The 72,089-nt window shown below is 40.1% G+C and overlaps 1 protein-coding gene and 1 long non-coding RNA gene across 6 annotated transcripts; one reads left to right on the top strand and one right to left on the bottom strand.

Moving 5' to 3' along the window:
- Window positions 1-15,656: 15,656 nt before the first annotated feature.
- Window positions 15,657-56,706, bottom strand: LOC112540184 (uncharacterized). 4 transcript variants are annotated; one of them, XR_015795256.1, is made up of 8 exons: window positions 56,505-56,706; window positions 50,749-50,820; window positions 46,491-46,590; window positions 45,703-45,847; window positions 43,672-43,853; window positions 42,952-43,093; window positions 20,691-21,077; window positions 15,657-19,410 (listed from the first exon to the last, which is right to left on the bottom strand). It is a non-coding gene; the product is annotated as an uncharacterized LOC112540184 (long non-coding RNA). The 4 variants fall into 4 exon arrangements; XR_015795257.1 differs by lacking the exon at window positions 20,691-21,077; XR_003084250.2 differs by lacking the exons at window positions 15,657-19,410; window positions 20,691-21,077 and having other exon boundaries at window positions 38,534-43,093.
- An 87-nt stretch (window positions 56,707-56,793) lies between these two features.
- Window positions 56,794-59,304, top strand: LRATD1 (LRAT domain containing 1). 2 transcript variants are annotated; one of them, XM_007424038.4, is made up of 2 exons: window positions 56,794-56,860; window positions 57,802-59,304. In XM_007424038.4, the coding sequence occupies exon 2, from the start codon at window positions 57,839-57,841 to the stop codon at window positions 58,700-58,702; it is 864 nt and encodes a 287-aa protein (XP_007424100.2). In that variant the 5' UTR covers window positions 56,794-56,860; window positions 57,802-57,838; the 3' UTR covers window positions 58,703-59,304. The 2 variants fall into 2 exon arrangements, with proteins under 2 accessions (XP_007424100.2, XP_007424101.1); XM_007424039.4 differs by having other exon boundaries at window positions 56,824-57,042; window positions 57,802-59,302.
- Window positions 59,305-72,089: the final 12,785 nt, after the last annotated feature.

The following is a 72,089-nucleotide window of genomic DNA, read 5'->3' as shown; positions in this document are numbered from 1 at the left end:
CAAGCCACAGTTGACACCTTCAAAAGGACACTGGGTTCACAGACTTCCTTTTCTAATCACTTTCAGAAATTAGGAACCTTTGGATAGACCAGTTTAACAGCACAGGATGAGTTTCCTTCAATCCTTAGCGAAAGGATTTAAATACAAGTTTAAGGACTTAATTTTTTTTCTTTTGGAATAAACAGCAAAAGAGTGATTAGAACTTTGATTTTGCAAAGTTACAAATGGACTAGGGGTCCAGATGGATTTGAAATAAGATTTTGGAATTAATTATAAGAATCCTTCCCATGGGAAAATGCTTTTGTTTTGAATTCTCTTTAAAAAAAAATGATAGGATGAGACTTTGAAGGTTGGACACTAGAAGGAACCAGAAGGAACTAAAGATTACGGTTAAAGAAGAACACTTAAATTTGACTTACTAATATGAAGTGAAGCAAATAATTTAACGTTGGGCATATTGAAGGATAGTCTTGAACAATGGACCCAGAAGTTAATTTTAAGAGTGTCTGCCTCTATAGATAGACTGCATTTAAAAGATGTTATGGAAGAGGAACAATTATACCAGACAAGATTGAGACTGATCTGAAAGTGGATTTAAAAATGACAGACTACAAAAATGATATGGAAAAAAATGCTACACTAGACATACAAAAGAAACCGGCTGATGTCTTAATAATTAAATTAATTAAAAGGGATATACAAATAACAAAGCAACAGAGTGACCTGGATAATTTTCCTATATTGTATTTACTAAAGCTTGCTAAAGCTTTGAAGATTTTTGTGAGAAGGGACAAAGAAAAAAATGAAATAAAGTTCTAGGACATGATTTGAAGGTACTAAAGATCAAGATTGTTAGAAGTAAAAGGAATATAAAATTGGTTTATTTGATCAAGGTTAAAATAAATACATTATTATACCTGGTAACCCTTAATGGACTTTTGCTGATATTTGGACTGAAATGATGAGGCTTTAAGGATTTGTTTATAGATAAGAGATGGGATATGGGAAGAAGAGATCATTTGTTGTATTTTAAGAGAAGATGATAAATTACAAAAATTGTTTATGCTTATTGTGATGAAGGGGGAAGTCATTTCTTTATATATTATTTTTCTTTACTATATTCTTACTTTTTCTTTATTTTCTATTTTCTATTTTTTTCTTTTCTATTTTTCTATTTTTTCTCTTCTGCACTTTCTATTTTTTCTTTTTCTTTTTTTGTTTGTATAAGTTTTTATCTTTGTAATTGTAATTTTTAATAAAATTACTATTAAAATATATATATATAGTTTTGTAAAGGCTACTAATTTAGAGCTCAATTAGATGACCTTAAAATCAGGATTTAGAAGGATGCCCTTCAGGTGACAATGTGCACTACTTGTTTCTAGATGTTGTGGGGGTGGCCCCCGTTGTATTTTGCTCTTCCCTCCTCCTGCTTATTTGGCAAGGTGGAACTTTAACCCCAGAATCCTGACTTGACCACAGCACTGGTTATGGGGGACTGTTAGGTGTTCAGTAACTAATTTCCCCTTACTTTTGGTATCCATCTTTGTGTAATGTATTAAAGATCTTTATGGCATTATCAGTGTAGCTGGTATCAATGACAGGATGTCTCGGAAGAAATAAACAAGACTGGGCTCCATCACACACATGCTGGCTTCCTCTTTTACTTTCTAACATGTAGGCTTTAGGGGACTGCTGGGAGACACATTCTTTTATGTTTGTAGCATCATCTCTTGCCTTCTCTCCCCCGCCCCTTTAAAAAACACAGCATGTTTATGGCATGGCTGGATTACATGCTTGGCTTGCAAAATATCCTTGGGTCAGTCCATAGGTAGGACTGCAAAAAGTCTTCTCTCTGAAACCCGATTCAGTGAAATCAGGACAGTTAGGCAGAGTGATAACCTGCCTAAATATAAGACAGTTTTTTTGTGTTTTGATCTGAATATATAAAAAAGAGTTCCCACCTGTGTTATCTTCCTTTGTGAGTGTTGTCACTCTCTACTTACTTTACAAGGAGCCATCAGATAGAAGAGAAATAGCGTTTGATTGTACCTGCACTCAGTAACATTCTTGAACCATTAACCTATCCAATAACTGATTTCTTTGCCATACTTTGTCTCTTGTCAGTTATATCATAATCTCTGGGATGTTTTGCCAAGCTGGGTTAACTCATTTATCCAGACATGATAAATAGTCATTGCATGAAGAGCACAACCTCAACACCTTCATTCCCGTTGTTTCGTGTCTAACAGTAAAGCCCAATTCTTAGCGTATGACAAAAAATTGCCAATTTCACACTTGATTTTCCCCCTGCTCTACTTGGCAGCTCTCATGCTTCTTGCCTGTCTCCATGCACTGCGGAAAATGGAAGTGATTTTCAGTCAAACCATTAATAATTTCTTGGTATGTATGGGGGTGGGATAGATACATTGCCATTATAATCTGAACCTCTGCCTCACTTTGACTTGATTAACTCAGCCTTCTGAATCAGTAATTCTCAGGTATTTCCAGCACAGTAATTTTTTCCTATCAGGAATAACTCTTCCACATTATTCTTAATTGGATAAAGAGGGTGTAACCCCAGTTAGATAGATTTAGAATGTGGAAAACTTTTATCTACCTCTCTCTCTCTCTCAAATGCCACTTAATGCCATCCATAGCAAAAGGTTTAAGGCAGCTTTCCACACAAAAAAGCTAAATTAAAAAAAAGTTATAATTTGAAGCATTAAAGAACAGGAATAGGGTAAATATAATAACACGGCAATACTGATGTTAACATTCTAAAAGTACCACAGTATCTATAGAATTCTTTTTAAAAAGGTTAATAAGTTGTATGGCTCTGTCCCTAGCCCAGCAGGTTGGCTCACAGGTACTTTTGGATTTTGGATTCTGAAGCAATTATCACGCCAGTGTGAGTACTTATGGCTTTATTCCAAGGCATATGGAAAAAATAACACAAGACAGCAATCAAAGAATATTCAAGAATACTGGCGATCAGAAGAAGAGAGACAGAAAGGAAGCTCTAAAGAGGTGACAGTGAGTGAACACCCTTCAAAGCTAGTCTATATACTGCACCCCCTGATTAGGTCTGCATTGAAGTTCCATCTCATGGGGGTTTCTGACCAGCTTATGTAGGCTCCAAACCATAATTAATCATACCTGTTTTCAGTGGTCTCATCTTTATTTCTGCCAAGGACAAAGAAGATAAGTTTATTTTTCCTTGTTCTTGGAATGCCTTGCCTATTCCTGCCAAGGTTTTGGACTGAAGATGAGAAAGATCATTATCCTCTAGACAGGTGTTCCATATCAAGGATAGTACTAAACAAAGTATACCCCTTTAGTGACTAAAATAAATGCTTAGTTCTGTATTACTTACTCAACTGTTAGTTCCATGTACCATTCCCCAGTGGAAAGAAACACCCACCACTACTCAATTCCTCTTTACCAATCTGTCAGTGAAGCCACCATCACTACACAAGTATAAGTTAAAAGCTTGGGGAAATTAAAAAAAAAAGATTTATCCAGTGCCAAAAGTCCAGAGTAGATGGAGAATTTCACTAGAAGGGGCTCTCATAATTGAGGCCTCACCTTCAGAAAGCACCTTTTCAACACTTTTCTTCTCCTTTTGGTAAAGATACCTAGAGAAAAACTTTCAGAAAAGATCTTGAGATCCAGGGACACCATGCTATCTAAACATTTTTTTTTCTTTTTTTACTGACTATGTGCTATCAAGTTGGTATCAACTCTTAATGACCACATAGATTTTCTCCATGATGATCTGTCCCTAACCTGATTTTTCAGGTCTTCCAATAGTGCACCCACTGAGTCCATCCATTGCCAGTCTTTAAATAAGCTAGCTCCAAATTATTTAGAACTAGGACCGAGGCATAGAAGTAGACTACAAACTAGTCCAGAAAGCAAAGCACCAGCATAGTGTGGTTATACATCTGATCCTTGTGAACATTTCTCTGCCCTTTTTTGAACTAATTGAAGTTTTTCTGACCTTCAAAATGAGTCTTTTGAATGTGCAGTGCCAAAATGGGGGAGCATAAGAACATGAGTGGGCAACCTCCTATTTTGTCTGACAAAGGCAAACTGAAGAAGACACTTGCATGCTAGCAAGTGGACCGCTCAGACCAGCTGCCAGTCCAACTTAAGCTGGGTGGTGCTATGTCTGTTTCATTGGATGTGGAAATGGAGGCCTTATTAGGTATCATATTCAGTCAACAATTCAGAGCTGAAACCATTCATGGCACTAAGATCCCTACATAATGGTGCCGTGAATATGCAGTTCCTTTGTGATATCACAGAGTTTAGTATTTCATGAATGGCTGGTATTGTCTGCTTTTGAGGGGGTGGGAGAAGTGTCTTACCTTCATACTGTAAAGATGGCAGATGGTGCAATTTTTACAGTAACTGTTTTTTCATCTTTTAGTAAAAGACTTTGGACTGGTTTTTCAGAATCAATATTTGATGACCTGATTTCGAAACTAGTAATTGGACATTCTATTTTTTGAAAATAGTTGTGAAAGTGAAACATTTATAAGGAAACTGTGTTAGATACATTCTCAAACTGGATTAGGGACAGCAGGAAAGAAAATCTATTCCTAAGCCTATTTTTGAAATTCTTTTGTAGAAAAAAAAATGCAAAAATATCTAATGGAGCCATGTATGTATTTATACTGGCACACGCTATGATAAATTATTTCTTAGAAAGTAAGAGCAGTGTCAGTCTCAGTGGATCCAGAATGTTCCTTCTAGGCCATCTATTGATGCCATTCCTGCTTCCCAGAAACCTTTAGATCAGTGTTTCTCAACCTTGGCAACTTTAAGATGTGTTGACTGGGAACTGGATCACTTTTTGGTTGAAGTCCACACATCTTAAAGTTGCCAAGGTTGAGAAACACTGCTTTAGATAATCGAATCCATTGAGTCACATTTGATTCCTGATGATGCATGAACACATATGTGTAGGGTGTTTTTGTTTCTTTGCTGTTGCAAAAAAAAAAGGGGGGGTTGCCATTGCTTTCTTCAAGATTTTTTTCCAGCTTCCCACCAGCACAGTAAGTTATTGTGTACTGTTCCCAGGTAAGACGAAATCTCGTTTACTGAACTCAGTGACTCTTTGAGAATATTTGGGCCAGTGTTTATACATTGCAATATTTGTATTCCCCAATCCTCTAAGGATCTCAGTATGACATACATCATCATCTCAATGTATTCCCACAACAGCCTTGTGAGGCTGGTTGACTCAGGATCTCCCTATGAACAAGGCAGCTGAGGATTTGAACTCTGATCTCACTGGTCAAAAGTCCAATTCTCTATCCACTACATTAGCTCTAAGCTAAGCCCTAGACTGGCTCTTTTATGTGACAGAGAATTTAATACTCTTCAGTTATCATCTGAGAGAGGAAAAAAAAAAAAAAAAAAACAGTAGGCAAACGATTGGAAGATGGAATGGTGCAGAATTTTAAGAAAGCCTGTCAAGGAGTTGTTAGGCAGATCACATTCTGCTTTTATTGACTGAAGCATGCCACAGCTTAGGTGGTATGTCAATGCCAAAAAGACAGCTTGTGATTAGCCTTTCATTGCACTGAGTCATTCTGCTAGCAACAAATCATGCCATGCGAACTCGGGGAGAAAGTTTGTGAACTTCATACGAGCTGTGAGTGGAAAATCATTTGGATCCAATAGTTGGAGAAATGTATAGATGAATTACAACATTTGGGACTTCTCTGTGTAGGTCAGTTGACCTATCTACCTTCCCTGCCCTATTTAACAATAAGCAATGAAATGAGGGCCTCAATCTAGAACTTCAAAAGCCCTCAGTTAAATTGCTCTTCACTCTTAATAAATATGCTTAGGTTTGCAACCACACAGTCCAATTTTACAACAGCTAAAATTCATTTTGTTATCAGGTAGGGAAAATACACACAAGATTAAACATGCCATCACTAAATGGACATCAGACAGCGCACAAATTGAACTGGATCACTTTTTGGTTGAAACGCAGATGTACAGAGCTGTCCCATCTCTCCAAGTGAAGCCAAGCAGTTTGTACAAGAGGTAAGCAGTCCTGCTCTGATCATCAATGCATTTCTGCTGACTATTTTTCTTTGTTATATGTTGTCTAAATGGAGGTAGCAATGGAAGACAGGAAACAAGTCACTGTAAAAAGGTTTATTTGGAAGTGCTTCTACGTGTGGTACTTTGTATAGTTATATGCATTGTGGGATAATATATTATTTTAAGACATACCCATAGCTTCCACAAAAGATAGACAATATAGGGTACTTCCAGTTTCATGACACTGTGCAGCTATTCTGTCTTTTCCTCTTTAATTTTTCTGGGGAAAGGGAAAAAAAAGATAAAAGAAGCTGTAGGAAAACAGTGGAATATGTCATCTGTATAATTCTGTGAAAGTGGGTGATTTCACAATAAAAATTTTATCTAGGAGCACTCAGCAAGATTGCAACCCACAGATAATACAGAATATAGTTTGATATAATCACAATCAACAGCAAAATACAGCAGTTGATATATGTAAATACTATATTTACTTTAACACACTTGGTTGCAGCCTGAGAACATAATCTTCAAAAAGTGGCAAGCAGCACAGTTCTATACTGAAACAGACAGTAAGGATTACCATTTCTTTTTATACTGTATTTTTTTCTGAATTTAATGAGATGATCATAGAAATTCAGAAATGAGGGTGGGATAAGGACAAAAAATGCTGTCTTGTGTCTTGACAGTCTTACAAGGCGTATACATTGAGCTCTCTCTGGGGCCTGTAATTTGCAGTTTTCCCCTCTTAAATCAAAAGGTTGGCCATAATGCCATGCAAATTCATGCATATTAAACATCTGATCGATCAGGAGCTATCTAAGGTGCTGGCCTCCTTGTCATTTGAAATTCATCAGGTAGCTGTTTCCAAGCACACATGAGGGAAGGAGGCTCACCTAAGGATTAGCTAGCTTGGGGAGCGTTAATAGATCAGATGTGCTTTCAGCATTCTTAAGCACTGCAAGTTTATAAGCAGCAGTAATTACCTAATTGTTATGGGGAGGGCTGGAAAGGGGACAGGATGAACAAAAGCAAGAACAGGGAAGCAGGTTATGAGGAATAAGCAAAAGAAAAATACCAGAAGGGCTGGGAACTTGTTTTGCAGCAGAAAGTATTACATTGAATATTTCTCTACTTCTGTTTGCAATTTGGCTTGCTAATGGACACTGGAAATGTAATTCACTGTTCTTATTTAGTAATAGAATTATCCTTTCAGGCTTCTTTGGTGGAGTTGTTTTGGCCTTTCTTTTCCTTAGAAGGATGACATGAGACTCGCAAGGGGTAGCTATATAAGTTGGCAAGTTGAATGTCCTGTGCCAGCCAATGCAAAACAAAAAGACAAGCAAATACAAATTGTGAAAGGCTTTATTGCCATGTTGTAACCTCCTTGATTATAACAAGAATCAGGTGAGTGATCAGTCAGAGAGCACATAAGACTTGGAAAGTTTGCACAACCCATAACTTGCCTTGTAACTTGAGCAGTTAATCTGCTGACATGAGAGAGGTGGAGCTATTTGAGTAATCCGTGCAGTATTCAAGTTGGAGATTCAGGTGCCAGAAATCTCCACAAGCCAGTTGAAACATCAAGCCTAGTGTCCAAAGAGCAAGAGGACAGGAACATAGGTCTATAGCTGGAGGGTTGTTTCCAACAGGGGCAAAAGTCTGGATGCTGCTCTTATAGAAGCCCAAGTGCTGATTAAGGGCATTGCTGCCCTCTCTTCTCAAAGAGACAAGTTGATCGCCTTGGTTGTGCCCTTTGTGGCTGCAAGCACCTTCTTGCCTAGCACTGGCCAGAATCTAGCCACTCGTTATCTGAATCAGGGCTTACTGCTGCAGGTATCTGCCTGCTGGCTCTTTAGGCTGAAGGTCTGTTTCTCAAGTCTCTGATTCAGAGGATTCAGGTGAGATCATAACATAGTCGCAAAGAAGGGGATGGCTCCACCTAAAAGCAGCAGACGTAGCCCTGTTGACTTTTTGGGGGACCAGTGTTGCTTCACTCTAGCCTACCCTAATTATTAGTTTGAGTTTAGGCAGTCACATTTAGGGCTGAGTTGTAATTTTGGAGGTACCTCTTACTGACTGCAAGGTTCTGTTTTTTGCCTATTCCTTGATGTTGAAGATGCAAAGGACTCACCACAAGGGTACAATAGGGTGTAGACAGCTAAAGATTTACTCTGTGTCTCCTCTTTGTCTGTCTTTTGTCTCAGAAATTGCTGATCTGAGGTCACTTCCTTCTGTTTTTCTTGCCAGGCACACATGCATGGAGCACATGCTTTTAGACTCTCCTCTCGATAGGGTGAAGCCAGCTGGGTGCTGGGCTTTGCCTATCCCTATAATGTACAGTATTTCCTGTAAATAAATGCCCTTTCTGTTATAGTTATGAAGCCTACTTCAATCATTGCTCTCAAGAAGACCAAAACATAATGCTTCAACTTCCAACATTGCTTAGCTAAAGAGCTTTCTACTTTCATTCCCACCCCCCACAAAAAAAACAAGAACAAAAAACTCTCTGAGATACCTTGTGTCTCTCCAGGGCCAGTCCATTGAACACTGCTGAGCAGAGGTGGTTTTGGAGGAGCCAACAGGAATTCTACATTCACCTTTATTCCTTTGCTTTGTGTTCAGGGGCACTGATTTAACAGGTGTTATTTGTCCTATCAAAATAATATGACACTTGCCCTCACTTTCTAAATAGAGGCTTTATAACAGCAGTACGATGCCCACCAATTATGAAATGTAATTTTGGCTCTTCACTTAGAAAAGTTTTCCTGAAATTCAGGGCTGTTCATTTTCTTTTTAAATGGTCTTTATTGTTATTTTGCCCTCTGCTAAGAGAGCAGAAGCAGAGTTGCTCATTGTGAACAATGGTCAGCATGAAAGGCTTGCACACACTTTCCTTACTAGGGTTACCATATCTGTGCTGAACAAATCTAAATGACCACTTGATGTCAGAAAAGAGATACAAAAAAGTAACTCTTTGCTCTCATCTAGTGGCCATGTAGAGTTTTGTAGCCTGGGTATGGTTAATTTATAGAGACACTTTCACAGAGAAAGAAGATGGTTGATCTTTACATTGACACTGATAATTAACATTCTTATCTGTGTTATACATGTCTTTGTATACAATTTATTTCTCTTGGACTCATAGGATCATTTTCCAAGCAACTGCCTTTCCCTTTCCCTTTCCTTTCCTTTCCTTTCCTTTCCTTTCCTTTCCTTTCCTTTCCTTTCCTTTCCTTTCCTTTCCTTTCCTTTCCTTTCCTTTCCTTTCCTTTCCTCTTTCCCTTCTGTAGCCCCCATATCTCTCAAATAGGCTATTCTGAATTATTTAATTGGCAAATTAAAATAAATTTGCAATACATTTTGTAGGGTTAGGTAAAACCAAAAAAACCCCCTAAAACCAAAAAGCTGAAGAATGAGTTTTGACCCTCAGAATTAGTCTGATAAAAACATTTTACACAACAAAATGTCATTGCTTAGGAAGCATCTAAGAGCAAGGTAATTCTGTTTTGTTTTAAAACAATAGTTCCTACTATTTATCTTGAATTATATTTTTTATTGTGTATATAAGTTCACATTAAATGTATATGCCTTTGATGTGATATTATCAAAAGCTCTGCAGTGCTGAATTGTATTGATTTTATGCATAAGCGGTTTTGAAAAGATTATGGTCTTGAAAGCAGCCAAACCAAAATGAATAATTACATGAACATTGTATTAATTACATATTCTGATATAGAAGTTATTTTTTAACTTGATTGACACTGTTTTAAATTGTGATCAGATGGATGTTTTCAAGTGAATAACAAACAACTTTCCTTTTTGCATTAGCTGAAAATCCCCCACAGCTTTATAGTGACCTAAACCTTTTAACACCTAGCAGATGTTTTCTTGCTTCTGGGAAATCAGTATGTGTCCAACTCTAGATACAAGTAGCCACATACTCACATCTGAACTGTAATACTTGTTAACTTAGCAGCCAAGCTAAAACCAGGGACTTAGACTTTGCAGTGTGTTGAATGTGAATGATTGTTGTGAGACTTACAAACAGAAAGTAGGTCTCACCTGCCTGAGTTTTAAAATCTCACTGCAAGACTAGAAGAGTTAGAGGCAAGGACAGAAATCAGAAGAAGGCCAGAGGACATCTAAGGTTGTTCTTCCTTCTGTGTTCTCAGAGATGGACAACTTCACTTAGCTCCGAGCCACACCACGATTTGCATAACATCTTAAAGCTGCATGCTGAAAATGGATGGGGCCAGAGCCCATTTGTAGGGGTTGGGAGTTTTAAGGAGTAAAATGGATGGTTAGGTGTTAGGCTTACAGCAGACATTTTGCTCTGTAGATGTGATGGACTGGAATGGAGGAAGGGGGGTGAAAACGGTGCTCTCGTCTCCAGAGCAACACTCTGGAGATAAGCGGAGAAAGCTGGCGCATCCCTAAACATTCCAGAAGATAGTGAATAGCTGTGCCTGGGAACTGCTGGTCAGTCTGAGAAGATTCTGTAAACAGGTGCTGGCAAATAAACCTTGCTGATTGAACCTGCATGGTCTCCAGGAGTTCTCTGGGCTAGGCCTGACAGTAGTACTGCAAAATACAAAAAAGGGCAGAACATTTGGACCAGTTCAGTCTGGGGAGAAGCTCCAAAGGCCACAAAAGAGATGCTGGTGGGCTGCGCATGGCCCACAAGCCACTCTTTCTGCATCCCTGTTTGATATGTATGTTGTAGACAGTATCTAAAACAGACATTCCCAGTAGGAAGGGGGATTCCTCTGAGGTGGTAACTCAGAAAGGGTTCTAGTGACTCCTTGACTATATTGAGTTTTAATTGGGTACTGAATCAAAGGATTAAGCCCAACATTGATCAATGCCAAGAATCAATAAAAACATAAGTAAATATACTAAGTCAGCCATGGTCCTGCTAGCTACAATACACTGACTGGCATTCCACGTGATATACATCAGTCTACTCTAAAAAACAAACCAAGATCTGAGACAGTATGGACTGTCAATACTAGCCCTATTTCCTTTAGGCCTAGAAAAAACCTTGGTAGAATTTAAGCAAAGAGTATGGGACTTAGACATTCAGGTAGACAGAGCCAAACTTTTCCATCTCTCTTACAGATGAATTGCTCTCTCCTCTTGGACACTGCAGTCGCTACTTTGCTTATACAAGTCTTTGATATTTCACTCCGCAACAGTCCTTTAATATCTTCTTCCCCTCCCCGCTCCCCATGAAAGTGAATACTAGAAACTGGAATAATTATGTCTCAATGTTACTAGAACTACTTTTTTAAATTAAAGATTGCATCACTTGTAGCACTGAAAAATCCTGAATATGCTGGAGGCGAATACAACTATGATGATATCTGTAGTATACAATGGTTTCTTCTAAATCAATATGTTTATTAGAATAATACACCTTAATGAATTTAGGGGACTGTATACTAACTGGTGTCTTTTGTACTTCTGTATAGCCCCTCTCTTCTTCCAATAAGGGGGGCAAGGCAGGATTCAGGCTGGGAGCAACAGCTCTAAATTTCTTTTTCTACTGTCAGTATTGGCTGGAGGACCTCAGAATTAGGTGATTTCCTGACCAGGCTTGGGACTTGGATTCTTTACCCAAAAGCCCTGAAAGAACTGGAACCAGTAGGTTGAAGTTGACAAGGAAAAAATAGGCAGAAGCATTGGGTATTTTTTTTTCAGTGCTGCTTTGCTCAGTTATGTTCAGGTAGTCCCCGGGTTATGAATGCCCAGTTTACAGATGACCCATAGTTAAGAATGGAGCCTATTGTAGCAAAATTCGAGTTAAATACACAATGGTTCAAGTTAATTACACAATACTACTTATACAGTATTATGCAATAATACTGTTCTGGCTTACATACAAATTCGACTTAAGGACAGACCTTGGGAATGGAATTCGTTCTAAAACTGGGGGACTGCCTGTAGATTATCTTTCCTCACATTTTCTGACCATCTATTCCTTGGTTTGTCTCTTGATTAATGATTGTTACCTCTATAACTTGATTCAGTTGTCTTATTCCCTATGTACTCACTTGTTGATTTATTGAGATAAAAAGCCTTTATTTATTTGCCATTCTTCTGTTGGCTTTATACAAGCACACCACGTTCCAAAACTACTTGAACCTAGTCACCTGGGGGAAACAGGGTCAATTTTTTTTTAAAAAAAGGGGGGAATCTCTGATTTTGCCCCATCCTGATTCCAGAAAGGGGAAGGGGGGATCTTTCTATTCAAGAACAGGTGGTAGCAGTTTAAATGTCTGCCAGGTTGACATTGTGGAACTCGAGTGTGGCTAGACCATGCTGGCTAACTGAAAGTGGAAAGGCAACCTTGGAAAATCTGCCAGGGTTGGTGTGTGTGTGTATGAAGATTCTAGATGGAGATTTGATAGGCTTGTATTAGACATGTTTGTGGACAGCAAACCCTACTACGTGCTTCTTTTCAGAGAGTTTCTGCTAAATATTTTACTTGTTATGAACCAGTGATAGTACATACAGATACTTCCAATAGTGCTAAACAATAAATTATTCTTTAAAAAAAAATCCAAAAGCCTACTGATATCATTCTTGTGATATTGATATGGGAGATTTCAGCACAATCATTTTACAAAAAGCATAATGAAAGTATGCTGAATTGCTCTTACACTTAAAGAAGTGCTATGCCCTGTACTTTGCCCAGAGTTGAAATGGTGCAAAGGTACCAGTTCCATTCACAGGGCTAACGAGATTACCTAGGAAGTAGAAGAATGGGCAGAGAAGTGTTATTAATTGCAAAAAAAAAGCATTGGAGATGAATGAGCTTTTATGTGGATAAAGACAATGCGTTACCTTTTATATAACTTTACCATACCTGGGTTCTATTCCTTGCCAGGTTTTGATGCATATTTTCCTTAAGTGGAATTATTTCAGTATTCAAGAAAAATGGAAAAAATGTCCATCTGCAACCAACCAAGCAGCATTGGGAAAAGAATTAAAATCTTCCTTTTTAGCTCTCAGTAGAGCAATCACCTACAGCCTGGGAATGAATCTCATAAAGAGGGTTGGTAGTTTACTTACTTGCTCAGCCAAACTGGGAAATCCTTGTCAATCAGTAAAATTAAATGACTAATCATATATACAGTATGTATTTTCCACCCCCATTTCATTCTCCCAACCTCCCATCTCCTGTTGCAACCACAAACCTTAATATTCAAAGTTTATCCAATTAAAAAAAATAAGGCTTTTATACATTTAGCGCTTAGTTATTTCTTCATATTCATGACAAAGATTTTGCAGTTAAGAAATTTTGGGAAACTAAAATTAAAAAAGGAAGATGCAAAAGAAAAGAAAAGCGTAGGTAAAAAAAAAATGGAGGGGGGAAAAGGGGGGAAAACTAAAATAATAATAATAAAACCACTCTAAAACCTTTAAAAATATTTTAAGACCAGAACAGAGATTGTTCATATTTTGCATTGTAGCATTAAAAACTGGAGTCTTTTTTTCCTCTTTATTATGCTTTACAAGTTCAATTTGTGATTTTTTTTAACATCAAATGGGCAGTTTATATCCTGCTAAGTGCTATAAACTGTTTTGAAGATTATGAGATGCTAGTATAACAGACAATTCCTGTAATAAAGCAAGCTCTCAAATCAGTTGGACCTTTTCTATTTGCTGGAACCACAAATTTCATGCTCTATTAATCAATTTGAATCTTTTCTGATTAGGTAATTTAATATAAGGAAAATAGTACTTACAGAAAGTGTTTAAATTTTTAATGATATGCTAGTATGAATTAGCTAGTAGAATTTTAATGAGATGTTCCACTTTCTACTGTTCATGTTTTCTATTGTATTATTTTTTCAAGGAAGTAACTGACAAAAGGATTTTCTTTTCAGTAGCTTTCAACATTTAAACATTTAGTGAATTTCATCCTATAGCTGACTTTAGTATAAAGAACATATTTAAGAAGGAACTTTAGTGGACAGTTTTAGAAAATATGCTATTTTGCTCCCTTCAACCTTTTTGAGCGTGCAAGATTCCCATATATTATTCCCCAAACAAACAAACAAAAATTGCTGAGGGACCTCATTTGCATAATATGCAAAATACTTGCTAATTACACAAATTTTACTCTCATTTTGCATGACAGTGGCCTTTGGGGAAAGTTTTATATTCTAAAACCATAATGCATGTGTATGCAAATCAGTAAAAGCAATTGTTAAATGCTAAGAAAGAAATCTACTTCTGTATATCTAACAATGTATGATTTAGAAAGAGCATAAATTATTCTGCTGTTGCTTTTTATTTGCTCAGAGAGTTGCTACTGCCATTTTGCCCAAATCCTGGATTTTTCCATCATTTTAGTGTGATCTACCCTGCTGTATATAACCTTGAAGAAAGTTTGAAAAATAGTCATTTGCCCTGTATCACTACGGATATCTTGCCTGAAAGTGAAGTAACCTAATTGCACATTTTGAAAAGATGAAGATTTATTTATTAAAATTGGCACTTCTCTAAATTTTGGGAGACAGGATTTTTTTTTTTAATGCATATGTGTTTGTAACCTTAAAAATATCCTATGTTAGGGCAAAGGTCATTACAAAAATAAATTGTGCAAAACAGGCTTCTTAAGAGAACAGCACACAAAAATAAATGTGCATTTTCATGCAGATGTTTTAGAAAAGATAGATCAATGATGAGAGTTTAAATAAACATGGGACAAATGAAATTTAAGACTGGAAAAATGACAAACTGAAATGGTCAGATTCACTCATCCATCCTCAGATAGCATTCCTTTGTTTAGTGCCAGCTGTGATTTCCCCCACCATTTCATTTTTACATATATAGTTACTAAATCACCAATGCATGACCAGTTTAGGACCAAGCACTCTGTCCCCAACCTTGTAGTCAGTTTCAGCCTTCATTTATTCTAAGGGAACATTTGAAAAAAGAACGAAGTTCAGTAATGAAAAAAAAGCAAATATTATCTACACAGTTATACAGTGCAATCATAAAGTTTACAGGGATATGTTTTCTTACCTGGGAATCAGTCTTGTGGTGAAATGTATTTGTGTGCAACCATGAATGCTTTTTGAGGCTCATGCATATAGCCTTATTTATGATTGTGTTAGGAAAATCTGATTTCTAAGCATGCAAGAGTGAAACTTTTGATTTCATAAAGTTGGTCACTGAACTGAGATTCTGTCAAGGAAGAATAAAGCTTTGGCAGTAATCAGCTATACACTTGATGTCTCTGGCTTCTTTTGAGCCAGTAAAGTTACCTGAGGCTTGCTTAAACACAGAAACCACAGTTGAATTGTGTTAAAGGTTTGTTATCAACATTGGCTCATTTAGCAGATGTCTGGATCAAAAGCTGTATTTTTATAACTCCACTGTGGATTTCAATTAAAAGAGGATTTCCAAAAAGGGAAAAAAGACCTGGATTTTTTTTAACTCTTAGGAAGAAGAGTGAAAATTAGCAATTCCAATTTACTTGCAAACATTTCGTTACCCGGCTAGGTAACATCTTCAGTGCTAGCACTGAAGATGTTACCTAGCCGGGTAACAGAACGTTTGCAAGAAAACACCCAAGCTCAGAGAACCCCAAGGACTCCACAGTTCAACCCTGAGCTACACATATTCTCTTCTACTGGTCCTCCCAATTTAGCCAAGTCTACTGCCTTACAACTTCAGCCCATGGACCAAAGGTAGTTACCACTGCACGTGTTTTATGCTAGTAAGAAGGACAGTGGGAGCAGTACATCAGCAGGAGGAACGTCTGCTCAGTTCTGCTACAGGGTATGGTAGATTCCTTAGTAAATCCATAGACAAAGCAACAAAACAAGAAACAGCAGCGCTCAGTAAAGGAATGTGAATAGAGCCCATGTTCCTTCAGCTGCTAGCAACCCCATGCTTGTCAGAGGCAACAGTGAATATTCCCAGATTGTACCAGTTTGTCACATTACTGTCTAACGATATACCTCAGTCCCCATTTTGGAGCCAATACCAAGGAGTAGGGTATTCTGTTGATAACTTACACAGCAAATAACATGCTTTAGGGTAGAAACTTTTGGTGGGACCGGGTGGACTTTGGTTTCTACTGGCTTCAGTGTATGGGATGGTTAATGCCCACACAGAGGAAAAAGTCAGGAGACAAAATTCCCTAGAGAACAGAAAAATGCTACCTCTTCTTTAATGAAGCCTTGACAATAAGAATCCTAAGAATTTCCAGAAAATGAAACAAGGAAATAATGCACAATATAGCAATCAGCAAGCCTTAATACCACATCAGTTTGTAAAGTCTAAGACTTACGTTTCAATATAATCCCACAGCAATCTATGCCTAGTCTTTACCCACTGAGTACATCTTGTGGGGAAAGAGGCTGAGGAACACGCATTCTCTTGGTGGTCCCTCTTCCCATTTTGGGGCTGGGGATTATGTGAACCTGTGACATCAATGTGCTTGGGGAGTCTGCTTGCAAGAATGCTGCCTGTTACATCTGGATGCCGAGAGAGCTGGGAAAGCCATCTCCAGGGTGTTACAATAGGGGTCTGCCCCAAGTATTTTTCACCTTTTGAATTTGGCTTGAGCCAGGTGGACGCTGCCAGGGCTTCAGCCTGAGTGCTATCAGTGTTTTGTGCCTAAGTTAAAGCTTTGCCCATTAACTGTTTGTTATCAGCAATCTGCATAAGAGTTGCGAGTAACTAAGGAAACCAGCCTCCAGCCTTGCCTTTCATGGAAAGCTAGCATGCAGGACTGGTTTTGATGGAACCGCAAAATGGCAGGTAAATTAGGGTGCGGCACCTTTCCCAAATGTCTACACTGACACTCATTCTCAGGACGTTTTCTCAAGCCTATCTAGTATGCTACTGGGACTACTCATACTTTCAGTTAGTTTAATTTTTGCGAGACGGTACGCGCCCATACAGCGAGCCTCCCCTGCCACAGGCAGCTTCCCTCGGAATAGGCAGAGCATTCCAGAAAGAACGAGAGAACGCTCTGAAGTTCTAGGCTGCATCAGGAGCTGAGGAAACAGTTACCTATGAAAAACAGTTTCGGTGGGGAGAAAGGAAGGGAGAAGCTCAGAAGCTTGCTTTGCAAACTTGGCCATTTTACCAAGCTGTGCTTTATACAAGAATACAAATGAGAAACCATTTTCTCCAGGTAAACACAGAGGAAAATTCCCCCTTGCCGTCACCGTAGTTTTCTGCAATACCCGGACACTTCACTGACATAAAAAGATGGCAACAGTGGAATTTATTGGAATGTTACATTCTGTGGTAATATGTTTGGGTCCAGAAACCCTATCAAATTAATATTGTATTTCTGGTTGAGATGCGGGGAGAACTCTGTTATTGCCCAGTTTAGAAATACTGTTAATATTTGTCAAGTCCCATTTACATCTATTTAGTGTAAATTCCACTGAGTTGAATTAGGCTTACTCCCATGTAAATCCTGTTGCCGCATTGTTTGTGCTGCTTTTGTAATCCACTTAGGCTGTAAGCCTAAGCATACTTACTATGGAATAGTAAGCCTCACTGGGCACCAAATGGTTCACTTACAAATAACATACAGACATAGTACACAGCAGTCTGCAGGCACTGTCTTTTCAAAGAAAGAGAGTCAGCAGTATATAGCTGTCAGTGATTTAGTATACAGTTTCTTTGTATAAAACTGATGAAATTAGTTTTCTTCTGACTATATCAACCATCCTCCCCTCAGTTGTCTGCCAGAATGGGCAAGGGGACGGCAGGTGATGTCATGTGCCTCCTGGTATTATTGCATGAATGACACCAATTATGAAATTTACACCAGTTGCATTGTGACATCATGATGCATATGATATCATTGTGATTTATACTGGACTCTAGTGATTCCCCCTTCCCCCACGTTTTCCCCAGTACAGTACCCATAGCTCTAGGGCAGTGTTTCTCAACCTGGGCAACTTTAAGAAGTGAGGACTTCAACTCCCAGAATTCCCCAGCCAGCCATGCTGGCTGGGGAGTTGTGGGAGATGAAGTCCATACATCTTAAAGTTGCCAAGGTTGAGAAACACTGATCTAGGGTGATGCAACTGTCTCATGGTGATGTGCACTCTTTTAAAATGATTGGTGAAAATGCTTCAGAGCTAGCAGCTGCATGGTACAATTCTGCTATTCCTTAGAATAGCCCAGCCTCTTTTAGATTTACACGTGAGTTATTTTGGGGGGGGAAGTGCTGCTGCTTTGAAAGTCTCATTAACTTTAATGAGCAAACTGATGAAAGCTGTAGCAGCTTTTCTTCAGGTTTGCATAGCATCCTAAAAGCTATTTGGCTGGGGACATTGAGATCTGAAGCACTTTTTCTGAATCATTTTTAAAGTGTGTACAGTTCAGTTGGTTGATATTACGATACCTACATATCCTTTACTCATTATGTAGCCTTGGATACACAATTAAGTAGACCAGAAACCAACTGTCTGGCGGAATCAAGTTCACCATTCTGTTGCCCTGTGTGCTACTTTGCTGTTCTAATTAAGAACAGGGCCAATGGGTTTTCCATCACAGTTAAGCATTTTATGAAGCTGAATTTGAACCAAGCCCATGGAGTTTGTACCCGTGGTTTCAGAGACATGATATTCCTTATAAAGCCTTAACAGAAATACTCATGAAATTGAAGTATTCATAAAATTGAAGCTCTGATTGGGTATCCAACCCACTCATGTCATGGTGAGGGTCTCTGACAGCTGTAAATTGTCCCCACTTGAAAAGGACTTCAGAGTTATTCCTTTGTTACAGTCCTCATCAAGGCAAACCTACTTCTGAAGTGATTCTTAAGATTCTTAGGCATTTTTTTCATAAGAGCAATTCAAATACATCATATATGTATTCATCTCAAAATTCCATTATTATATCTCTGAAACTCTCTCCCTCCTTTTTTGTTTTTTGTTTTTTTGAATAAACAAATAGTATGTATCATTATATTTTTCACCCATTATAAGGCAGCAACTGGGGAAAAAATAGTTGGGCAATGGTAGAATTGGGGGCAGAAGGCACGTTGCCATGTCTCTGCTTCTTTGATATTTCAGCCATCGTATTCATTTAGGTTGGTTGGTCATTTAGGTCACCCAAAGTGACAATACTACAAGGTGCTTGCACTGCGTCTGGTACAATGCTGTAATGTTCCAACTGGGACTAAAGTTTTTTTCCATTTCATCTCGCCATCTCCTAAGTAGTCCAGTGCCATAGTGCCTTGATCCACAGCAGTGAAGAGTAGAACCTGAAAAAATTGGATGCAGAGAAGCTTCAACTAATGCAGTCTGCGATGGAGAAGCGAGTACTCAAGGTCTTACCCAGAGGCTGAATCTGAAATACATAAATTTGTTGCAGAACTAATTTTAAAAAGACAACAAAATAGCACAAAACCTAAAATACCAGTGAGTGTCACATGTTATACACATGCCTGGCAACAGATGGACCTAAAAGAGGACATTCTTATGCTCTTTGATTGCTTGTGGACTGCTATTCCAAGAGCCATGAAACTGCTGCATGTGCTAGAAATTTCCACTAGAAATCCTAGGTTTCTTAGATAGAGTTGCAAACACTGCTGGAGGAGAAGCAATGACCTTGCAACACGTTTCCCTGCAGTGGAACTACGTTCAGTGAAATCAGAGGAATTGATTCATATACCAAATTTTCCTGATTTTGAAATGCTTCTACTAGTCTCTGTTTTCCAAAAATATCAATCTCAAGTCTTCCCAAGGCAACAATGAAAACTTTAAACTTTGAACAATGAATACATTTGAAAATACATTGAAAGGAATATGAAATCCTTTCTGAGCTTAGACTTTTTAATACACTGGGCCAAGCCAGGGTGGAATTTGTACAGTCAAAGAAGAAATTATTAAAAGGGGGAAGAGATACAAATGAGAGAGGGGTGGGTAAATGGGAGGGGGCAGGCCTGACATGCCATCATGGATGCTGCTGTTACAAGTTTGGTAGTATATTTAAATAATAATGGGGAAAAAATCAGTTGGGAAAATGACTTCATTATTTCATTACTTGATGTTTCTTCCCTTTATTACTCTGAGCAACCATTACTGACAGACATATTAGCATTTCCTTTGTTCATATTTGAGTGCTGAATTATCTTTAATTGCCATGTATATGCGGTCTGTGGTCTTAAAAAAACTGCTCTTGTCAGCTTTTGCGCAGATATGTTCTGCCGGCATTGAAGATATCAAAGGAGGAAAAGGAAGATTTATTATAAATAAATTAAGCTAAATGGACCCAGGAGCTGTTTAGAGTATCACAGAGTGCAAATTAATGAAAAATACTGATAATTATTTTCCTGTGGGCTTCTTAGCACCTTTATTTTTGTCACTCTTGTTTGTTTCAGAGAGCTAATGGGAAAGGACAGGTTGAAGTTGGCATTAAAAACTGTGTGTTCCACACTTTGATACTTATTCAGGGACACACATTCTTGTCTCAGCCCAATTAAAGGGAGAAAACATGTTTTTCCTATGCCTAGAGCCAATAGTCCAAAGATTAAAATGTGAATTGGCAGCGCTATAATAAGTTTATTCAGGAAAAAGCCCCACCAAGTTCAACTAGGCTTACTTACAGAAAGGTGTGTATAGACTTACAGTCTAATGGACAATCCTGGTCACCTTTACTTAGAGGTAATCTCCACTGTGTTAAAAGGATCTTCAGGTAATTTTGTGTAAGATTGTAGTCTTAGTATTTTCTCTGCAGAATGAAAGGAATGTGTACAATTTCCAAGATGGCACCTAAAACAGAAATCACTCCCTCATCCTGTTGTCCTCATCCACTCAGAAAAAGCTGCTAGATCCTTACATTTCATTCAGTTCTGCTATGGCCATTTTTTAATTTCCCCATAAAAGTCAATGGAAAAATATATGAAAGTTCCAGTTTTCCAAAGTGAAATTCTGATTAAGATCCAAGGTGAAGCTGGCGACCCCCAAAGCTGTTCAACTCAACTCAAAGTCTGAAACCAGTTTGTTCCATCTCATCTGTAATATGTCAGAAATAATAATTAGATATTAATTAAAAATATCATTAAACTTTTGCAATATGTTGGATTTTGTTTTAATATTCTGGTGCGCATTTAACCAAAGCAAGCATCAGCAGTTGCCAGAAAAGTATAACACTGGCATGGGAAGCACAAGCAATTGCTTAACTAGCGCAGTTACTTTCATGCAGCCCTGTAACAAATTGCTTCTAGGATAAATCTTTGAGCCAGAACACATTTAAATCCATACTAATGTATCTGTTTATTTAAAGAATTAGTGATCAACTGCACGTTGGCAAGTTTGCCATGATTAGGCCTGAGGCCAAAGATGGTGCCCTGTCTCCAGGCTGCATAAAAACCCAACAGAGCTGGCCATTGAATCTTTCTTTCTTTCTTTCTTTCTTTCTTTCTTTCTTTCTTTCTTTCTTTCTTTCTTTCTTTCTTTCTTTCTTTCTTTCTTTCTTTCTTTCTTTCTTTCTTTCTTTAAATTTCTCCTTGCCCATCTCCCCCCAGTAGGGGACTCTGGGAGGCTCACACAAAACATTAAAAACATACATATATATAAATACATAAAACATAAAAATTTAAACAAAACATTACTAAAAAAGGAGAAAGTCCAAGAAGATGGTGGATCTGGGGCTGAAGACAGCAGGCCTCTATGGAGCTAGCCATCCCCATGCTTGATGTATTCTCTCTCCACCCCAGGCCAAGGGGCAGAACTAGGTCTTCAAGTCCCTCCGAAAGGCCGGGAGTGAGGGGGCCCATCTCACTTCCGGGGGCAAGATATTCCAAACAGTGGGGGCTATAGCAGAGAAGGCCCACCTTCTGGACCCTGCTAGTTGGAGCTCTTTTACCAAGGGGGTCCGGAGCATGCCCCCTCTGTGTGATCGGGTGGGATGGGTTGAAGTCATGGGGAAGAGGCAGTCCCTTAGGTAACCTGGTCCCATGCCATGTAGGGCTTTAAAGGTGATAACCAACACCTTGAATTGGACCCGGAAGCAAACTTGTACCCAATGCAGCTCACAGAGCAATGGCATTACATGGGCCCTTCTTGGGGATCCCAAAATAGCCTACGCAGCTGCATTCTGGACCAGCTGTAGCTTCTGGATTCTCTTCAAGGGTAGCCCCACGTAGAGCGCATTGCAATAGTCTATATGGGGGATAACAAGGGCATGAGTGACTGTTCGAAGGGCATCCCAATCCAGGAAAGGGTGTAACTGATGTACAACCCGGTTGTGTAAAGGCCCTCCTTGCCACGGCTGCCACCTGCTCTTCAAGCAGGAGCCATGAGTATACGAGGACCCCCAGATTACACAGTGGGTCTGTCTGGGGCCGTGCTACCCCATCCAGCACCAAAGATGACAAAGTCCCAGATACAGAGGAGCCATTAACCCACAGCCACTCCATCTTACCGGGGTTCAGCTGAAGCCTGTTGTTCCCCATCCAGACCCTTACAGCCTCCAGGCACCATGAAAGGGCAGTAACATCACTTACCTCACCTGGGATGGAGATGTATAATTGAGTATCATCAGCATATTGATGATACCTCATCCCATGATGACGGATGATCTCGCCCAGAGGTTTTATGCAGATGTTAAAAAGGAGCGGAGAGAGAACCGAAACTTGTGGCACCCCACAAAAGAGGGGCAAGGGGTGGGACCTCTCACCCCCTATCGTCACCAATTGGGATCAGCCCTGGAGAAAGGAGGTGAACCAGCACAAAACTCTTCTGCCCACCCCCAATTCCCTGAGCCGTCCCAAAAGGATACTGTGGTCGACAGTATGGAAAGCTACTGAGAGATCAAGGAGAACAAGGATGGTCACACTTCCACCATCCCACTCCCACCAGAGATCATCCATAAGTGCGACCAATGCCGTTTCCGTTCCATAACTGGGCCTGAAACCTGACTGAAAAGGGTCCAGATAATCCATTTCCTCCAGAACCCTTTGGAGCTGTGATGCCACCACTTTCTCAACCGTCTTCCCCAAAAAGGGAAGGTGGGAGACTGGATAAAAATTGTCCAGTACAGTAGGATCTAGGGAGGGTTTCCTGAGGAGGGGGTGCACCAACGCCTCCTTAAAGGCAGCCGGAAACACTCCCTCCTGCAAGGATGTATTAACCATCACCTGGATCCAACCACATGCCACCTCCCAACCTGCTTTCACCAGCCAGGAGGGGCATGGATCAAGATGGCAAGTGGTGGCCTTTGCTATCCCCAGGATCCTGTCCACTTCCTCAAGTTCAACAGGATCAAACTGTTCCCAGATAACTGGGTAAGAACGGTCTCCCGGTATCTCCCCAGACCCTGCCCCATGCTCAGAGTCCAGCTTGGAACGAATCCAAGCAACTTTGTCCTGCAGATGCTCCAAAGATTCCTCTGTGCGGCCCTGCAAATGAACCCCCACATCTCCCTTACCAAGGAGGGACCTAGTGATCCTGAACAGGGCCGCAAAGCAGCATTCTGCAGACGTGATAAGAGTGGAGAAGTAGTGATGCTTCACCATTCTTATCACCACAATGTAGGCCTTGATAATGTTCAGTCAGATTTGTCCTTTGTCTTCCTCCAGTGGCGTGCTAGATGTCTCTTAACCCTCTTCAGCACCCTCAACTCCTCCGTGAACCACGGGGAGTGTTGGGGCCAATGTGGCAAGAGAGGTCGCATAGGCGCGATCCTGTCCAAGGCCCCGGCCACCTCTCTATTCCAAGCAGCAGCCAAGGCCTCCGCTGGACCGTGCAGCAGATCCGTGGGAATATCCCCCAGCTCCTTCCGAAACCCCGACGGGTCCATCAGGGCTGGGGGTGGACCAATCGCATGGGTCCTGCCTCCCTGCGGAGGGGGGGGCATAGGAGAAACTCAGGGTCACCAGGACATGATTTGACCATGACAAGGGGGAAAGCTGTGAATCTCCCCTCAGATCACTTTGCCATTGCTCCGACAAGAAGACTGAATCATCGTTCAGTCTTGGCAAAAGGAAAGTGTCCACCACCACACAGGAGGGCACCAAGCAAAATTAGGAAGCTGGGTTACAGTCATAGCTTTGCCCATAGGAGAAAGGGGAATAGCCATAGAGCTGGCTCAGCCATTTCTCAGTATCTGCCAATTGCCTTAACTTTGCTAATGGTGTGCGCAATCCTGTGAAATGTAAATATGAATGCATGAAAGGTAAATATAAAAGAGCACAACAAAAGCTTCTTAAATATCTGGAATCTGTTTTTTTTTCCCCACTGTATTCAGTTGTGATCCTTACAACTTGTATATCAGCAACAATATTCTCTTTAGTTTTAACTTGTAATATTGTTCTTGCAGCCATTTGAATTACAGTGAGTGCAAGTAAATGCAACATTCTCACATCAATTTTTTTCTGAGTTTTTCATTGCAAAGCTTGCATTTTGCGGTCTACTTCTGTGCCCCAGTAAGCCCTATCCTATGCATGTTTACTCGGAAGGAAGCCCCATTCCCTATTTTGCTGGCAAAAACTGTCTGCCATTGGTGAAATACATAGGAATCCATCCAGTGCAAAAGCATTTCTTTACACTACACAAACACACACATATTCTGCAAGTGCATACCAATGTGGCTTGAATTTTTTCAGCACAAGCATAAGGGACAAGTACAATCCTCAACATGTTCAGCAAAGTCTTCTTTCTTCTCTTTTCATTATTTGAGTACATATGCCTTGATCTCGGGAAGGGCATATCTCTTGCCTCTTCCTTGGAGGTAGACTAGGTCAAGAACAGATTCTGCAGGGATTCCAGGAATGCTACTTTATTCTTAGAGGATATAACAACAGAATCTTGAAAGCCTGTCCACGTTTCTCTCTGTCCCATCTTACAGTAAACAAAATCAAGGTGGGGTTATTTTGAGTTTCTTTCTCACATTTCCTTCAATCTTTGGACTGTGTAATCTCTTCTGCAAGTCCCTCCTTAACAGCTCACTCATACCTTCCCCAAGGTCAACTCTAAGCTTCTTTACCACAGGGTCAGTATTGATTAATACTTAGGTGGGAGACTACCAGGAAGTCTCACGACTATAAGCTAGCCTGGGAAATTGAAAAAAGGTTCAGGAAGAGGACAACATCAAACTATTTCCACATTGTTGCCACGAAAGCAACATAGACAAGTCTGTGTAGTCACTAAGGGTCAAGGGAGACTTCAACTTCACTTAGTTGAACCAGCGTACCACTATGATGGAATCTTAGAGTAGACGTTCTTCAGTCAGAATTTGCTGGCATGCAATGGCATTTCCCCTTCATGAGTATGACATCATTGGCCCAGGGAATGTCAAAACTGTTTCCAGTTGGAAGACCCAGTTATGAGACTGTTTGATGAGCAAGAAGCTCATCTTACCTTGTACCAAGACTGCACCTTTATCTGGAAAACCTTCTGTTATCTTCATTGGGAGTGCCAAGGCATGCTTCCCAACTCTGACAAAATTCAGATTCAAGTAACGAGGGAACAAAAAGGTTAGCGTGCAATCTGTTCATGTCTTTGCTGGAATAAAAATAAGAATTTAAGCTCCTGGAAACTGCCACTGTGTTCTCACATAGAGAAGCATCAAGCTCCTAATCAATGACTGACCTAAATACAAAACATAGTTACAAAATTAGTTGTAACTATGGACCATGCATGTTTTTATTGGATGTCATACACATTTTCTTGCCAGGTAAGGAATTGTATGCTCAAATACAAAATTGCATATGCACATCTGGGAATGTACACATAGTTCTAACTAACTAGTACTAGATTGGTTGAAAGACAGGGTCATCTACCAGAATCCAACACCCTCTTATTTCTGAAAGCAAGGGGGAAATGATTCCATGATTGATGGCATGGTTGCTGATGGAAATAGTTATCCCTGCTTCCCCACCTGTGATCTCAATGCAGCAGAATTGTGCTGTGGGGTTAAGGTTCTATTCCCACTTGCTTGCCTGCCACACTGGTAACTCAGGAGTTGCTCAGGCCAGCAAGTGAGGAAAGAGTAGGGCTATATTAAAAGCTCTGAAGTGTCATTTGCAGACTGGGGATTGCAGATTGCCTGCCCTGCAGTTGCGACTGATGTTCACCAGGCCTGGCAGCTGGTGCCCTGGTTTCTGCAGAGAACCAAGTTCTATTTACTGTCTGGCTCCTACAAAATCTCAGCAATTTCAGTTCTGCAAAATATATTTGTTCATTCCTGGCACTGAGCATCAGATGGGCAAATAGGCAAACACGTCATGGAAACAAGTTGCATGTTTCTGTTTGCTTTTTAAAGAGTGTTATTTCATCTAAGCTTCCTTGTTTATAAAGATTCCTTTTGCTGAGCAAACAGAATTCCCACTCAGCACTCTGCAAGTCATGTTAAATAAATCACATTGTGGTCTGGAATTGATGATCTATGAAGATAGTTCTATGGTTCTATTCTACTTTTCTAAGAAAAAGAAAGGATCCCTGACCATGATTCTGTCTTTCAGATCAGGTTGAAAGTGTGTGCCCTCTGCTCTAATCATTTGCTATAATCAAAAGAGCTTGTAAAAACTTGTAGTACTTTGAAAACTTCAAATCTGTTTAATCAGAATTAACAAAAGGGCAGAACACTGAGTTCATTCTGGGTATTTCCCTTCCCTGAATGCTTAAATAATTTAGCTAATATGGATTCAGGTTTATTTTTTATTTTTATTATTCATTTATTTGTTAGGAACCCAAGGCAGCAAATATAGTGCTCCGTCCTCCCATGTTTCCCCACATCAAGCATGTGAGGAAAGTTGAGCTGAGAGACTATGACTAGTACAAATCACCAGTGAGCTTCCATGGCTGAGGGTGGGTTTCAGCCTGTATTCGTCTAATACATTAGCCACTATACCGTGCAGAATTAGAGACTGATAGAAGGCAAGATTACCTGGAGATTGGAGTTATCCATAAATACCAGAGAACATTCAAAATAATACTGGCACTGCTGGTTAGAAGAACTAACCAGCAGTGTCTGTGGGATCTGAAATTAAGTGAGGATTAGACTGCCAGAATAGTTTTCCTGCTGCCTGTTATGCATAAAACAATGTTGTTTGCCAGATGGCCATGGGATCCTCTACAACTCTGAATGCTTTCCTCCATTCTGCTTTCTCTCTGCTCTGTGTTATGAATTGCTGAGAGACGGGGGGAGGATGTAGACCAAACGGTTGCTAAAAGTTCTTGGGGTCTCATAGATGTTATGTTTCTTTAATAATATAGCACAGCTTTCTTAGAACAGAGATTATGAAAGGAATATTTACCATTCTTGTTCTCAGACTACAGTAGAGAAGGAGCTTGTGTTTGCAGCGACAGGTTTCTAAGAGTCAGTAGAGATATCACAGAAATGTCACATAACCAAAATTCAGAGCAGTAAGTTGAAGGCCTCAAATAAAACATGCTGAGCATCTGAGGAAAACTCAGAATAAATTTGGTGCCCCATGAAATTTCTCAAATGAAGTCCACCTATACCTTAAAGTGACCCTAAAGTGATTTAGCAAATCTGGGTGTGCAGACACTGCTATTCAGCACTTCATTTCTGAGATAATTAGGTTACAAACAGAAGCTACTTTCAATTTATTGTAGATAAAAAGAATATTTTTCTCAAGAGAGCCTCTAAATATTGAGCTCTAATTGGAACAGCCAAATGACAGCAGAAATTATATAAAATATTTCTCATGGCAAGAATACCAAATTTAGGGGAAAAAGCCAGCACCTTGTTCTTTTGTTTGCTCTAAAACAGAATCTCACTGGCTTAATTGTAACCAGATGAGGAAAGCAGCATTGTTGAAGTGTTAAAAGATTCTTCGGTACTTTTCAGATTTGTCTGCAGTGTGTTAAAATGAGAGAGGGAGTGACAGTGCATGTAACTAAAATGGGGGCTTTTATGAAAAATATAGTTTTGTCCAAATGTAAAAGAATACAGTAAAAATACCTGTGCCATTTATATATTTATAGTGTAATCATTTGCATGGTTCCCCAGAAGCAACACTCAGTCTGTTCAATGAGGACAACTCATGGTAGAAATGTTGAAGAAATGCATTTCATTTCAAGAATCCATTGTGCCATTAATGGGGACGAGAATCCAATTTCTTGCCTTGAAAATTATTTACATATTGCAAACAGTGATATATGGTACTGTGCAAAAGTTTTAGGCAGGTGTGAAAAAAATGCTGTAAAGTAAGGATGCTTTCAAAAATATATATTGTAATTGTTTATATCTATCAGTTTACAAAATGCAAAGTGAGAGAACAGAAGAAAAACCTGAATCAAATCAATATTTGGTGTGACCACCCTTTGGCTTCAAACCAGCATCAATTCTTACACTTGCACACTTCGTACACTTGCACAAAGTCAGGGATCTTGTAGGATTAGAGCCAGGTGTAACAATTAACCAATTATACCAAGCAGGTGCTAATGATCATCAATTTCATATGTAGGTTGAAACACAGTCATTAACTGAAACAGAAACAGCTGTGTAGGAGGCTTAAAACTGGGTGAGGAACAGCCAAACTCTGCTACTAAGGTGAGGTTGTGGAAGACAGTTTCATGTCACCGGTTATACACCATGGCAAGACTGAGCACAGCAACAAGACACAAGGTAGTTATACTGTAACAGCAAGGTCTCTCCCAGGCAAAAATGTCAAAGCAGACTGGGGTTTCAAGATGTGCTGTTCAAGATCTTTTGAAGAAGCACAAAGAAATGGGCAATGTTGAGGAATGTAGGTGCAGTGGTCAGCCAAGGAAACTTAATGCAGCAGATGGAAGACACATCATGCTTGCTTCCCTTTGACACTGAAAGATGTCCAGCAGTGCCATCAGCACAAAACTGGTGGAAACTACTGGGACCCAGGTACACCCATCTACTGTCTGGAGAAGTCTGGCCAGAAGTGGTCTTCATGGAAGAATTGTGGCCAAAAAGCCATACCTCTGACGTGGAAACAAAGCTAAGTGACTCAACTATGCATGAAAACATAGGAACTGGGGTGCAGAAAGATGGCAGCAGGTGCTCTGGACTGATGAGTAAAATTTGAAATATTTGGCTGTAGCAGGAGGCAGTTTGTTTGCAGAAGGATTAGAGAGTGGTACAATAATGAGTGTCTGCAGGCAACAGGGAAGCCAGGTTCCTTGCAAGTTTGAGGCTGCATTTCTGCAAATGGAGTTGGAGATTTGGTCAGGATCAATGGTGACCTCAATGCTGAGAAATACAGGCAGATCCTTATCCATCATGCCATACCATCATGGAGGCGTGTGATTGGCCCCAAATTTATTCTGCAGCAGCACAACCACCCCAAACATACAGCCAATGTCATTAAGAACTATCTTCAGCATAAAGAAGAACAAAGAGTCCTGGAAGTGATGGTTTGGCCCACACAGAGCCCTGATCTCAACTTCATGGAGTCTGTCTGGGATTACATGAAGAGACTGTCAGGGGAAAAACCTCGTTAAACACGGGAGACAGACACACCAGAACATAAGTCACTTCAAAGTTCTAAAAGCTTTATTAAATGTTAGTTCAATAAGCAAATAAAATTCAACCAATAGCATACAAGGTAGTCACTTAGATTCACATTGCAATGAGGACCAGCATGAGCAAGCTGTCAAGTAAGACAGCTTGGCCAAGTGGCCCCAACCCCCTTGTTGCAATCCTTTTTATCCTCAAAAACCGCAAACCACAGACATGACTCCCAGGATTAGCAACTGATTCATAATGTCCTTGGTGCTAATTTTACCATACTTCCCTGTTCCATTGCTCATGTCATACTCCTATCAGCACTCTATTTTCCAGCTTCCTGCCCATGACTGAAAACTTTAGTCCACATAGCAATTTTATTTATTGCTCTGTAATTTTATTTACTTTATTGCTCTATAAGCTTGTTTTATTTGTATATTACAATTAACAAAGGCCTTAAGTATTAATAAATCAGGTTTTTTTCCTCTCACAAGACAGAAGGATTTGAGGCAGCCTACATCCATAGGAGATCTGTGGTTAGGTCTCCAAGATGTTTGGCACAACCTACCTGCTGAGTTCCTTCAAAAACTGTGTGCAAGTGTACCTAGAAGAATTTATGCTGTTTTGAAGGCAAAGGGTGGTCACACCAAATATTGATCTCATTTGGGTTTTTCTTCTGTTTGCTCACTTTGCATTTTGTAAATTGATAAACATAAACAATTACAATATATATTTTTGAAAGCATTCTTACTTTACAGCCTTTTTTCACATCTGCCCAAAACTTTTGCACAGTACTGTATATGATTAGGAGAGCTGCATACAAAATTTCATGAACTAGAAGAGATATAGTAAATATGATTGCTCAGGAAAATTATATTTAAAAACATGCATTTATGTACTTAAAAATGCAAATAGATGCAGAAAGTTTACAACGTGGACTAATGGCTCTACGTAAGACTGAAAGAGAGAGTAATACACCTAATAATACTCCTCCCCATCTTGTTTTTTTTTCTCCTCCTTTCTTTTTCTGCTAGAGAGATTTTATGTGTATGTTTCAATGTGCAATAATAGGTCATATATGTGAGAAGTGAGGATCAATTAATTTTATAAAATCAAGGGCCTTATTTTATGTGTGTGCTCCTTGCACTGTCCTGGCCAGTGGAGTGTGAGTGAAACTTCTAGCACGTGCATGTACCCCCCATACATATGCAAGTGTACCACATGCACATATTTGTTGGGTGATTTCAGGGAATCACTAGGATTGGTTTCACCTAGAGTTGGCAGCTCTGGGTTGGCAAGATAAGGGAAGCTATGCATATAGAAGTTTTTACTCATAATTTTTTTCTGTTTACTTTTCATTTGGAGGGGGTATCTTAAATTCAGGATCATCTTTCTTTTGGACAAATAAAATATATTAAAATATGAACCAGTGTAATGATCCCATGCAGTCAAAGTACCCCTGAATTAGTTAAAAAAAAAAATTGTATCATGCTGCCAATAGGCAAAGAGAAGTTTGTATGCTATTGCAATCTGTCAAAATGGATATTGTTAGGGAAATTAAGTGTAAGTAGCAAAGTATGTAAGTGGGCAAAATAACTGGGCAGTAACTGGCAAAAATATGCCACTGGGCAAAATTATATACACATTTGTATACTCAAAGAAATGTGTACAAAAATCCTTTTAAAAAAAAACTAGCGTGGAGGGTTTTCCCACCTCCCAAATAAAATTGAAATTGAGACATTTCCCCTCTTGGCTCTCCCCAGTTCTTCCTCTTTAAGGTCCAGAATTAGAAATCTATCTTCCCATTTCTTGGCATTCTTTTTTTCTTTTCTCTACAATTCATCCATTCTGCAGGAGCACAGGGTGATAAAATAATTACAAAATTATAGGCATATGAAAATGTATTTGTTTATTTTTGCATTTCTGACTCATCTTTCCACCAACAGCTCTAATCGTGTGTACATCTTCTTCCCTCACACAGGCACACAATATCCACAAAAGAATCTAGTGCCAGTGATTAGACTGGAAAGCTGGGACTGACTGAAAGCCCTTTGGCCTAACAATTATATAGAAACAGTTTTAAGCATCGAAGGGATGGAAAGAGTAGCAAAGTTGTGACAAGAAAGAATTTTGGCCTTGTATAAAACAGGATGAAGTGTGACAAACAGAGGATGGAGGAGATGAAAAGGCCTTGAACAACTGACACTTTATTTACTCTCCGTATTTCCTCTGTTCTTCTCCTTCCCTCTCTGTCATGGACATTTCGATTTCAAAATACATCCTCTAATTAGCCCCATTAACCATAATCAGTGGAACATTTAATTGCCTCTTCTACAGTTCATCATCTCGTTGGAATTGCTCTCTACTTAATCTTCATCAAATCCCTGCAGAAAATGTCCAGACGTGGGGCTTCGTGCTTCTGGAGGAATATTTTTCATAGCAGCTTGTGTTACAGCGCATACATGCAGAGAATGTTGAGCGTTCAGCCACAGCCATTGCCAATAAGCTTTTGTGTGACTGACTGGCAGTGCCATTCTGCCACAAAATAGGTTGGCAGTGGAAGCCGAGGAAGCAAATGTGCATCTTATTCCAAACGGTTGTCAAATACTCCCCAAGGATTGATCATCTTGCTTTCTCTACAACAGTGGCCCATCTTTAAGTCTGAAAACTTCCTTTTATGGCCCTATTTTTTTCCCCTTTTGATCTCTGTTTCACTATGTATTGGGGAAGAAAAGGGGAATATCGTTCAAAGGATTAATAATATATTAAATGAAAATCCCTGAATAAAAGGAAAGATGAAAGGTGTGTTGCATTAAAATACAATGACAGACGCTCTGGACGTTCCAAATGAATATTTGCCATTGGGCTTCACATAAGGGCTTAATTCTACTTTCTGACAAGACACTGAGGAAAAAGGCCTCATGGTAGCAAACAAAGTTTGCAGAAACACAACTGCTACTAACCAATGGCGATGTAGCTGTCACATCTGGGCTTGGCTGGGAGCACTTAAAAGCCACTCCCAGAAAGTCTCAGCCTGGAGCAGACCATGGCAAAAATAATCACTGTAGATCTCATTAACACAGCCAGCACATGCACCTGACAAAACAAAATCATGTCTTTATTTGAGATGGTGAGGATGATGATGATTACAAAATAATCACCAGGATGCTCTGTTGCAGGACAACCTGCTCAGCTAGCCACCAAACTGCAGTTTGCTCCCATGAGCCAGACTGAAGAAACCTCAACATGCTTGGGCTTGCTCCCATGCTGAGGTATTTCCAGAGAAGCTACGGTTCAACAGGAAATACACTGAATGTTTTTTTCAGGAGCAAGACTGGAGCTCTGTGGAGCTTGGAGGTAGGCTGTTTTCCCAATGGTGAGAACTTGTGCATCTCTTCTCGCTTCTGACTCTTCCCTTTCCCCACAGAAGTTAGGCTGCTATAGCTCTGAGCCATCATTTCCCTGCTGGTTCAATAAATTGGGCAGAGGTGTGTCTCTACAGTCCACCTCAATTAACAATGCTGTTTCTGGGGATTTGGGGAGCAAAAATGACATTTGGTGTGGTGAGATCCTGGAACTCTTATTCCGCACGAAGCCCAAATATAGGTTGAAAGAAATATCAAAAACCAAGATGATCTCACATAACAGTTTGCAGCAGTGCAAATTACCATTTCATCTTACCCATGTCAGCCCAGCCAGACTCTCATAGCAGCCACGCTGGAACTGAGAAAGTGAGACTCTCTTCAAATGTAACATGTCCTTTGCTTCCTGTCACAAAGCTCCACAGATTCCAGCAGAACTGTGTTTTTATTCTTGCTATGGCATATAATGTGGTTCTCAGTATTTCCAAAATAAATAAAATTCAGATAAAGCCTAACCAGACTGAACTCAAATAGTCTCGCCTCCGCATCACACTGGTTTTGTTTCATTTCTTTTTATAAGCAGTTCTTGACAGACATGTATTATCATCACATCTTTCATTCTAATGCCGTAACGCTGTCATTCAAGATCTCCATTGACATCAGCCCAGTATTTGCTTCTTAGTGTGATAAATTGGCTCAGTAGGATTCCATAGATGTGTTGTCACAAACCAAGGATAAGCTTCCTATGTTAGTTTCTTATGTGATTATTCAGTGCTGCCAGCCCAATATCTAACAGCCATTTCAGTGCAGGGCTCTACTCAAGGATCAGGGTTCTTCATTATTTTTAGCAACTATTCAATGTTAATTGTTTTAAATTATTTTACTAATTACTGATTTTAATTGCATTCAGTTTACTGTTCTGTTTTATATAGTTTTAATTGTTGTAAGCACCTTGATGTTTTATATAAAAATGGGGTATTAATTCAGTAAAATCAATAATAAATAAATAACACTAATCGTTTTATTATTTCAGCCTGGATAATTATCATATATGCAGTGGGTGAAGAAGATGAATGGGACAGCAGCCTCAATAGTCCTACTCAAGTCATATCCCAATTTTTGTTCAGTCAACTGTGTGCCCCATATCAAATGCCTCCTTTGGCTTCTGTGTTTGAAATACAAAATTCAAAATGCAAGCGGAATGTACATTTTCATACTATGTACATACACAGAAATAGCAGAATGTGCCTTCCTGTAGTATCAGTCACTGAATTATTTCATTTTTTAATATAATTTTAAGTTTTAACAACGACAATAAGAACTAATACAAACTAAAATAGAACAAGAAAGAAAGGAAGAAACAAAAGTAAAAGCTTAAAGTATGAAAATAAGAAAGTAGAACAAAAGTAAAACGAAAAAGGGGGGGGAGACATAAAGAACTGTCTTCTGATCTTTTTCACAGCAGTCATAAGTACAATTATATTTTAACCTCTCTCTCTAAAGTTATATCACACCTCTCTTCTTTCTGTAATCTATCCTATCTAATCATCAAAACCATAAATTATAAGTTCATTTTTTTTCTTTTTTACACAAAAAGTCCATAAGAGGTTTCCAGTCACCAATAAATGTAGATATTATCTTTTCCCTAATCAAATAAGTCAATTTAGCCATTTCAGCAAGTTCCATCATCTTCACCAACCATTCCTCCATTGCATGTATTGCCAGATCTTTCCACCTTTTTGCAAACAATAATCTCACTGCAGTTATCATGTATATAAAAACAGTGTTCCATGGCTCTTTTCTAACCATTTATCAATCAGTCCCAGGAGGAAAAGTTCTGGTTTCAACTGAACGTTCATATTTAAAATCCTCTGAATCACTGTATTTGTGTGATGGAGTGGAATTATGAAGGCCAGACTCAGGGAGAAAAACATTTTCTTTCATCTCCTGAGGCATGAGGGAAAGATAAGAGGATGAGACTGGCACCTCCCTGAGGAATTCACCATGTTGTGGCTGGCATTACTTGGGAGCTGGGGTTTCAGTCTGGGAAGATTCTTGCTAGAGGTTGTAGCTAATAAACACTGCTGGACTGAATTTACATGGTCTCTTGGAGTTCCTTGGGCTAGGCCTGACAATTTGAGCCCAAAATTTACTAGCTTTTTTACATGTCCACCAACCATGATAAAGTGACCCTTCTTGTTGTTCACATTTTCAACATAAATTTGAAGTACCTTTATACAGTCTGGATAATTTTTCTGGTGTCATAAGCCAATGGTGCATCATTTTATAGAAATTCTCAAGATTATAGCGTAATGTAAATTTCAATACTTTTAACCAGTATTTTCCCATTGTTCCATTTGTATATTATAACCAAAGTTTTTAGCTCACTTTACCATATATTCTTTGACCTGTTCTTCTTCCGTTTCAAATTTCAATAAAAGTTTGTACATTTTAGCAATTAAATGTTCATCATTTCTACACAATTCCATTTCAAATTCTGTCTTAGTTCAATACCATGAATTCTTTTGTCTACTTTAAATCTTTCTGATAATTGTAAGTAAGAAAACCATTGACAACTACGTATGTCCCTCTGTCATCAGTTGTTCTCTTAATTTCATTTTATATTCCCCTTGATAAAATTCTAGTATCTCACAACATTCAACTTTATCACAAAAATTCTCCCCAACAATGACAGTTGTAGTTTCTCCCATCTTAGCATGTCCCTTTTAATTTCATTCCGTATCTTAACATAATTATTTTGAAATAACATACAATTTGTATTTGTTATAGTGCTACCCAAATATTTTACTTTCTCAATCTTAAAACCAGTTTTCTTCATCAGTTCTGTCTGATCCTCTATTTTCATATTTTTGTTAACATCTTTGTCTCCTGATTATTAATCTTAAAACCAGCTAGCATACCAAATTCTTTTAATTTTCCCATTAATATTTCTATTCCCTTTAACAGATCCTGCAAAACTAACACCAAATCATCAGCAAATGCTCTTAACATTAAACATTAAAGTTTTTTGATCTTTGCTCCCACAATTCTCTCATCTTGTCTGATATCGCTGTTCAATATTTCAAGAATTAAAATAAACAGGAGTGGAGACAATGGGCATCTTGTCTTGTGCCTTTTTGTATTTCACAGGGTTTTGTTAATTCTCCATTAACAATTATTTGTGCTTTCTGTGAGGTGTAAATCAATCTTACCCATTTAATAAAATTCTCTCCAAAGTTCGTATCTTCCAATTTTTTAAACAGGAAAGCCCAGTTCAAATTGTCAAAGGCCTTCTCTGCATCTAAGAAAATCGATGCAGCTTGTTTTTCATATGTTGCTCCAAATATTCCAAAATGTCCAATGCATTTCTAATATTATCCCTTAACTATCTTTTAGGTAAAAACCCACATTGATCTTCATGAATAAATTCTTGCAAAATTATTTTCAACCTCTCAGCCAGAATCATTGTAAACAACTTACAGTTATTATTTAATAATGAACTGAAGCATATTTCAGTGCAAAATCAAAAGCAGTCATGCTGGGGACAATATAGGCCCAGATCCAAACAATTTTAGTTCCATTAACTTCTTAATTCGACTAACATCGCATTGTTATGCATGTCTCTACACAAACAAATTCTATAAAGAACAGATGCATATTAAAGCCAGCATCAAAGAATAGTGATCGGTATATTAAAACAATTGAAAACATGGCACATATGAGCTAAACATGTTCCAGTTGATGAAGCAATGATAGAAAAAGTTTGTTTCTGAGTCACCACCATATGGTAAACATCCATGATGATTCCAACTATCTAACAGGCTATAAAGAAGAAGGTAATTTTTAGAACCTCACGAGAATTTTCAGGGCAGAACTCAGAATATTTAACCCAAATAATTGTTCTCTGGGTTGCCTGTTGCTTCTACAGCACATAATATTACAGTATTATAATATTCCAGCCAAAATTTTCTGTCTTACTGATTGTAAAAGGAGAATTATGCAAATATTAATCTCACCTGCTGAAATCAATTAGGTATTATTGGTTTGCTAGTTTACATAAATTATATCCTGCAGCGGAAATGTACATTCCCAACATAAAAACAAAACAGAAAGAAGATATAATGAAGTTACAATAAAAATTGAGAAAACAAGATACTAAATGACCAGCAGTTTAGCATGTTAAAAGTCCTTTCCCCCACCCCCCTTTTCAAAGTCTAGAGATATTTTGCCTGGTGCCGAAATGGCAGCAATGAGGTCAAGCAGGGAGAGTCTTTGGAAAGGGAGGTCTCCAGTCACCACCTACTACTCAATCCCACCCACACTTAACTAGGGATCAATCTAATTGCCTTGGTGGGTCGCTTCCTAATTGAATATGCTCCACAGTGCGGGTTTGAAATCTTTTTCAGACTGTAGAATCTGTTAATCAAAAAAACCAAAACAAAAAACAAATCCTGGAACTCCTGATCTTCAAAATAGTCACTGTGAGGGTTTTGTTTTTTGTTCTGTTTTGTTTGCAGAAGTTCCACTCTTTCCACTGTACCTTTAAAAAATTGCTATGTGCGCCTCTGGCTGCATCCAAGTTAATTTTTTTTTTTTTTGCCCTTAGTCTCTCACAGAAACCCATCAACTTCTCACGGAACGGTAGTTTCAGGCAAAAGCATTTGAAGAACCCTGCTCTAGAGGCAACTAGATGTAATGGAAAGAAGGAATAACCTTGAGGAACAGAAGGAGGAGCTGCTACCAAGACAATGGTCAGATAAAAGAAATCTGAGCCCAGGCCAAAATTGTAACCTTAGAAAGCATCTGCCCCTAGTTCTCACAGAGCTAAAGGGGGCGGGGAGGGGGAGAGGAAACACATTCAGACTAACAAGATTCTGTTAATGTAACCTTCTAATAAAAGCAGTATTAGCATTCATAACTAGGGTTTCCTAATCTGGTCACCTCGAAGGGCTAACATCAGGGGAAAGATATAGCTTGGTGATGCAGCCTGTGTTTTCCACAGAAAAGGTATCAACTATCCTGGTATCTCCCAACAGGGTTGGAAAAATTTGTCCTTGAAATCTTGGGAGAGCTGCTTCCAATCAGTGTTGACAATGCGGAATTAAATAGACATGAGAGTATAAGTCACTTTGTAAAATTATTTAAAAATGGGCTTGTCTTTATACTTTCTTCATCCTGCTCATAAAAAAGGATGCACAATGGGTAATGAAGATGCAGCACTGCCCCTGCTTTTTCCACTGCAATCTCCCCAGGCTGATGAGGGAAGATCTACTGGGAGGGTTTAATTGTCATATGTACTGCCTGAGCCAGCAGTAAACCATTTATAGGGAGCAATCTGAAAAGGGAGGTCCTGACAGCCTCACAGGAACAGGAAAACCTCAAAGTCCAATTTGTTAAGTCCAAACAGGAACAGAGCAAGGGAGTATCCCAAGATAGTCCTAAGCTGGGAATCCATAACAAAAGCTTATTTCAGTATTGCAGATAAGGCATATTTTGGACAATGCAGCCTAGTGTTTTAGTTTTTGTGGCCAAAAAAAAAAAAAAAGCATTCCAAGGGTTGTGCTTCTTGATTGAGTTGCGAAACATGACCCCTTCGGACAAGACTGTCATTACAAGACTACAAAGCACCTTTGTAAAGCCTATGTCAGCCCTACTAATTAAACCAGGGCAGGAAAACAACTTCACAGGAAGGTTAAAACTACTTTTTTTTTAGACTATAATAGCAGAACCTTGCAAGTCTGATTGTGCTGTACCTCCTCCTCCTCCTTACACTTCAGTGAATTAGGAAGGCATCTGCCTAAGTCACTTCTGAATGTTATCTTGTAGTTCTGGACTTAAAAATTGCTTCAGCCCCTTTTGCCTAGGTTCTTGTCTATCTCTGTCAAGATCATCTTCCTTACTTTCTACAGCCTGTATGGCAAGTAGGCAGGAATCCTGTTCCTCTAAGAACTGTCTCTCTTTAGGGCCTGGAGTGGCTTTGCAAACTCATTTTCATCTGTTGTGTTTTCCACGTTACTGCATAGCTCATCTTCAAAGAGGTGTAAGCCTGCAGGGTCTTCCTGGGTAGGGACCTGCAATTCCTGCTGTTCTTCAGAAAAGGACTCTTCCAAAGAGGAGTGGCAGTTGGTAAGCTGAAGGTAATTACAACCTCCCATGGGATCAAGAACCTGATTAGGGCGAGTTCCCAGTTTCATGGTGAGTTCCAACAATGCTTGGCCAACCAAATACACCCTAAGTTCCAACAGTGCTTGCCAAATAAAGTTACATCCCATCAGTCAACAGAGGGAAATTGAGGATGATATAGCTTACATCTTCACCACCCTACATGCATTCTTTTTACAAATGCCCGAAGAAGATTTATATCTGTCTCCTCAGTACAGCAGATCACATTATTACTGTACAACCGGTCCTGTAGAACATAAAGTGAATTTATCTAATAAACCAACCAGTAAGCCAGTGCAGATAAAACCACCATTGAAGTCTTTGGATGATCTAGCTCTGTGAAGGACTGAGACTTCAGTCTCAAAGAGGAAAAGATAAGTTATAGCAAAAATTGTAGTTTTGTCAAAAGTAATGACTCTCAAATTGAATTTGGCTCAATAAATCAGTTGAAAGGCTCTAAAAATATCGTAAACCTTGAAAGCACAGCTCAGAATGTTTTACAAAACACAACTGTCACCAAGATTCCATTTTTTAGTGTCTTGTTATTCAATCCAACATAACATAATGTTTTTTTAGAATATTTGGTATATATTTGGAGATAGTAGGTGGGAGAATGGAAATCAGAGAGGCAAATAAAAGGGCTTTTGAGGTGCGAGTAAAATAGAAAATGCATATTTGCTCAAGAGTGGAGGGGGGGGAAATGTCCCCATTTATATAATTTTCATGAAGGTCCCTGAGGGCAGATGCAATTCTTAAAATATTACAAATTGGGGATATTAAGCCACAATACAGTTACAGAGGAATGATTTAATAAAGACTCTTGTTATATAAGAAAAGGAAGCAACCAGCTAATAGAGCAACAATGCAATCCTTGCTGCCTACAGCTTTTCAGCCAAAACTGTGCATAATGCACATTCTTCCTTCTACAACTGATAGAGGAAATCCATGAAAAGTTGATGACTTTGACTGAAGAAGGCATTTTGCCCAGGATGCTTAGGCCGGGAGGGAGGGGGAAGCAGCTAGCAATAAACATAGAGCAATCTGTGGGTAATTAGACCCACATATATCATAGCTGCTAGTTAGCAAGGCCTGCTCCAGGAAGAGGCAATATGCTGAAAATGTTATTTTTTATCAAGAACAACTTATTATGGTAATCCATATAGAGAGACCCCAAAAACCCAGATTTATTCAGAGAAAACATCATGAAAAAGAGTGCCAATGAGAAAGAGATCAAAAGAAAAGAGCATTTTACTCATTCTAAGACATAGTTTATTATGGGAAAAAATGCAATGCAATGGTCTTGGGAGGGCATATTCCATAGGATTTTTCAGACCTCCAGTGATGACCTTGGAAGAAGATAAGTCAACCTCACAGAACTCCTCTGGATGACTTAAAATATCTATGGCTGGTATTCCTCTGCTATTAAAACTCTGATATTGGGGTGGAAAAGAGGAACATTGGGAGTGGTTATCTACCCACAAGATTCAAAGCTGTTCCATTCTATCACTGTGCAGAGAAAGAAGTTCACTAGATCTGGAGCTAGCATACTTTATTTCCCTCACATAATTTCATTTTTAAAAACTTTCAAAATAGGAAACACAACAGATTCTGAATGAAGAAACCAACAGGACAAACAGAGGCTTAGGAAAGGCAGCTGCTTTGCCTTGCCTTCTCTCTGTCAAATGTGATGGAACTGTTGCAAACATGGGAGAAAAAGGTGCACTTCCCAGATGTATATGCCAGGCTATGGCCTCAGGATGCTGCTTCACCCTATCATCTCCTTTCTCTTTCTCTACACTCAGATGGGGAAAAAAAAAGGAGCCTTCTTCAACTCAGCAGCTCCAATCAACTGCTGATCAATGATGAGGTCAGAAAGAGAACCTTTCTGAGCAATCAGCTTGGTTCCAATTAGGGAGCCTTTCTAAGCACTAGATGGGACTCTTAATGGAGAAGGCAGGGGCTGATCATCCAAAATTGTCCTAGGAACTGAGCACTGCCTCAGGGACCATGGCTTCCTTTCTTTGGGGCTCTACTCCCTGACATCATCTAGCCTTCAGAGGTCAATCTATGGAGCCAAATCTAACTTTTCCACTCCTTCAATATGCTACTGCATGCTCAAGCCCATTGCAATGCAGTTCACAACTTTAAAATGCATACGAAGTATGTCTGTTAGTGAAAATTGTTCCAAAGTGTCTATAGTAGGAGGAGTGCACATGAATCTACACGTTTTTGGCATGTATTTTTAATCTGAAACAGAAACCAATGTAGAAACATGTATTGTAGGAGAAAAAGACTGAAAATCAATTAACTTAAACCAAAATTGAAACTTTCCCCTAACTTGTTCTGGCCCACAGAGATGTGTATCAAAGTCATTAATAGTCCAAGATCATAAATTGGTTGAGAATTGGTTAAAATTGGAAAAATTAGAAAGCAGAGCCATAGCCCCTTTCCTGTCCAAGATAAGCCAAAGTTTCTTATCAGCAACTGAAGAAGGTGGAAAGCAGGTGACCTCCAGGCATAGGATACATAAGACTGAGCAATCATGGAAATTATTCAAATCTCAAGGCTTCCCAGTCTTCATGAATGCTGCTGTTTTAGGATGGAGGGCCAGAAGGTAGAGATGGTGTTTGGAGAAGGTGTCAGGATCAGGAAGATCCTATTTAGCCTCATCACTTGATGTTAGGATCTGATTCCTCAGTGTTGGATCTGCCTGGGTTTTTCTCCTGCTCCCCTTTCTTCTCTGACAACATGCCAGGGTTAGCTATAGCTACAGCTGTAGAACATTCTGACTTTCAGGTTAATGGAAAAGCAGGATGGGAGGGGGACTTGTGTAACCAACAAAATCCACCTGAATAGAAATAATTGAAAGCATTGTACAGATATTTAAACACTGTGATTCAAACAAGCTTTAATCACAGCTTTATAATTATTTCTAAATATATGCCTGTCCATTTTGAATTATATTTAGAAGATAGACTGTTTTGTTCTGAATTTTCTAAATATAGTTCAATCTATAAAGTTCAATTTGGCTTCGTTTAATTTTATGCAGGTACACATACATGTCAAATACTGAAGAGACTGAATAAAGTCTCAAGAGGTAGCAGCATATAGCTGACTCTGAGCTTGGAAGCTAAATAGCATTGGACCTGGTTAGTACTTGGATGACAAACCTCTAAGAAATTAAAAAAAAAAAAAAACAGCTTGGGAAGTTGGAAAAAAAAGTGATAGCACCCCAATTTGGTATGTCTTGCAAGAAAACTAACTGGATATGTTCACAAAGTCACCAGAAATCAAGCTCAGCTTGAGTCTGTACCTTTTTGAATAAATAAATGATTAAAAAGCCAATGAGTCTAATTGTCTCTCCAGAGTGCCCATATGCTCTCATTTACAGAGGACAGTTCCCTATTTGGAGGCCTCTCCCATTTAAAGATCAACAATTGTAAGAAGAAAGAGTAGCCCATAAATGGTGAGGTACTTATCCCATCAGCTTTCCCCAACTAAAGTTGATTGCATGTCAACTTAAATTACTAGAAATTGTTTCAAAATCTGCATATGTAAATCTAGCATATGCATATTTCATTTACATCTGCCTAGTCTGCAGTTTTTGGGGCATGTAACATTAAGTAATAAGCCAAGCCAGTCCTAGCACCATTGAATCCTCTGGAGCCCCTGGTCCTTTTCTAGAACCCAGTTCTTTATCCAGCACTGAGGCATCAACAAGTAGGAATCAGAGGATTTCATGGTGTCAGGAATGCCCTGACAGCACACGCCTGCCACAGCAGCAATAAACCCAACAAGTAGAGGAGAAAGGGGAGAACTCAGTAGAGTCCAGCCATACAAGGAAACAGGAGAATGCAACAGATGGATCTCTAAGCTGAGCTAAGAAACCTCTTATGTTCTAATGTTTTAAACATACTTCCTTTTCTCCGCATGAGTTGTTTCTCTTCTCTTCCTCCTCCCCACCACTTCAAAACTTGATAACTTTTTTCATCAAAATGAAATGGAAGGCATACACTGAAGATTCTCTGAAGGCAGGATATCACAATGTGGAAAAAGTCCTAAGAGGAAGAGAATGGGAATTGTACAGCTTTTTAAGTAAATCAGCCAAGTAAAGTCACTGAAGAAAAACAAATGCAACCAAAACTGCATACTAATCTTTTGGTTTGTCAAAAGAAGATGAGGGTTATTTATGATAATTGAAGTCAATGAAAATATTATTATTGATCTCTGTGGGCTGAGGAGCAAGTCTATTTATCCATTTATTGCTTTACATATATATGCTATTCACCTGGCATCCTCAGGAGAAAGACATTTAATTGCAATGGCACAGAATGATGCACGTCAGGTTTTTTATTAACTTTTATTTCTTTTCTATTTTTTCTGAATTTTTATTATGTTTTAGGGTGCTTCACAAAGAAACAAAACAAAACTGCAATTAATATAGTATCTCTAAGTGGAGTTCAGGAGTCACAGAGCCATCTGTCAAAAGAACCTGTCTAGGCAGATGCATTTCAGTATAAAGTCAGTCATTTTTATCTTCTGCATTAATAAGGTACCATTCCATCCTCTAAGGTTCCTATTGTGGAAACCTTAGAAAGAAGCAAAAGACATGCCTTGATATTAATGCTGCACCAACCTGGAGTTTGTAGTGAGTTAAAACTTCTTCTTTTCATAAGAAATAACCAAATTCCATGAGAAATGCTTGGGGGTGGGAGGAGGTAGTAAATATCACTTATCTTCAGTGGTTGGCTGATCTATTCTCTCTTCTTTACTTAAAAGAACATCTAGCAGCAGCAGTGTTGCATGGCCACCTGATCCCTGAAAGGAGACAGAAGACGAAGGTTTTGAGCCTTTGCACTGCTGCGACCACATACAGGCCTACTCAGAAGACTCCCCCTCCCCCCACCAACAAGGTAAGGTGACATGTCTGTCTTCCAAGGCCAGCTCCTTTCCAGATCTCTCCACTTAGCACCCCCTTCGCAAAATGGAGCAACTTCAAAATGGAACAAACATTCAGGAGAGCACTGTTTAATACTTTTGTTGTCGTATGGTACGACAGAGGAGTGGGAGACAGAGAGTGGGAGATTCTCCAGATGAACAACTCATCCCCAAACTTTTAAAATACGAGTGTTAAATTCAATTAGATTCTGTCTGGGACATTTTTCCCTTTGGCTGACATCTATCTTGGAGGAATGTTGGGATGAGTCCTGAATATGCTAACCAATCAGCATTTGTCATTGCAGGTTCTGCTTCCCCTAAGCACAGAGGTCTGAACTGATAAAACTCCCTTTCAGCTTCACTTCACAAAAATAATATGACTTGCTAGCACTTTCTTATCCTCCCCCTTACATGATTCATGTATTTGTCTACAGTAAACTCAACACAAGCTCTTTGTGGGCTAGTTAATCAAATTACAGAAGAGAAATTTGACTGTATCAGGACAGCTATTCTTCCTGTAGAGCAGATATGATAAGTGGAGGCCCTGAGGAGGCATGGACAAATCAGAACTGAGGATTCTCCACAAATGGATCATCTCCTCTGTCCACCAACTGGCCAATAAACAAACAATCTCTTTCTCTACTTTAATTAAACCTTTGAAAGCTAGATAACCTGCTGGAGGAAGGTGTTAACTTTTGGGTAGCTGTTCTCCAGGAAAAGCAAAGAATGAGGAAACAGCAATGCCCTAACAGCATATCATAAGAGGCTCACAACAAAAGAAACAAAATATGTTTTGAAATGTTTGAATGTTTGGGGAAGGTTACAGACAAGGACAAGTGGACTTCCTGGAATAGACAATGAAAGAAGGCATTGGGGCCACAAAAAATTTGAAGTCATTTGCTAGATCGTGATATTGGAAGAACAGGGGTTTAGACCGTGCTAATGCCAGGATAAAATGGGTGTCTGGAAAACCTCTTTGTTCAGGATTTCTTTTTGTAACCCCTTTCTACTTTTGCATGTTCTTCAATGTGGTCAACCAGTTATTAATGTTAGAAATTATCCATTCAGGGGTGTTATTTAACAAATTGTTAAATTTTGTTTGGAAAAGCAAGGAATGGGGGAAAACTACATCTAATTGATGGTCTTGCCAACACATCACATGGCTGGTTAGCAGTCTTGATAAATTATCATGAGACTGGTTGTTCCCTAACATAGATAACACCACTGTATCTATTATTGTTATTCAGTTACTATAACTGAAAGAGTACTTTCCCTCAAAGCTTTTCTTTTTACGCTGTTGTACAAAATGTGTCAACTTACTTTGTACACTCTCAGTTTAAAGCTTCAGCTTAAAGCTTTGCAATAGGAAAATACAATGGTATCCCTTTAATTTTCTCAAACATAATTTTTTGAGGCTAAATAATCCTTTTCATTTATCCAAAATTCATCAGTGATCAGCTGAAATAACTGAATATTAGGCTTTTCAGTTCCAAACCCAGTTAGGTAGCTAGTACCCAGCCAAGCTAAATAAGGTCAGAACTAGTTAATATCTCAATGAGAAAGCACCAAAAAACTCTAAGGCTATCAGCTAGTTCGGGAAGTTAAAGGAACAAAGAAAAACAAACAAACAGAAGGCAATAACAAACTACTTCCATGATGTTGCCAATAAAATTACATAGATATGTCCATGAGGTTACCAAAGTCAAGCTTGACTCAAAGGAAACATTACCTTCACTAAGTTCAGAACTTAGCTGAAGAAGCTGCTTGGACAAGTAGCGAAACGTCTTTAACCAAAAAGGAAAGAAGTCCAGTTGCCATGACTCAACCTCCAGACAATTCCACCTGGAGGACTGAGAATCTTCATCAACATAAACCTGAAGTGATACGGAAAGCAGTCTTAATATTTACTTTTGAATTAAGTTTTTTTCTGTTTGCTTTGCAAGAAATAGATGGGGCAACCCTAACCTCAAGAACTTTGGCAGCTTGCTTAGGTGATAAAAAGGAGGAAGTGCAATATTAAAAACACACCTGCACTTGATTTACCTATGTGGAGGAATAATGCTGAAACTGGATTCTATATCAACGTTCCAGGCAGAGTTTGAAATAGGAGGTCATTGTTACGCTTGTTTTAAATGAAGAATTAACTATTGTCTACAAAGAATAAAAATTAGGCATCCAATTGCAAATTTGAAAAAATATACATTTCTTTTCCTAATAATGTGATGATGTGCTATACTTGAAATGATCTTATTTTACCTGGGTTACTGTAAGATGAGTAATATCAGATTGTTTAAAAGAATCCAGTGAACCTCTCCACAGGGATTTGTAGCTAGTTCTTACCGATACAGAGTTGACATCATCTACACTACGACGACTATACAAATTAGCCCTGATTTGATTTGGAGATTAAAGATCGGAAGACGGCGGAGTTTCATTTGAATTTGCAACTCAAGATCTGAGAGCAAATCAATCTGATTTGAGCTACTTCAAAGTGGTAATGGGGAAGTATCAAAATACCTGTAGCTGCTACATGGGGTGAAAATAGGAGGAACGGTAGATTCTTTAGAAGACGTTGCTGTCTAGCTTCAGCTGGGTGTCTTCAAGAGTTTCTCCTCTTCTAAGGCAGAAATAAAAAGGCTGTGTAGAGGGCAACACAGGAAACAGCCTAAGTTGCACTGACTTAGGGCAGCAAATCTCTTAACCCCAAAGCTGTTTAAAAGTTTTTAAAAGTTCTTTTCCACTTGCTTTTCTGGACTTCGAAGCTTGGCATGACACTGATGAATGATCACTGATTTGTCCTTGTGAACTGGTATGCTTCCTGCCTCTGGTCACTAGCTTTTCTGGGATGCCAGGAGGGTTGGCACAGTTGCCCGGAAAGCTTACCGTGTGATGTAGCTTTGCTGCTTCTGCTACTTAATTTACTGGAGAGTTTGCATAGCTAATTGGCAAGCTTGATTTCTCCTGGGGGGGAGGCATTCATAGGTGACTGGCAATGAACTATATGTAAGTTAGCAGAGGCAGCAAAAACAGGCAGGCACAGTGAGATGCAATAGGCATTTGTAGCCTTCAGTCTTAAGAGTAAATGTTAAGGCTTGCGCCTATGTAAGTACCCATCCATTATTAAGAGAAGTACTGGACTGGGTGGCCTTCAGCCCATACACAGAGCACTGAGAACCCTGCTATTCCCAGGTGAGTTGCTAGGACCTGCACAGAAATGTTTTGTCCCACTAGAACAGAGTTTCCCAAAGTGGTCAATATCGACTATCCATCATTGTTGTTGTTATTATTCATAGTACTATTAGTTACAGTAGTATTTATTACAATATTTTCATATAATAAATGCCTGGGGATCAATGAACAATCTGAAACTTCATGAAGGGGTCAATGAGCTGAAGAGTTTGGGGACCCCTGGGCTAGAAGAAAAGGCCCAACACTTGTGACTGGCTGAGCAAGTGAGGGAAGCCCAAGGCAGTCTTAGTTTCACCATCTGAGAAGCAGGGAGTTTAATGAGCTGGTATCTTTCATTGGCCAGCCGCGGCTGACATCACATCACTCAGCCCAGTGCTCCATAAATGGAAGTGAACTTGCAATGTTATATAATCACCGTAACTGCGAAAGCAGTGTAAATGTCATTTTGGTGAATCTTTCAAGCATCATTTGATTGATGCTTCTTTGTACATTCTTATTGTATAGAACACTGACTATGCATTATCAAACCATAGAGTGTCATGTTTATTATTTGTTATGAGTGATTTTATGCTGCTCCACTCAGCTGATCCTAAGTGGCTTCCTAAATAAGGAACAGAAGATTTAGATACCTTAAAAATGATTTAAGAATGAATCCTTGACTTCTGACACCTTTGGGAGTTTCCATGTATGCTGCTTGTTAGCAATCTGAACACCACAGCAATCAGAATCTTTTTTCCTCAGATGTGGACATGCACACAATCTCCAGTCTGTTATGGTGTGGACTGGATTGAGATTGGAGCATGAAGGCTGTGTGTGCTAGTGAGGGATTAGGTGTCCCACTATTCAAATATTTTACTGTAAAAAAGGACAATTTTGCAGGATATTCTCCACAAATTCTCCCTTATTATTATAATGGTCACTATCCTGCTCCCATATCCAGCGTCCAATCACACTGTGTCTCTTTGCATCTCTAACATTGTGGAACAGGCAAAATGGCCACCAAAGTTGATTCTGCTATTGTTTGATTTCTATGTTACTGCTACTAACAGGCTCGAGAAACTGCTGGAGAAATGTGGCAAAATGGTTCCTGTGCTTTCTTTGCCTACCCATAAAATAATAACATATGCACAGGCATTTGTGCATAGCTCTAACAGCTAAAGCACTCTCCCATTGTAAGGCTTCTCAAACACAGGAATCACAGTTCCATCTCCAAATGACGTCTCTCAGAATTGTTTGGAAGATGACGATGAGATCCATCCTCTAGAGATTATGTAAACATTCTCATAAACTCTCTGTGCTCAGCAGTGGCTAGTATGTCATATTCTTCTTTTTCCAAAGAGTTTTCCTAAGAGCTAAGAGATTCCAGAATGGTTTGTTCTCATCTGTACAGAGTGCTGGACAATTACTATTAGTTTTTAGCTTTTTTTTTTTTTTCATCCATCTTCCTCACCAGCCAGTTAGGCAGCCCATTTTTCCACTTGGGTTTGAAATTGTTCTTGTTTGGGCCAAAATGAAGAGAGAAAAGAGTTGTAGTTTCCTTCCTTCCTTCTGTGGCATATCTCTCTCAGGCAAACTCTGGATCTTGCTCGAAATCTAGCAGGTAGGTGTGTGGCTGGCTTTCCTAGCTGGCTTTGCCTTAATTGACCTTCATTAGTCAGGGCCAAGGCAAACTGGAGCTTCTGACAGATTCCAAAGAGCAGGGCAGCAGAGCCAAGATTGCTGACATTTCAAAATCAGTGTATGAGAACATTCAATTGTAGCGAGAACACACCCAAATAAACAAGTTTTGCTTGTAGGTGAGAAAGGTAAGGCAATAATTGTCTCAAAATAGACAAGAAAATGTTTAGCCTTGCTAAAAGGTTTCAAGAAACATGATTATTGGGCTATATGTGTGTGTACATGTGTGTGTGTGAACATATCTTAAGGAAATGGCAAGGTTTCACAAGCTTGATAATTCTAAAGCTAATTAAGGAGGGATTTGTTTAAAGTTGGCCTTGACCATTAAGTCCTTTTATATCATGGGATGTATCAACAGGCAATGCTGATCTTTGTCAATGTTCCCAGTCCCTACCATAGCAATACAGATTTGATGTTTGCATGCCTTCTGAGTGAAAGCTGAGGCCAAAATAAAACAAATTCTGTTTACCCACAGCAAACTTTGGACTTTTGCTCAAAGCAGAAATGCAGTCTGTCTATTATTATGGGAGGGACAAGAACCTGTCATGTGCATACAGGCTTTTGCTGGAAAAGAATGCGGACAGACTCTTAAGTAAACACTAGAAATAATTTTTGTCATGGCCTTTTTGGCTCTAATGTTTAGACTGTAGATTAGTTAAATCCGGTTTTATAGGAACTGTTTAGAGATATATAATCTGAAACAAATGCAGGGTGAAAAATTAATCAAATGAACAAATAGAGTACTTCTTCTTCCTGTTTAAAGAAACCTGGAGTGAAAGCTAACAAACTGATGACTCAACAAAAAATATGAAATTTCTTTTCTCTGTTATTTATCTGCTTTGTCCAACAGACATCTCTTTGCAATAACACTGAGAACAGGGCAATGCTGCTTATAGAATTTTATTGCTTTGTGGCAGGACTGCGGCAGGTTGCCTGTCCACGTCTGCTGAACCACCTTTTTTGCAGGTTTAAAATAGGAAGGAAGGAAAGAAGGAATCCACACATTACTATAACAAAAAACAGTGCTACCACATTAAAAATCAGGGGAAAACATCTTGCAGTTCTTCATGAAAACTCAGTTCACATATCCAACAAACTGTTTTGATGACTAAGGCATAACTGCTGCCTATGTTTGGAAGGACTTAAATTGAGAGCTTGTGGCCTCAGTTTCTGCATCCAGCATCCATCACAATGATCATGTTGGCTAGCGTTGCTGGGAGTTGTGCAATGTCTGGGATAACATACTGGTTAGTCTTCAGGAATTACAAGAAGCCATTGGATCCAGAATTATTATCCAGTACATTAAAATGTTGAGACTGGAATAGCTGGGGAGGGCAGGGAGAAAAGATCATTTCATGGTTGAGTAAACAAACAGGTTAAATGGCTGGTGTGGGTCTTCTGGGCTGTGTGGCCATGTTCTGGAAGTTTTGTTTCCTAACAGAGAGAACTGCTCCTGTCTGTGCTCCTGCCCTCTGAAGATGCCGGTCACAGATGCTGGCGAAACGTTAGGAAACAAAACTTCCAGAACACGGCCACACAGCCCGGAAGACCCACACCAGCCATTGTATGCCGGCCGTGAAAGCCTTCGACAATACAAACGGGTTAAAGTTATGGGGCTGGATCAAGAACTCATATTTTGCCAATGTAAGGCCCTCTGAATGTAGTTCCATTGACAACATTATGTCAAAAGAGGAGAGATGATACTGAATCTTCTCCTTTCCCTAGAGCCTCAGGCCCCCTTCTTTTGCAATTCTCCAGAACTCTGACCAGGAGACTAGAGGCAGAATAGACAACATTCACTTCCTCTCCTGGGAAGAGGTCAGAGGAAAACCTTCACAGGATAAAAAAGCCTGTGACCTTCTATCTGCAGAAAGATTCTTTCAGATCCTACCCATTGTGAATTACACACCTATAAGTAAAAAACAGCATCATTTCTTCCTGTATCTTCATTTTTATCTGGCCATCTCTGCAACTTTTCAACCTGAAATAGAGAAACAAGCAAGCAAGTTGGGGCATAGGTTAGTTTCCTTGCAGTTGTTCAGTTGTACTGCTACACAATCATTACTCTGATTATTAATCAATGTAGAATATGTGATCTGTATAAGTGAGATATGGGTTAATGATCAGGAAGATTAACCTTAACTCTAACCCTATCTTCTTGCTGGCTTAGTCTAGTCTTTGATGCTTCTCCTGAGGAGTAGTTGATGAGGTAGTTCATTGGAAAGAGATGCTACTAGATGGCAGTTAAGGCTGGGATGGGAAACAGTTGTTTCAGTATCCAATGATGGGGCAATGCTAATGACTCAGCACCAGCATATCTATCTCCAGGTTCCCATTGCTATTTTGCTTCATGGTAGTTGGACATAAATTTCTAATCATTTATTTTACAAACCATCAGAGTTTCCTCTTGGTGGACACTCACAATAAAGTAGAGGTCAACAGTGTGGTACCTGCAAGATCCATAATGGCACAGTACCACTAGATATTGCCAGCTGGCCTCCAAGATTCATTAGTGTTTCATTAAACTTACAAGATCTTGGTGTCACATGAGTTTCAAACTTTCATCTGCATTTTTAAAGTCCATTCATATGTTCAGCATATAAACACATATACATATAAACAAACTCAGCAGGTGACAGCATCTAGTCAACCTTGTCTGAGCTTAGAAGGTAATCAGTACTGATAGGATCTGGTTAGTACATGAATGGGAAGCCACCAGCGAACTTCAAAGCTTAGTAGCCAGACTGGGAAGTAGAAAAATATTGAAGAAACAAAGGCGGCAATTGCAACCTACTTCCATCTCATTGATAAAAAAACCTGTGTATCTGTGCTCATTAGTCCCCAGTCTGATTGGGGAAATAGTCATAGGAAACACTCTCTATTCAAGGCCTCAATATAAATATATCTGTATAGGTGCCCATGACATTGCATGAAACCAAGACAGTACTTGTTACCAGAAATTGTTGCTGACTATTCCCTTAAATGATGGGTGAGCATAATTCCTTACCATTTCAAAATCAATTGGATGGATAATCTACCTACTTGATTTTTAAGCAGGAAAATGCCAAAAACTTTCCAATTGTGCCAGTCATCACCTTTAAAGCCCTACATGGCTTGGGGCCAGGTTATCTGAAGGACCACCTTTCCCCAGTTACATCTACCTGGCCCACCAGAGCAGGGAGGCAGGGTATGTTGTGGGTCCTTTAGATGAGGGAGCTACATCTTGTGAGACCGAGAAAAAGGGCCTTCTCCATGGTGACTCCCTCCCTATGGAATATAATTCCCCCAGAGATAAGACTGGCCCCCACCTTGATACTTCTCTGGAAGGCCCTGAAAACATGGTTTTGTCAGCAGGTCTGGAGACCCCAGGCTGATACAGAGCCGATCAAATGATTAGTCTGAGTGTGTGTGTTGCTGCTGGGGGGCGGGGCGGGGCGGGGTTTATTGGTTTTGTATTATGGGTTTTAATTCTGTAAGCCGCCTGGAGTCACCAGTTGGGCAACCATATAAATTTGTTTAATAAATAATAAATAAATAAATAAACTTGCCTATATAGAAGCAACCCAACCCTGTTCCTATAGCTAGCTATAGGAAGATATATTGCAGCTATTCCATGTGAAGGAGAAAAAGTTCTGCATATACTAGGGGCATTTTAGGCTTATCTCAAGTTCTAATTAAAAATACTAGCTTTATGTTATAGTCTATGAAATCTAAGTATTTTTCTTCAAAAAGCTCATGCACCTTGAACATGTAAGACTACCCATGCACCAATTTATTTTTAAATATGTAAATCAAGAGGTGCTGTGGAAGCAGATTTGAATTAACTAAAACTGCAATGTGAGGTCCAATGTGTGTCTGCTCTGAAGTTGGCCCAGTTCAATTCAATGGCTGGGCAATAACATATAGGATTGTAGCCTTAGTATATGGAGAAGCCAGCACAGTCCTGATTCCAATGGATCTTCTGAATCCACGTGCTAAAAAGCTGGGTGTAAGCAGGTTAGTATAACAACATGTTAGGCAATGGACCATAAAAGGTTCCCCTTTCCCATTTTGGGGTTCCTATCAAAGCACAGCAAGCAGGCAACAACCCAGAGGAACAAATTGCTATTAACCATTCTTTCTTGGGTTACAAGTGTGTTATTTTTAATCAGCAATTCATGGGTGCTACATCTTGGAACTGCTGCTGCAGTTGGAAAGCCAAGTAAACATTTGTTTTGTGGATGGGAAGGGAAAGAGGTCACACCAAGCACAATGCAAGCCCAAAGGCTAATCTGACTACTAAGCAACTTATTTGTCCAGGAGCTGACAGGGGTGCACCTTGAACCACTCTGACATTGAAATGCAGTCTATTTATTTGGCAGGTCCTTGCATCGTCAGGCTGCTGAGAATGAACTGATGCTTGTGTTCTGAAGTTAATTAAAAGAGTAATCTAAATGAAGCAAGTTCCTGATGAGATGCCAGCTGTAGACAAAGGCATTCCTATCCACCGATACCGCAGGAGAAAGCAAGCAACATGCAAAACTAATTACAAAACGAGGCACTGTAGAAGCTCTGGTCCTGAAAGCACTGCAGTATGGAAGAACAACACTGGCTCGTTCTGTGGGTGAGTGATAGAGGCAGAGAAGAAGGCATTCTCTGCTGCTTGCATTGTGACGGAATGGTACTCCATTTGGGCTTTCCTTTGTGCTCATTTTGATTCATTCTGAGATATTCTCCATTTGTGCTCAAGCTACCATCCCTTTCACCATACAGCTGTCAACTAGTCATTAAATTGGGGCAGGGGGGGCTATCTGGGCTCTAAAATGAAGCAGTGTTTATGAGCGATAATGACTATTTATTTATTTATTTATTAAATCTATATGCTACCCATCTCCCCCAGAGATGTCAACTATGCCAACATTCTCCAACTTCTCCCTCCAGATGTGGACAGTGCCTACTGGCCAAATGACAAAGGGTTGTGTACCTCTAGATCATTTCTGTATGGGACAGAATAACCAGAGTTTCAATAAGTATCATCAAGAGGCAAGGCAGGAACACTTTAGGAAAGTCCTTGAATCCTTCAGGTGCTTGGGGCAGGGCATTTATCTGGCCTATCATCTTGGTGGAAGTTCGTACAGTGATCAGTCTAAAGTTTGTCACAGAGTACTCTGCAAGAGAATTGCACAGAACTCTTCTCTGCCTCATCTGACTTCTATATTAAAATTCACTTTTACATAATGAAAATGGAAAGTCAGCATGCTATAAACCAAAAACTACCCTCTGGCATGTTTATTTCCAAGACCCTTCCATAAAAATGAGGGTGGCTACAGCCAGTAGTTTGGCTAGAGGTATTCCCACTATCCTTGAAAAAAGGAAAGGGATAATAAGGAGCATATGGGGAGAAGACAATGGCAGGGAGCATTAGTGCCTTGTAACTGATTATGTCTCCCATTATGAATGGGCAGCATCCCCAACAATCATTTGTGAAAGGGCCCATATGGTGTTCTCAAAATCAAACCCTTGCCTTGGCTGTACTTACATACCTAGAACCAGATTCTCTCCCTGGTCAAGTGATTATCCTCCTGGGCAGCAGTAACATGTCTAAATTCTGAAAGTTATGGTCTCAATATACCTGGAGAACATCAGATTAAAAAATCCAAATTGGCAGAAGCAAAAAGATTTCCTTCATGATTGGAATAATTGTTTTTACTGCATCCAAAGTAGATCTGGTATATACTACATCTACATCATCATCATCAGGGTTTAGGCCTTCTTAAAGCATGTGCTCTACCACTCAACAGTGGACACTTGAAATACATTTCAAGGCAGGATTTGAGGCAAAGGTGGGCCTGGATGGTAATATATCCATAAAGGCCCATCCATTCATTTCAGTGGAGGAGATAATGTCATATGCATAGAAGAACATACTCCATAGCAGGCCCTTAGTTGAACTAAATGAGAAAGCCAGCAGTATGCATTTGGAGCCTGGTCTTAGAGAGAGAGGTTACTAAAAAAATTATCTGAGGAAAATTCACAATATTACATAGGAACTGATGCCAGTAATAACAGCAATTGGCTACACAATGAATGGTAAAAGTCCCAAGATCAACTCAGCTAAGTGTGTGTATTGGGGGGAGGGGGGATACAGAAAACTCCCCACATTTTGAAAGAAATAATGGGATTTACCAATACCAATACTTTAATGGCCAAGTATAAAACATACACAAGGAATTTATCTTCGGTGATAACAGCAAAATCAACGGTGCGTTTGGATAAGAGCAAAAAAAAGATCACATGGTATTCAGCAAGGCAACGGCACAAGGGAAAAAACTATTCTGATGTCTGGATGTTTTAACATAAGGAGCTCTATGGCGCCGTCCTGAAGGAAGAAGTTGGAACAGATTGTACCCAGGATGAGAAGAGTCTGCAGATATCCTCTCTGCCCTCCTTTTGACCCTCACAGTATATAGTTCTTCTACAGAAGGCAGATGGATTGCAATGATCCTTTCTGCAGACTTAACTATTCGTTGGAGTCTGAGTCTGTCCTGTTTGGTTGCATTGGATCTGTCCTGTTTAGCATTGGAGTTTGCCCCCTCATAAGTTATTTTCAATCCTCAACCATGCAGAGTTGCAAACATACGATTTAAGGTTGGCCATTATTTTATGTTCTTCATTTTGTCTGGTTATGGTCCATTTCCTATATTCTTTTAACCTACTTTATTCACTTGCCTTTGACACTTGATGTTTCTAGTTCTTAATGGATTTTTGTTTCCTATCCCCCCCTTTTCTTTTCCCTTCTCTTTTGCTGCCAACTATTTTTCAAATCTATTTAATTTGCACATTTTGCTCATTACTGCATGATGATAATGATTCCTATTATTATTAGCTTTAGAATGACTTCCTTGCTTTGCTCTGCTAAGTCGCTCCATATGCATTTTGGTCGAGCCATTTTAGCTGTATTTTATGACCGGTCTAAGGCTGAGTAATAACTGATTTTAACTTAATCCATATGGTGGGTATGCTCTACAAATTGAGTGGTAGAGCATTTAATCCGTAGAGTTGGAAGAAGACATTCAGGCCATTGAGTTCAATTCCCTGCTCAGTGCAAAAATCCAAATTAAAGCATCCCCTAAAAGCGTTTGCATGTATATCTACCCTGTGCTTGAAGACACCCAGTGAAAGGGAGCCCACCATTTCCAAGCAACTATTTTATACCCTGCTGACAACCATTTCTGCGGAATCCCCTCATTCTCAGGATAACTGGGAAGGCAACGCTGTTTGGTATCTCTGGCACCTGGGATTACAACTCCCCAACCCGATACAGTTGTATTTACTGCTTTTGTTCCGAGCAGTACATACCATAAAGCCTTCCCCTTCCTTTTACACCCACACATCCAAACCACATAAATATGTACTCATGTGAATGTAATGGGCACATTTTCGAGAAATGCACAAAGACTTCCTTCGTGATACTGAATTTTTTTTTTCCCCCTTTGCAACCCGTGTAGATCTGGTATACAGTTGGGGAATCTGTGTAATGTCGAAAAAAAAGCTCGACCTCTAAACCCAAACACGGTTTGAAAGCGCAGCAAAATCGTACGGGCAAATAATAATATCATCATCATCATCATCATCATCATCATCATCGAATTAAATGATACTGCTCCTGGCACGGTTATGGATTACCTGGTGGGATACTAGCTGGGAGTGGGGGCGGTTAGCTCCGGGCTTCCCTTCCCGCGGCGGCTGCTTGCCACAAGCGAAGCCGCCACCTCAAGCGCCGCCAGGGAAGCCGGGCACGCGAGGCAGAGGAGGGCGGCCGGGGCCTCGCCGCCGCAGGAAGAGAGCAGACGGCGGGCGTCTGGAATCCCACCCTTGGAGCTCTTGTGATTGACACCTCAGAGGATGGCTCGAGCTTTCCAAGCGCAGAGCCGAGCAGCCAATGAGCGCGACCAAGGGCGGGCTTTGGCATCAGGAGTATCTGCTACTTTAGACTCGCCGGCGCTGCTGAGGGGAGCCCAGAGCCGAGCGGGACTGTGCAGGTGAAGGGCGCGAGCGAGAGCCGGAGCGCGGGCACTCGGGGCCGGGGTCGCCAGCGCTTGGACGGCGGGTCCTGCTGAGGGGGACCTGGCTCCGCTCCTCGGCCTCAGCGGTAGCAGCCCCCATGGCGACCAGAGGACTTTAAAGGAGTTCGGGGGCTTGGTCGGGATCTGGGCGATTCCGGGTACGCAGATGTCGAATTGATCGCTCCCACCTTGCACCCGTCGTGTCTAGTCGTCAGTTTCTGGGAAGGCCGCCAGCGGGACGGGTTTCGCTTGCCGCGGCTCGGGATTATTTCTTCGGGCAAGGAGTTAAAGAAAGGGCAGAGCGACGACTGATCTGGGCGTACAGGCGTGCGTGATAAGCCGAGGAGCGGCGGCTTGGAAGCTCCCTCACTTCTCCGCGAGAAGTGGCTCCTGCTGCTTTGGAGAAGGAAAGGGAGAAGCGGGGAATGACAACCGGAGACAAAGCGAAGGGCGGGAGGAACCTCTCGCCGGGACACCTCAACGCCCGAGCCCGGATGTTGCTTTTATTCTTTGGGGGGGAAGAGCCTTTGGGTGCTGTCCCAAACAGCGACCTCGCCGCCGCTCTTTCTCCCTTTGTGCACCGCTAGCTCTCCTAGGAGAGTGGGCAGCAGACCGGGTGTCTGGCAAACAGTGCAGCCCAGGGGCTATTGCAACATCTGGCTACCAGGGACCAGCCCCTGCCCGTTCTAAGGGTAGGGTCAGGCGAATGGGTGGGCGTGTTAGGGAAAAAGCAAGAAGGATCGGCCGGCGACAGTTTAATCTTCCTTGGCCAAGATGAGGCGCTGAGAACCCGCAACATCTGATCCCTCTAAGCGTGCGCCCCATTTCGTGCCGTGTGCGTGTTTATTGTTATACCCCCCTTCCGCGCCCTCATGGCGTTAATCTCCCACTCTTCTCTTCTGTTTGCTGTCCCTCAGATCCGGCGATTCCTGCTCTCGCCGCGCCCTGTCATTGATGGGAAATCAACTGGATCGCATCACTCACCTGAATTACAGCGAGCTGCCGACCGGGGACCCCTCGGGGATCGAGAAAGACGAGCTGCGCGTTGGAGTGGCTTACTTCTTCTCGGACGAGGAGGAGGACCTGGACGAACGAGGGCAGTCGGACAAGTACAGCGTGAAGGGCTCTAGCAGCCCTGCCCAAGAGTCGCCCACCCGCCACCACCACACGCCGCAGCTGGTGTTAAGCGAGACCCAGTTCTCCGCCTTCTGCGGCCAGGAATGCATCTTCTCCAAGGTGAGCGGAGACTCCCAGACTGGGGATTTGAGCGTCTATCCGGCGTCGGCCCTGCCTGCCCTGTGCAAGCCGGGAGACCTGCTGGAGCTGCTCTACCTGGGGCCGTCCGATCACCCTCCTCCGCCCCCACAGTGGGCAGTCTATGTGGGCAACGCTCAGATCATCCACTTGCACCAGGGCCAGATTCGCCAGGACAGCTTGTACGAGGCGGCCGCTGGCAACGTGGGCCGGGTGGTGAGTAGCTGGTACCGCTTCCGCCCCCTCGTGGCCGAGCTGGTAGTGCAGAACGCCTGCAGCCACCTGGGCTTAAAGAGCCACGAGATCTGCTGGACGAACTCGGAGAGCTTTGCCGCTTGGTGCCGCTTCGGCAAGCGGGAGTTCAAAGCGGGCGGCGAGCTCCAGCCAGCGTCGGGCTCTCAGCCTCAGCAGCAATACTATCTCAAGATCCACCTGGCAGACAACACGGGGCACACGGTGAGGTTCCAAAGCTTGGAGGACCTAATCAGGGAGAAGCGCAGGATCGATGCCAGCGGTAAACTGAGGGTGATCCAAGAGCTGGCGATCGTGGATGGCAAAGAATAAAAAGCGGAGCTGGCGCGGGCGGGGAGAAGGGAGGCCAGCCATGGCCCCAGCGGCGCGCACCACTCGCCCTCCCCGCAGACTTGCTCCCCCACGTGGTTGCTCGGCTTCTGTCTCCTTTTCTCCTTCGTTCTTTCCCATTGAGGGAAAACCATGGCAACATTCCAAACGAAACCAGCGGCTGCCCTTCCCTTTGCATTGGCCAGAGATTGGTTCGCCTCCCACGAACCGGGATAGTCGTCACAATGAGTCCGGCGACAAAGAGGGCGGGGTGGAGGGGGGTGGGGCCAGCGACGCGATGAGCAAAGTCTGTGGACAAAGTGGCTCTGGGCTTTCCGTGTTGATCATACTTCCCATCGTGCTTAAATAAAAACGTTTTAAAAAATACCCCCCCCTTTTTTTTTTTTCAAACGCTCCTGGCTTTAATTCCTAAGGAGGGTGGCTGATTTTTTTTATTGTTGTTGTTAAGGGACTGAGATTAGTTCTTGGGGATTCTACCTGATCTGAGCGTGCAGGTACGTTTAGTGGGGGTTTTATGCATAGCAGGGAGAGAAGGAGTCAACCTGGTGCTCTCCTGGTATTTTGGCTGCAGTTGCCCTTGGGCTTGCTCTTTTGAAGTCTACGATAGCCAGAAGGCAACTGCAGCCAAAATATCAGGAGAGCACCAGGTTGCCCCCCTCCTGGTATGAAGTCTACGAAATCCACCTTTTTACAGTATGGCAGTTTTATATGACAATAAATCTTGTCACAGAATTACTCACCAGGGTTTCTAAATCTCTTTACTGAAAGGCCCTTTTGTCAGCTTCTAGAGTGTTACAAATATGCACAGAATTGTGAGAAAAAATGGCCATCCGATGCAAACTTACCTGGGTTTATTTTCTCAGTAAGCATGCATAGGACTTCACAATTCAGTTTTAGTCCTGTGCCTACAGGTGACTTTTTACATAGCTGTTGCCACCAGGACGGTTACAATTTCAATCTTTCTGGATGGCATCAGGTTGGGGAAGGCTGTGTTTAGGCCACTGCATAAACAGATTCCTTTAAATTGAGCAGTATTGGTGACTATGTAGCATTTCCTCAGTGACCTTGACTGATCTTGAAAAAGCTAAGCAGAATGTGGTGGGTTAGTATTTGGATGGGAGACCATCAGGAGATCTTGGGCTAGACAGAATTTTTTTTTTAAATCTGGAAGAGAATTGCCAAAAAAAACCCTATATGGATGTGTCCCTTCAGTCACCAGGAGTGAGCTATACTCAAGAGATTTTTTTACCTTTATTACATAGTTATAATTTCTTTTAAAAGGTAACAGTTCCCTTCCCTGCCTTCAACAATTAATACATTCTCCTGATTGGAGTGGAGATTTTAATTTATGTTGAAGCCTTGTGGTGTTATTTATTTCAGCTGCAGGAACATTGAAGCCTACAGCAAACTGCAGTGACGCCAAAATGACAACACACAGGTGGTGATATCAGCGTATAAATGCTGTGATTATTGAACTTGTATCCTGTACAATAGTTGGAATACTTACAGGTATGAAAGTCACAGCATTTCCATAATGATATCATCACCCGTTCCAGCATTTGGCGTGGCTAAAGTTGGGAAGTTAGGGGATAGAATTTCATTAAGCCTATCCTATCTATCGACTAAGGGTTTCAGCAATGCAGATTAAAAAGACCCTAAAACTGCAATTCCATACGTGTCTATTCAGAATGGTCCCTCCATTAAGGTAACTGGGGCTTGCTGCTAGTTGAGATTTTTAGCCTAGATGTAAATAATCTTAACACTTTATACATGTCTGATAGAAGCAAGATATTGCATATTGACTATTCAGGTCAAATGAAGACTAGCCTTCCCAGACCTTGTGACTGCTACTTTTAGAATTGCCACTTACCTCTTAAGTCCTACTGGATGTAAATTCTAAGTGTTTTAGTTAGGGCACCAAATTGGGGAAGGCAGACTTTGACTGAGTGTTTTAGACTATTGTGTGCTTTGTAATGCAGAACAGGCCTTAAAAAGTTGTTCAGTTAAATGCATTGGAAGGGGGGGGGAAGATATTCAAGCTCATTTTATGGATTATTTTTTTAATGATGCAGCCAGGATTTTAACTTGCATTTCACTTGATAAAGTTCTTAGTGGTTTCTCAAATGTTTCCTTCCCCTTGGAAAGCAGCCGTGTTTCAGTGGTCTAAAAAAAAATCCCATATGCATTCTTTGGGACTATTATTTCTGAATAAAGTTGTATAGGATTGTGCTACCTGCTTATTTCTCCAGTTGTATGGGGTGGTTGAGGAGAACAGAGAGCCAAGGACTTAATTGTTCCTATAGCCCACACCTTTCAAGTAACCAATAATAACAAAAGCAACAAGAACATAACCACAATAATATAGCCGTGGTTTGGAACTTTATGTTTCCATGTATAGGTTTACTGTGTCCCTTTGCTTAGAAATAAGTCCTTCCATCTCCAGTGAAGCCTCTTTTCAGGTAAGCAGACCCAGGATTGCGGCTGTACTCTAAAATGCTATGCATTTCTAGTCAGATGCAATATCGTCCAGTACAGGGAGATTTATCTCCAGGTAAATAGGTAAAAATTGCATCCTTAGATAGAACTAAACCAAATAGTTGTGGTTTGGGGGACTGACTACACAGTAATACAGGAATCAGATTGAGTGAACTACAATTATGTTTTCATATATGTTTCTCTGGAATAATACTTGAACTCTTCTGTGCAATTACTCCAGCATAATCCCTTGCCTTCCGTAGGCCTACTTTGCTTAAGTGATTTATGGATCATTTCAGCTTTGGACTCCTACATATTACACAGCTATTGTATCCCGCTCTGTTCTCTGCCTGCCCAGAAATATTCTTCAGGAAAACAAAGGTGAGTATAGATTCCAGACAATAAGCTGTTCATTACTGATAATTCTTCTTTGACAAAGCCACAAAGAGATTGTTGTTGAGTTTGCTTGAAATTCAGATTGAAATTCAAACTGATGACAAACCCAGTTTGGTTGATTTGTGTGTGTGTGTATGCATTAAGTACAGAAAATGAATCCTGAAAAAGCAAAGGCTTTCTAGTGTTTCATATATTTCAAATCCTTATTCTATTGTCCTCAGTGTTAATAGTAAAGAGTGGTTAAGTAAAGAAAATCAGGGACATCTTCCATAATAAAATATTCTGAGCTGAGTACGTTCTAATTATATTAACATGGTGGGTTTTTTTCAACTGATCAATTTCTTGCACATATTCCTACTCTGAAAGCTCATTAAGCAATAGCATACAGAATTATGCATTCCTCTGCCCCTCGCAATGCAATCTTCATGGGCCTTCTTTTATATTAACAAGTATTTATTGCCACAATATATTATTGGGCATGGAATAGCTGACTGATAGTTGGATAGTGAGTATGGCAAAAGTATATCAAATCTGAGGCTCTGGCAGGAAAGAAAACTGACCTCCAATGTTGGTTGGTTCATTAGTTTCATATTTTCTGATGTGTAGAAATTCATTAAAAAAATAAGAGGGGCTTTTACATCCTTTAAATTTAATAACCTGTGAATATTCAATTGGAAAGAATCCCACTGAGAATATAGTGAGATATATGCATGCTATTCATTGCTTGGTGATAGCTACATCAGTTGGTCTGCATGGTTTATCATCTGTTCGTATAATCACCAATGTGATGCTTATTAGTTATGTGTGAACAGAAACACAGTAGCTGTAGCCACACGTGCATCTGCATTGCTTTGTGCAAAGTGTTTTGGCACAATCACACTATTTGTGCTGTGATCCATATGATGACCACTGATACATCCAATATTCACTGAATGCCATCATCTTCAACATGATTTGGGCTTCACTCCTTAGTACGGGTGTAATATGTAATATTCCATTGGAATAACACCTCTTTCTCCCATTTGAATGATGTCATCTCAGTGATGTCAGCAGGAGATGTGCCTTCACCAGAGCTCTCATGTAGGAGAATAACCCTTGAACAAGACTTGTCCCTTTCTCAAATACATAACTGTCAGCTAGGCGAATTAGCTTCCTAAGAAGAAAGGTTAGAATAGCTTCCAGTCCTGCCTGTTTAGCAAATACTTTGTCATTCCATGGGGTCCTTGGGGTTCTCTGAGCTTGGTTGTTTTCTTGCAAATGTTTCATTACCCGGCTAGGTCACATCTAACATTTTCAGTGTCATTCCCTTTGATCCTGCTCCACACCGATTCCCACGATTTGCTCATTCTAAAGATAAAGCAAATCCATCCTGCACTGTTTTAGGTGGTCTTGAAATAGGGAGCATGGTTGCTACAAGGATTTGAGTGGCTGTAGCTTTGTGGTAGTTTGCACTTCACATCAACAATGATTAGACATATCTATTTGTTACGCATTTTCTGCAAAAGCATGCCAATTTCTTGAAATGTTTCGATTGTGGGTTGCTTTTTTTAATAGAAAGTGGTGGGTGTTAAACTTCATAGCTCGATCAACTCTACAGGACTTCATGTTCACTCCTAAGATTTATTGCAATAGAATTTTAAAGAGATCATTGGAAAGAATTTTTGTGTAATCATACTTAGAATCTAAGGTCCGAATTGTATTCCATTTCAGCTACTGATTTCAAATACACCATCTTAGGGATACCAGTGGATCAGTGTCCATGCTATTTTAGATTTGCACTTGAGTGAGTGCTACAGACTTCTCACTTGAGTGAGCATTATAGACTTTACACATGTGAAGAAGGAACTATTTTACAGAACAATCAGTATTTAAGCATGTTTCAGTCTGTTTCTCAGGGCCACATACTTTGCCAGGTAGAGATGTTCATTTCTGGAAACTGTCTTGAAAGTCACTCCCATAGTCAAAATCCCAGTGTGCAAACAAGTTATTCTTACACTGAGATAATCATGGGAATAACTAGTTCATTTTGAATTTTCGGTTTACCCCATCTTAGTTATAGGGCTGACTGGTAGAAGGGCTTTCACAATTGAAAATAGCAGCGTGCATTCTTGCACATAATTTAGTCCCATTCAGAAAGAAAAATGCTGCAAATGAGCAATTTAGACAAACCATTCTCCTCAAGCTCAGCTTTCAACATATAAATGGCAATACACTTGGCTGAAATTTTGAAATTGCACTCTGATCCACAATCCAGCTAAAAAATATTAGTTGATCTGGTTCCATTGGTTTTTATTAAGTTGGTATTGGTTTCAGTAGCACTGAATCATCTTAAATCCAGGCAGTCTGGTTTAAGTGGGTTCTGCAGCAGACTTACATATGCTTAGAAATTAAGCATATACTTGAATTCTCAAAGCTGTTCAGGGCAAGCTTATCTTTGTACTGGAACTAATAAAACGATTGAAAGATGACAACCCCTTTTATAATAACTAACCTAATTCCATCGCAACTGCTCAATTTGGACTCCATCAGGATAAACACAGTCTTTTGGCTATCTATGATGGCAATTTATCAAGAGCTCAGTAAGGAACTATTGATTATAATAATTAACCATTAACTGGATGCCATAGTACATTCCTTCAGTTTGGTGGATTGCATATTGTATAGACTTGATTTAACCTGCTATATCTTGATCAGGGATGGAGACCAAATGTGTTCATTCTGACTTGCACAAACTGTACCTTTTGAATCTGAACAAAGTCCTCCCCTTCTAGAATGTGCAATCTAGCTGGCAACATACCCATTTTTGCTCAAAAACAATAAAAAGAAGAGTGCCCTAAAAGGACAGGGATAGGCCACCAGGTGTCTTGCAGGTGATTTGGACCAACCCCCAGAGCTCTCAGCCTTTATAGCCAATGGCAAGAGATTGTGGGAGTTGAAGTATAAATCATCTGGAGGACACAGGTTGTCTATGCTTGCCTATGGGGGGTGGTTGAACAAAAATGCTTTCTGTAAGTAGACATTTCTTGGAGAAAGTATGTACATCTGGGAAAGTGCATAAGAAATATGTATATTAGGAGAAATGCACATGAAATGGTACAAGGTACACTAATGTTCATGCTGTCTTTGTTTTTATTTGGTCCAGTTAGAACAGACTGAAATGAGTTTATCACCAGGAAAATAAGACTGAGAGTGAAATAAGTTTGTTCATGCCTAATGATGATTTTTCATCCCTCTCTTTTAATGTTCCATTCATATGTGAGTGTATCTGAGAAACAGAACCTAGACATGACACAGTGTTGTACCTATCTCTGCAACCCTTCCTTTCCATTATGCAATGTCTTGCTGCCACTTAATTCTATGGGAAAAAGAAAAGCATGGCTTCAGAGGAGGGCTGCAGTGGGTATAAATGTCATCCAGCCCCCCAGTCCTGCAAACCTGTGATCAGCAACAGGATGCACATAAGGGAGGGCAGTGTATATCTTCCAAAGATTTCATCGGAAAAAATCCTCTGCTGCATCTCCAATGTAGGCAGTTAAGGTGCTGTTTTCTTTACAAACTACTGATTCTCTATTTCACTCTGATTATTTATACAAGGTAGTGGATTACTCAGGAGAGGAAGAAATTAATAAATCATTATCCTGATCCAGCCAAGTGCAGCGAAGCACATTAAATTCTGGTGATTTCACCAGCAGAGTTACATATGTGTTTAAATGTCTCCCCCTGAGAGCAGTCAGTTTTTAATCTGAAATCCTTTGCTCTGAGTCCTGGGGAATAGCACCCCATTTCCACCAAAAAGACTAGCTCTGTATGTTCATACATAAGATTGTAAAGGAAGCTATACACTTCTGGCTGAGTCATGCCTTAGGATTTTTAGTTAATTATATTTTCTTGATTTTCTACTTTAAGAACTTTTTAAAAAGCTATTAATTTCTCCATGTAATAACAATTGATTTCTTATTATGGTAGTTCATCTCCCCTTGATTTTCCTGTTCTAAGTATTGTTACAATATCTTTGGAGACCTTTCCAAGCCTTGCTCAATCATAGTTGTTGATTTTTTAAAAAAATCATTTCAGTTAATTTTAAGGCAAGCAGCATTAATATGATCTTTTTCCCAATCATGTCCAAAGAGTGTTTCTAAATTTAGCCAGTCCAACAGTTATTAAACCAGTTTTTCTTTTTCATTCCTTTCATTTCCTGTTAGGATGTCTGTCAAGTTGGGTCTGAAAATAAACATCTATGATGATAAGAGGAAAAACTCTAGTCTGTGACTTCATGGGAATCAGTAACATTACAGCAGACTTATAAAATAATAATGGGTGGACGGAATTGGGCAGTGCTTCAAAAAATAATTCTGAAAAGTTGCTCTGGAGCACACAGAACAGTGGACACCTGACTGTGACTTTTTAAAGCGTCTGTGTCTTTTGCCCTCAGCAGCTGCCATTCAGCCTGAGGAAAAGAGGCATTCTACAATTTTGCTGATTTTTTTTCTTGTGTTCATTTTTCTTTTGCTGATGCTGCTTGAAGGCTAACATGCTGTCATTGGCATAATCAGCTGTTCACCAGGATACTTTAGCATCTAGCAGCTGCAGTCCAGAGTTGTGTTAAATCATCATGGGGGTTGTATGACTGGACATTAGCACGTTGTGTGCATCAGCTGCCCCAGCCTGTGGACCTTAGTTTATTATTATGGGCATTGTGTGAAACCAGCAGTTATGATCTGTTCAACAAATCACATGTTAAACCATTCATGGCTTGGCAAAAAATCTGTACTTGGTACTTCTTTTTAAATACCTGGATGTAATGAATGTACAAGTTCATAAAGTTCAATATTATGGTGAAGCCCACCATATTTTGGATCGTTGGGATTTTTTACAGCTAAATGCAAATTGTAATATTTGTCTCTTTTTCTTTATTAATTCTGGAGTTACTGTAGTGAGATACTATGGTGATCTATGGTATTAAAAGAATGTGTGGAGGGCTAACACTATAGTATTTAAAGCTGTGGTCCAATGGGTTCTCAAAATTCCCCACACAATTTGTGCAAGCAAAATGTAGGGAGGAGAGTTATTTTTCCTGTATTTCTGCAAAAGGAGAACTTGTCTAACCATTTCTGACGAGTAATGAGAAATTAACTGGTGCACTACTGCCATATTAGCAGTACAAATGCTATTTTGTATGTCTTACAATGCCAAATTGACTTAACAGAATTGAAATAGAAAGAGTATTGACGCTTTTGAAATTTGGTGTTGGGGAAGATTCCTGAGAATACCATGGACAGCCATGATTTCTGGATTTGCTGAAGGAAAAGGGTTGAATATGGAAAGAAGTGAATTATGTGATGTAACCTTGATGGGGGAGGAGTGACAATAAGTATGTTTGTAACTGCTGTAAGGAAGATTGGAAGTCACTTCTTTAAATATTTGAAATATTTTTTCTTATCTACTGCACTTTTTCCTTATGTTTTCTCTTTTTCTTAATTTTGTTTTCTATATTTTTTCCATATTTATCTTTTATCTGTTTAAAAAATTCTAATAAAAATCATACTTAAAAGAGAATACCATGGACAGCCAAGAAAACAAACCAATGGATCATTGGACAAATCAACCCAGAGTTCTCACTTGAGACACAAGTGAACAGGTTCAAATTGTCATTCTTTGGCCCATTATGCATAGACCCAGCTCTCTGGAGAAGTCTATAATCTTGGGAAAGGTGGAAGGAAAGAGAAGAAGAGGATGACCAGCAGCAAGGTGGATGGACTTAATTACAGTGACAATGGATGCAACGTTGGAAGCCCTGAAAGACCAGGTTGGGAACAGATCCACCTGGAGAAAATCTATCTATGTGGTTGCTAAGAGTTGACACTGACTTGATGGCACATAATTCATCAACAATGCCAAAAGTCAAGGGCATTCTGAAACATTATTAGGGTTGGGTAGGAATGTGATAACAGGCACCCCCCCCCCAAAAAGTGGAGAATATTCAAAAGACAAACCTGCAAAGTGAGCTTAGAAACTCAGAAAAACGTTTGTATGAAATTTCAGTTCAATTCTAAGAATCTTAAAAGGGATATAGTAGGTATGTGGAGGACTGATGCAATATTTTAGAAGTGTTATTTTCTTGTCCTCCAGTTGGCCTCCAAATAAAATGGGATCACTTTCTCCTTTTTCTCATCTTTAATGTATATGGAATTTCTCTGAGAATGAAGATGACATCAGATGTGCAGTCAGCTAGCAATTTCAAGCCCAAAAACTAAAAAGAAAAGAACCTTCACTGCTCTTTTTACTCCCATGGTTTGGAAAGATGACATGCAGGGGGAAATGAGGCCTTTTCAATTAATCATTTTATTTCTCAAGGAAGATGTACACGTGCCACTCTCCTTGCATCCCTTTGTGTAAGGGATGGTAAAGCCTCTGCTGATGAAAGGGCTTCTGTTAGGAGAATGGAAATGCCTTTTCCTTGCAGCTCTCTGGGTACTTTCTGCAGATTGGGGAATCTCGGGAGCGAGATATATTTTGTATTTGGGTACATGGAAGCTTTGTTTTCTTTTAGTAGGGTTGTAACATCAGAGGAGAGAAGAAAGTCCCAGCAAAGGAGCATATTTTCAAGTTTACAATGTTGAATGGTCCCCTATTTGTCTTTTTCTTTTAAACTTCACCCTTTTGGAGAAAGCATATGAAATAGTACACCATATAGAATTTCACACTGAGAATGAAGAAGGCACAAATTACCTTTTTTCTGATTTTTCTTCTTCTGAAAATGAAAATGTGACAGCAAATACAGCAGGTAAAACACCATCTCATGGAGTTTTAAAATAATCAGAACATTCATTCATGCATCCATGCATGCTTGCTTGCTTGCTTCTTAGGCTTATGGGCTGGCCTAATTTCAGGGAGGTGCTATTCCAAACAAGCAGAGTTATAAAATGACTTTCCCCTGGCTCTTTCATGTCAACAGAAGCATCTCCTTAGTAATGGTGTAAAGTAACTCTATTGAGGCATTGGATGAACACAGTTGATGGTGCCCATGTGCAATGGGGAGCAGCTGGCCCTTTAAAGATCAAACCAGCCTGATGTGTCCAGAGGGAATCACCTGAGCCTTGACAGCCAATATAGGAAAAGAAGGGGATTTTGTTAGGTTTGGATTGAGAAGAGTTTTGTGGGGTCTTTAGAGAGCTGGCTGGAGTCATGGATGAGGGGGGTGACCTCAGACAAGGTTGGAAACTGAGTAGTTTGGCTGTAGCTGGAATTGTTTTTTTATCTCTTTTTAACTGTGTGTTGTTGGACCTTCTCTTCTTTTGGCACCTTTAAGAAAGTTGATTGTAGTTTAAATCCTGGAGTTGACCCATGGCCTTCTAGCATCTGCCTCAGGTTGGCTGAGCTACAGATTCCTGAACTTTTGTTTGGCTTCCCTTTCTGTCTTTGGCCAGACCCAGTGTGTGAGTGTGTGAGAGAGAGTGCAGGATTTCCCCTTCAGTCCTCTCCTGGTTCCCCAGAGGCCTGGTGGGGAAGGGAGAAACTGGCTGATACCAAAGGGGTGTGTGTGTGTGTGTGTGGCAGCAAAGAGACCTAATTTTCCAGTCACTGCTCATCCCCAGGCACGAGTGACCTCAGAACCAAAGTGCACGTAACGCAGCTCTGACAAAACAAGTACTAAGCCCAGCGCTTGCTATGTTAGAAACCTTGTCCCCTTCAGCAGAGGTCAATCATACGTTCAGCAGCAAAGGATAAAACATTACCTAATGTACATGTAAGTCAAAAGTCTTAACTTTTTTTTTTCCCTCTAGAGGAGGTTTCTTTTCAAAGAAATCTCTGGGAAAATGGGTTTGTTTCCATGGTTCTGGTTCACAGGGTAATAAGGAAAAAATATAGTTTGGTTGATCTGAGTTTAGCATGAACCCAGCCAATGTGATTGGTAAACCGTGCTTTATTGTGCAAACCCAGCCAGCTAAGGATTATTCAGGAAACCACGGTTTGGGATTCTGCAAAACTAGCAATATTTACTGAGAAATGCGGATGATGAATACCGATTCACTTAAATGGGTGGCAGCTTTATACCTCCCTGTGTTTTATTTTTAATTGGATGGGAGAGCTCTTAAAATAGGATTCTTGTGGACCTACAGTTAGATTACCGATGTATTGGATTAAGATATGATTTTCCACATGGTTGCTACATTTGGAGACAGAAATACTTTTCATGAGGTAGGTGTTCTGATTTTATTTCCCCTTCCAAATTCTTACATGTAAATATGCCATGGCTTATCTGCTTTACTAAGCCAGTGCACAGCATGGGCACAGTTCCAACTATCTCTATTTGGTACATTTTATTTTGTGTTAAAATGGGTTTGTTTATGTGTAAAGAGGCTTACTGCAAAGCTGCACATTAAGGGTGTGGCTTGATATCTGGAAAATCATGTTCTCAAGTGAATGGTGCCCATCTATGTCTTTAAGATTTGGTTTCTCAAACGTTGCATTTCTTTTTTAAAGTTAAGACTCACTAAGTGTCTTAATCAAGAGATTATCATGTTAGATTAAAACCAGAATAATCTAGTTCAAGTGCATCACCAGCCATAGAAATTCACAGGGTGATTTTGGGCCACCCACTATCTCTCAGCCCTACCTGTGGAGAAGGGAGGCTACGTATGCCATGCTGAATTACAGGAGGAAATGCAGGATATAAATCCAAGTCGTTGTCATTATTATCATTACGGTCATATACTGTATATTATTATATCTTTACTGTCAGTATTAAGAAATAATATAAACTTGTTACATTGCAAGAATTGATTCAAAACAGATTACTTCCAGAATGTTAAATTTCAGGAATAACTAATAACATGGATTTCTAATGAGATTTCTAAGCTCCAGATGCACTGAAATGTTCACTTGAGCTCAGAACAGCATTACTGGATTGGACCTTGTTGTGGTTAACAGTGATTGGGTGGAAAACAGTAGATGAAAGACAAGACAGTAGGCTTTACTCATCTGTGCTTGTCTTGTGCTTCCAATACATGCATGCTTTAAGATGTAGTCCTGTGAATCCAATTATCTCAATAGAATTATTTTTGCATAATTCTTATGCGATTGTAGTTTTGGTTCCAAACAAACTGCTTGAGTTTTAATTAACTTGTTCCACTTATTTCAGCAAGGTTTATCTTAAATTCAACTGTTTTCTATGGAACTTTAAGTGCAGTATGCCTACTTCTTTGAGAGTTTGCAGCACCAAAGATATCAGGCTTTTGAACCATCACAGTACAGTTGCACTGGTTGCCATAATTAATGTTTGCTGGAGTGAATCCTGGGTTAAACATCACATAACCAAGGGTAGGCACATGAGGGATAATCTCTAACCAAGCCCCCAAAAAGAAAGCCTTAATTTTATTTTACTCTCTTCAATAAAGGAACCCTCAATGAAGATAATAATGTAAGCCCCAATTTACCAGCAGATATAAATCGTAACAATTCTGTTTGCACAAATAGCAGCAAGCCTACCTCTTGCACTAAACATCTTGACACATTTTCCTCCCCCTCCTCCGCCCCAATCCAGGACCCAAGATCTGCAAACAGCAATAGTGCCCATGTCTTTGGAAAGGGATCAGATTCATATTCTCTTCATGCTCATAAGAGTGCATGGATGTCTGTCAGGCTCAGCTTCTGGGTGGAACTTGAGTGGAAATTGCATGCAGGGTGAGTGCCTGTCAGGGAGGCCCTGAATGCACTCTGCCCACATAGTTCTGTCACTGAGGCTGTGCAACCAGAGCCATTACTGTAAATCCTCATTTTGTGGATAGGAAGGTGATCTGAGTTGACATGGCTAAAAACGTAAATTGCAATCTCCATGATTCTACTTCCTATATAAACAGAAGCCTGCTGACGTTCTGGGCACTGGGATTTCAAAAGCTATCTGGAGGATGCATAAATCCTGTTGTTATATGGAATACCAACCAAAAAACCAATGAGCTTCAAAGAGGAAGCAGGTAGTATGTAGGAAATAGCTGTCATCCCATGCCATGCTAGCCAACCACATTTTAGTCAGACTTGATGGTTAATGGTTCTGGGGTCTGCAAGCCCAGAATGTTGGCTTAAACATTCAGTTAATCATGGGTAGTTGTAGTAGGTGAAAAACCCAGTGCCTTTTCCTGATACATTTCTAGCCAGAACTGTTTTCTACTCCCTTAAAGCTTCTTGATGGCAACATCTCTTTCCTCCTGTAATTTAGATAGAGCCAATCCATCCTGGAGGTTTCTGGTTGGGGTAGGGAATCTGATTGTGATTGGAGCAAAAACATTAGGACTACTTTCCACCTTTGTGATACCTTCCTGACCTAAATGACTTCCTCAGTTGTTGTTAGCCCTTAAATAGGAAAAAAAAATCAGGTATATGTATCTTGCCTGTATTTTCCTTTTCCTTGTTTCTTTTTTCCCTCCTCCTTTTTTCCATTTTGGATGGTAGCTTTGGCATGGGGAGGAAGGATTAAATGTGCCCCAACATCTCTACTAGC

Source organism: Python bivittatus, unplaced genomic scaffold (genome assembly GCF_059951505.1).
Source record: "Python bivittatus isolate LINGU-HERP-01145 unplaced genomic scaffold, Pbiv_v1 ctg000020_np1212, whole genome shotgun sequence".
NCBI classification, from domain to species: domain Eukaryota; kingdom Metazoa; phylum Chordata; class Lepidosauria; order Squamata; family Pythonidae; genus Python; species Python bivittatus.
Note: the sequence above shows the minus strand (reverse complement) of the source record. Positions and strands in the feature narration are given on the sequence as shown.

What these genes read in the sequence shown, in the direction of transcription:
- LRATD1 (XM_007424038.4), top strand. Translation starts at nt 57,839, where the DNA reads ATGGGAAATCAACTGGATCGCATCACTCACCTGAATTACAGCGAGCTG.